The following is a 72,089-nucleotide window of genomic DNA, read 5'->3' as shown; positions in this document are numbered from 1 at the left end:
TCTCCATAAGTATATTAACAATGAGTTATATACATATAAACAAGACTACTAACTTAAGGATTTCGAAACGAGACATATATGTAACGATTATCGTTGTAACGACATTTAAATGTACATATATCATATTAAGATATATTAATATATCATAATATCATGATAATATAATAATTTAACATCTCATTAGATATAATAAACAATGGGTTAACAACATTAATTGAGATCGTTAACTTAAAGGTTTCAAAACAACACTTACATGTAACGACTAACGATGACTTAACGACTCAGTTAAAATGTATATACATGTAGTGTATTTAGATGTATTAAAATACTTTTGGAAGACTTCAAGACATATATCAAAACACTCATACTTAACGAAAATGGTTACAGTTACTTTCCCATTCTTTTCTTTCATCAAGAATTCTAGTCGTATTCTTACCCGTATTATACACAACTTCAAAACGTACTTACTATGGGTATATACCAATAGGAACTAGCATGGGATTCCACTCTTGATTATGTCATGTATGACTAATCAATTTTAACTTCTACCATGAGCTAGTCAACTAACTATAACTCCTTTTAACCCCACTCACCACTCACCAATTACCACTCATCATTCACTCCATTTCATTTCCAATTCTCTTTCTAATTCTCTCTCAACACACACACACTATTATGAACGTATTTTTCCAGTAGTTAATCATCATCTTCATCAAAAATCACTTCAAGAATCAAGCTATAATCATCATAGGAAGAACACTTCAAGAACACTTCAAAAATCCCTTCAAGTTTACTAATTTACTTCCAAGCTTTCTAATCCATTCCAAGTAATCATCTAAGATCAAGAAACCTTTGTTATATACAGTAGGTTATCTTTCTTATTCAAGGTAATATTCATATTCAAACTTTGATTCAATTTCTATAACTATAAACTATATTAATTCGAGTAAAAATCTTACTTGAACTTGTTTTTGTGTCATGATCCTACTTCAAGAACTTTCAAGCCATCCAAGATCCTTTGAAACTAGATCATTTCTTGTCACTTCCAGTAGGTTTACCTACTAAACTTGAGGTAGTAATGATGTTCATAACATCATTCGATTCATATATATAAAACTATCTTATTCGAAGGTTTAAACTCGTAATCACTAGAACATAGTTTAGTTAATTCTAAACTTGTTCGCAAACAAAAGTTAATCCTTCTAAATTGACTTTTAAAATTAACTAAACACATGTTCTATATCTATATGATATGCTAACTTAATGATTTAAAACCTGGAAACACAAAAAACACCGTAAAACCGGATTTACGCCGTCGTAGTAACACCGCGGGCTGTTTTGGGTTAGTTAATTAAACACTATGACAAACTTTGATTTAAAAGTTGTTATTCTGAGAAAATGATTTTTATTATGAACATGAAACTATATCCAAAAATTATGGTTAAACTCAAAGTGGAAGTATGTTTTCTAAAATGGTCATCTAGACGTCGTTCTTTCGACTGAAATGACCACCTTTACAAAAACGACTTGTAACTTATTTTTCCGACTATAAACCTATACTTTTTCTGTTTAGATTCATAAAATAGAGTTCAATATGAAACCATAGCAATTTGATTCACTCAAAACGGATTTAAAATGAAGAAGTTATGGGTAAAACAAGATTGGATAATTTTTCTCATTTTAGCTACGTGAAAATTGGTAACAAATCTATTCCAACCATAACTTAATCAACTTGTATTGTATATTATGTAATCTTGAGATACCATAGACACGTATACAATGTTTCGACCTATCATTTCGGAACAACCATAGACACTCTATATGTGAATGTTGGAGTTAGCTATACAGGGTTGAGGTTGATTCCAAAATATGTATAGTTTGAGTTGTGATCAATACTGAGATACGTATACACTGGGTCGTGGAATGATTCAAGATAATATTTATCGATTTATTTCTATACATCTAACTGTGGACAACTAGTTGTAGGTTACTAACGAGGACAGCTGACTTAATAAACTTAAAACATCAAAATATATTAAAAGTGTTGTAAATATATTTTGAACATACTTTGATATATATGTATATATTGTTATAGGTTCGTGAATCAACAGTGGCCAAGTCTTACTTCTCGACGAAGTAAAAATCTGTGAAAGTGAGTTATAGTCCCACTTTTAAAATCTAATATTTTTGGGATGAGAATACATGCAGGTTTTATAAATGATTTACAAAATAGACACAAGTACGTGAAACTACATTCTATGGTTGAATTATCGAAATCGAATATGCCCCTTTTTATTAAGTCTGGTAATCTAAGAATTAGGGAACAGACACCCTAATTGACGCGAATCCTAAAGATAGATCTATTGGGCCTAACAAACCCCATCCAAAGTACCGGATGCTTTATTACTTCGAAATTTATATCATATCCGAAGGGTGTCCCGGAATGATGGGGATATTCTTATATATGCATCTTGTTAATGTCGGTTACCAGGTGTTCACCATATGAATGATTTTTATCTCTATGTATGGGATGTATATTGAAATATGAAATCTTGTGGTCTATTATTATGATTTGATATATATAGGTTAAACCTATAACTCACCAACATTTTTGTTGACGTTTTAAGCATGTTTATTCTCAGGTGATTATTAAGAGCTTCTGCTGTCGCATACTTAAATAAGGACGAGATTTGGAGTCCATGCTTGTATGATATTGTGTAAAAACTGCATTCAAGAAACTTATTTTATTGTAACATATTTGTATTGTAAACCATTATGTAATGGTAGTGTGTAAACAGGATATTTTAGATTATCATTATTTGATAATCTATGTAAAGCTTTTTAAAACCTTTATCTATGAAATAAAGGTTATGGTTTGTTTTAAAAATGAATGCAGTCTTTGAAAAACGTCTCATATAGAGGTCAAAACCTCGCAACGAAATCAATTAATATGGAACGTTTTTAATCAATAAGAACGGGAAATTTCAGTTGGTATCCGAGCGTTGGTCTTAGAGAACCAGAATTTTGCATTAGTGTGTCTTATCGAGTTTGTTAGGATGCATTAGTGAGTCTGGACTTCGACCGTGTTTACTTGAAAAATGATCGCTTAACAAATTTTGTTGGAATCTATATATTTTTAACATGTGAATATTATGTGATATATTAATCTCTTAACGCGTTTGATATTATGTGATAGATGTCTACCTCTAGAACAAGTCCCATTGACTCACCTAATAATAATGAAGAGTCAAATATAAATTGGAATGATTCGTGGACTGATTCACAAGTTCCCGAAGAGGAACCGGGAGAAGAGTCGGAACCGGAAGAAGAATCGGAACCGGAAGAAGAATCGGAACCGGAAGAAGAAATAGAACCGGTGGGAGAAATAATAAAACGGTTAAGTAAAAGAAAATTCTCAACCAACCGACCAAGGTTAATTATGGTCAATGGTGTTTCCGCCAAGGAAGCAAAATATTGGGAGGATTACCAATTCTCCGATGAATCGGATTCCGACGAGAATTCCGATGATGTTATAGAAATTACCCCAACTGAATTTAAAAAGGCAAAAGAAAATAATAAGGGAAAGGGCATAAAAATAGAGAAATCTAATTCCAACCCCGATGAACTTTATATGTATCGTCAACCCCCGAAGTCCTTAAGTTGTAACAATGACCCGGGAACCTCTAAACCACCAGGTTTTTCTAAACCAATGTGGATAACGACGGCTCACATTAGGGGAACATCATATATCCCTAGAAACTTGGCAAAACGAACCAAAACTGAAGAAGAAGAAACAAGTGAGTCGGAATAAGATAGTTGTATTCGTGTGGTGTAATATAAGTAATATAGTGTGCTTATGCTTTATGATATATGTAAAAATTGCTTGTATTAATAAGTATTTTTTTTTTATGAATCTAACTCTTGTCTATTTTACAGTATAAAAACACAAAATGGATAGACAACCCAATATTTTAAGAGACCTACCCGGAGACATGATTGATGAAATCTTGTCTAGAGTCGGTCAGAATTCTTCGGCACAACTATTTAAGGCGAGATCAGTTTCTAAGACATTCGAAGAACGTTCCAAGAATGCCTTGGTTTATAAAAGGCTTTCGTTCGAAAGATGGGGGATATCACATTGGGAAATCCATAAGTTACGATGTGTTTACTTTGACGCATATATTGCGGGGAACCCAAATGCTATTTTACGCAATGGGTTAAGAAATTATTTTGAATCAATATATCCGAATATTGGACTTCGTGATTTAGAAAAAGCAGCTAACATGCAACATAAAGAAGCATGTTATGCTTACGGATTAGTAATGTTCGCTTCTCACCAAAGTGAGAACAAGAACATCGGGCTACAACTATTAAACAAAACGTTCCCACAAGTGACGGAGTCGGTAATTGGGGTAAGAAATGAGGTTTTTAGATTGTTACGGGACTGTTGGACATTACGTAACCCTCGTCCCTTTGACGATGTTACAACACGCTGTCTTATCAACGGCCATAACGGTTATGTTCCACAAGACCAAGGATGGGAAGTAGTCCTAGTAAAACCAGAATGCATGACTTGTTTCTGGACATATGAATTACGTGTCTTTATTGCCTTTGCTGAACGACTTGTGTACTAGCTAGAATTATCTTCACAACTATCTTGTATCAAAGTTATTGTGTGCTATATTTCATGCTTTATGTAAAATAAGCGGTATTGTAAGTTTGTAAAATATTGTATAAAAGTTGAACTCGAAATATTATTATAATCAGTTTTTCATATAGAATTGTAGTAGTTGAATTGTATATTAGCTACTAAGTATGAACTTAACGGGTAGGTACTACCCGAATTTAAACTTATAAAACGCTAATATGAAGAAAAAGCTTTTATAAATGAGTTCATATTATGCTACGAAATACTATTAACTACTCTTAATATTCTGTATGATTAACTTGTTCCATTTGACTATTTTGAAGGAAATGGCACCGACTACTCGACACACCGTGAATATGAATGAAGAGGAATTCCGTACTTTTCTAGCTTCAAACATAGCCGCAGTACAGGCTGCGCTACATACCAACAATAACCTTGGATCTAGCAGTACAGGAAATCGTGTAGGATGCACCTACAAAGAATTCACTGCCTGCAAACCTTTGGAATTTGATGGAACCGAAGGACCGATCGGATTGAAACGGTGGACCGAGAAGGTCGAATCGGTGTTTGCCATAAGTAAGTGTACTGAAGAGGACAAAGTGAAGTACGCTACGCATACCTTCATAGGTTCTGCATTAACATGGTGGAATACCTATCTAGAGCAAGTGGGACAAGACGATGCGTACGCACTACCGTGGTCAGCATTCAAGCACTTGATGAACGAGAAGTACCGTCCCAGAACCGAGGTCAATAAGCTCAAGACAGAACTTAGAGGGTTACGAACCCAAGGATTTGATATTACCACGTACGAAAGACGATTTACAGAATTGTGCCTATTGTGTCCGGGAGCATTCGAAGATGAAGAAGAGAAGATCGACGCGTTTGTGAAAGGATTACCGGAAAGAATTCAAGAAGATATAAGTTCACACGAGCCCGCCTCCATACAACAGGCATGTAGAATGGCTCACAAACTAGTGAACCAGATTGAAGAAAGAATTAAAGAACAGTCTACTGAAGAGGCCAATGTGAAGCAAGTCAAAAGAAAGTGGGAGGAAAACGGTGATAAGAATCACCAATACAACAACAACAGCAATTACAACAATAATCGCAACAATTATCCCAACAATCGCAACATCAATCGCAACTACAACAAACGGCCCAACAACAACAACAACAACAACAACAACAACAGCAACTACAACAATCTTCCCAACAACAATAATAACCACAACAACAACAACAATCAGAAGCAGCTATGCCAAAGGTGTGAAAAGTATCACTAGGGGTTCTGCACCAAATTTTGCAACAAGTGTAAAAGAAATGGTCATAGCGCGGCGAAGTGTGAGGTCTACGGACCAGGGGTTAATAGAACGAAAGGAACAAATGGTGTCGGAACGAGTAATGGCGGAGCAAGTAGTGTCGGAGCAAGTTATGCCAATGTAGTTTGTTATAAATGTGGAAAACCGGGCCACATTATTAGAAATTTCCCGAACCAGGAGAACACGAATAGACAAGGCCGCGGAAGAGTTTTCAATATTAATGCGGCAGAGGCACAGGAAGACCCGGAGCTTGTTACGGGTACGTTTCTTATTGACAATAAATCTGCTTACGTTTTATTTGATTCGGGTGCGAATAGAAGCTATATGAGTAGAGATTTTTGTGCTAAATTAAGTTGTCCATTGACGCCTTTGGATAGTAAATTTTTACTCGAATTAGCAAATGGTAAATTAATTTCAGCAGATAATATATGTCGGAATCGAGAAATTAAACTGGTTAGCGAAACATTTATGATTGATTTGATACCAGTAGAGTTAGGGAGTTTTGATGTGATAATCGGTATGGACTGGTTGAAAGAAATGAAAGCAGAGATCGTTTGTTACAAAAATGTAATTCGCATTATACGAGAAAAAGGAAAACCCTTAATGGTGTACGGAGAAAAGGGCAACACGAAGCTACATCTTATTAGTAATTTAAAGGCACAAAAACTAATAAGAAAATGTTGCTATGCTGTTCTAGCACACGTCGAAAAAGTACAAACTGAAGAAAAGAGCATCAATGATGTTCCCATTGCAAAAGAATTTCCCGATGTATTTCCAAAAGAATTACCGGGATTACCCCCACATCGATCCGTTGAATTTCAAATAGATCTTGTACCAGAAGCTGCACCAATAGCTCGTGCTCCTTACAGACTTGCACCCAGCGAGATGAAAGAACTACAAAGCCAATTACAAGAACTTTTAGAGCGTGGTTTCATTCGACCAAGCACATCACCGTGGGGAGCTCCTATTTTGTTTGTTAAGAAGAAAGATGGTACATTCAGGTTGTGTATCGACTACCAAGAGTTGAACAAACTTACCATCAAGAACCGCTACCCACTACCGAGAATCGATGACTTATTTGATCAACTACAAGGCTCGTCTGTTTATTCAAAGATTGACTTACGTTCCGGGTATCATCAAATGCGGGTGAAAGAAGATGATATTCCAAAGACTGCTTTCAGAACACGTTACGGTCATTACGAGTTTCTGGTCATGCCGTTTGGTTTAACTAATGCACCAGCTGTGTTCATGGACCTTATGAACCGAGTGTGTGGACCATACCTTGACAAGTTTGTCATTATTTTCATTGATGACATACTTATTTACTCAAAGAATGACCAAGAACACGGTGAACATTTGAGAAAGGTGTTAGAAGTATTGAGGAAGGAAGAATTGTACGCTAAGTTTTCAAAGTGTGCATTTTGGTTGGAAGAAGTTCAATTCCTCGGTCACATAGTGAACAAAGAAGGTATTAAGGTGGATCCGGCAAAGATAGAAACTGTTGAAAAGTGGGAAACCCCGAAAACTCCGAAACACATACGGCAGTTTTTAGGACTAGCTGGTTACTACAGAAGGTTCATCCAAGACTTTTCCAGAATAGCAAAACCCTTGACTACATTAACGCATAAAGGGAAGAAATTTGAATGGAATGATGAACAAGAGAAAGCGTTTCAGTTATTGAAGAAAAAGCTAACTACGGCACCTATATTGTCATTGCCTGAAGGGAATGATGATTTTGTGATTTATTGTGATGCATCAAAGCAAGGTCTCGGTTGTGTATTAATGTAACGAACGAAGGTGATTGCTTATGCGTCTAGACAATTGAAGATTCACGAACAAAATTATACGACGCATGATTTGGAATTAGGCGCGGTTGTTTTTGCATTAAAGACTTGGAGGCACTACTTATATGGGGTCAAAAGTATTATATATACCGACCACAAAAGTCTTCAACACATATTTAATCAGAAACAATTGAATATGAGGCAGCGTAGGTGGATTGAATTGTTGAATGATTACGACTTTGAGATTCGTTACCACCCGGGGAAGGCAAATGTGGTAGCCGATGCCTTGAGCAGGAAGGACAGAGAACCCATTCGAGTAAAATCTATGAATATAATGATTCATAATAACATTACTACTCAAATAAAGGAGGCGCAACAAGGAGTTTTAAAAGAGGGAAATTTAAAGGATGAAATACCCAAAGGATCGGAGAAGCATCTTAATATTCGGGAAGACGGAACCCGGTATAGGGCTGAAAGGATTTGGGTACCAAAATTTGGAGATATGAGAGAAATGGTACTTAGAGAAGCTCATAAAACCAGATACTCAATACATCCTGGAACGGGGAAGATGTACAAGGATCTCAAGAAACATTTTTGGTGGCCGGGTATGAAAGCCGATGTTGCTAAATATGTAGGAGAATATTTGACGTGTTCTAAGGTCAAAGCTGAGCATCAGAAACCATCAGGTCTACTTCAATAACCCAAAATCCCGGAATGGAAATGGGAAAACATTACCATGGATTTCATCACTAAATTGCCAAGGACTGCAAGTGGTTTTGATACTATTTGGGTAATAGTTGATCGTCTCACCAAATCAGCACACTTCCTGCCAATAAGAGAAGATGACAAGATGGAGAAGTTAGCACGACTGTATTTGAAGGAAGTCGTCTCCAGACATGGAATACCAATCTATATTATCTCTGATAGGGATGGCAGATTTATTTCAAGATTCTGGCAGACATTACAGCAAGCATTAGGAACTCGTCTAGACATGAGTACTGCCTATCATCCACAAACTGATGGGCAGAGCGAAAGGACGATACAAACGCTTGAAGACATGCTACGAGCATGTGTTATTGATTTCGGAAACAGTTGGGATCGACATCTACCGTTAGCAGAATTTTCCTACAACAACAGCTACCATTCAAGCATTGAGATGGCGCCGTTTGAAGCACTTTATGGTAGAAAGTGCAGGTCTCTGATTTGTTGGAGTGAAGTGGGGGATAGACAAATTACGGGTCCGGAGATTATACAAGAAACTACCGAGAAGATCATCCAAATTCAACAACGGTTGAAAACCGCCCAAAGTCGACAAAAGAGCTACGCTGACATTAAAAGAAAAGATATAGAATTTGAAATTGGAGAGATGGTCATGCTTAAAGTTGCACCTTGGAAAGGCGTTGTTCGATTTGGTAAACGAGGGAAATTAAATCCAAGGTATATTGGACCATTCAAGATTATTGATCGTGTCGGACCAGTAGCTTACCGACTTGAGTTACCTCAACAACTCGCGGCTGTACATAACACTTTCCACGTCTCGAATTTGAAGAAATGTTTTGCTAAAGAAGATCTCACTATTCCGTTAGATGAAATCCAAATCAACGAAAAACTTCAATTCATTGAAGAACCCGTCGAAATAATGGATCGTGAGGTTAAAAGACTTAAGCAAAACAAGATACCAATTGTTAAGGTTCGATGGAATGCTCGTAGATTACCCGAGTTTTCCTGGGAGCGTGAAGATCAGATGAAGAAGAAATACCCGCATCTATTTCCAGAAGATTCGTCAACACCTTCAACAGCTTAAAATTTCGGGACGAAATTTATTTAACGGGTAGGTACTGTAGTGACCCGAACTTTTCTATGTTTATATATATTAATTGAGATTGATATTTACATAATTAAATGTTTCCAACATGTTAAGCAATCAAACTTGTTAAGACTTGATTAATTGAAATATGTTTCATATAGACAATTGACCACCCAAGTTGACCGGCGATTCACGAACGTTAAAACTTGTAAAAACGACATGATGATATATATATGGATATACATATGGTTAACATGAGATTATGATAAGTAAGTATCTCCATAAGTATATTAACAATGAGTTATATACATATAAACAAGACTACTAACTTAAGGATTTCGAAACGAGACATATATGTAACGATTATCGTTGTAACGACATTTAAATGTATATATATCATATTAAGATATATTAATATATCATAATATCATGATAATATAATAATTTAACATCTCATTAGATATAATAATCAATGGGTTAACAACATTAATTGAGATCGTTAACTTAAAGGTTTCAAAACAACACTTACATGTAACGACTAACGATGACTTAATGACTCAGTTAAAATGTATATACATGTAGTGTATTTAGATGTATTAAAATACTTTTGGAAGACTTCAAGACATATATCAAAACACTCATACTTAACGAATATGGTTACAGTTACTTTCCCATTCTTTTCTTTCATCAAGAATTCTAGTCGTATTCTTACCCGTATTATACACAGCTTCAAAACGTACTTACTATGGGTATATACCAATAGGAACTAGCATTGGATTCCACTCTTGATTATGTCATGTATTACTAATCAATTTTAACTTCTACCATGAGCTAGTCAACTAACTAGAACTCCTTTTAACCCCACTCACCACTCACCAATTACCACTCATCATTCACTCCATTTCATTTCCAATTCTCTTTCTAATTCTCTCTCAACACACACACACTATTATGAACGTATTTTTCCAGTAGTTAATCATCATCTTCATCAAAAATCACTTCAAGAATCAAGCTATAATCATCATAGGAAGAACACTTCAAGAACACTTCAAAAATCCCTTCAAGTTTACTAATTTACTTCCAAGCTTTCTAATCCATTCCAAGTAATCATCTAAGATCAAGAAACCTTTGTTATATACAGTAGGTTATCTTTATTATTCAAGGTAATATTCATATTCAAACTTTGATTCAATTTCTATAACTATAAACTATCTTAATTCGAGTAAAAATCTTACTTGAACTTGTTTTTGTGTCATGATCCTACTTCAAGAACTTTCAAGCCATCCAAGATCCTTTGAAGCTAGATCATTTCTTGTCACTTCCAGTAGGTTTACCTACTAAACTTGAGGTAGTAATGATGTTCATAACATCATTCGATTCATATATATAAAACTATCTTATTCGAAGGTTTAAACTCGTAATCACTAGAACATAGTTTAGTTAATTCTAAACTTGTTCGCAAACAAAAGTTAATCCTTCTAACTTGACTTTTAAAATTAACTAAACACATGTTCTATATCTATATGATATGCTAACTTAATGATTTAAAACCTGGAAACACGAAAAACACCGTAAAACCGGATTTACGCCGTCGTAGTAACACCGCGGGCTGTTTTGGGTTAGTTAATTAAAAACTATGATAAACTTTGATTTAAAAGTTGTTATTCTGAGAAAATGATTTTTATTATGAACATGAAACTATATCCAAAAATTATGGTTAAACTCAAAGTGGAAGTATGTTTTCTAAAATGGTCATCTAGACGTCGTTTGAAATGACTACCTTTACAAAAATGACTTGTAACTTATTTTTCCGACTATAAACCTATAATTTTTCTGTTTAGATTCATAAAATAGAGTTCAATATGAAACCATAGCAATTTGATTCACTCAAAACGGATTTAAAATGAAGAAGTTATGGGTAAAACAAGATTGGATAATTTTTCTCATTTTAGCTACGTGAAAATTGGTAACAAATCTATTCCAACCATAACTTAATCAACTTGTATTGTATATTATGTAATCTTGAGATACCATAGACACGTATACAATGTTTCGACCTATTATGTCGACACATCTATATATATTTCAGAACAACCATAGACACTCTATATGTGAATGTTGGAGTTAGCTATACAGAGTTGAGGTTGATTCCAAAATATGTATAGTTTGAGTTGTGATCAATACTGAGATACGTATACACTGGGTCGTGGATTGATTCAAGATAATATTTATCGATTTATTTCTGTACATCTAACTGTGGACAACTAGTTGTAGGTTACTAACGAGGACAGCTGACTTAATAAACTTAAAATATCAAAATATATTAAAAGTGTTGTAAATATATTTTGAACATACTTTGATATATATGTATATATTGTTATAGGTTCGTGAATCAACAGTGGCCAAGTCTTACTTCTCGACGAAGTAAAAATCTGTGAAAGTGAGTTATAGTCCCACTTTTAAAATCTAATATTTTTGAGATGAGAATACATGCAGGTTTTATAAATGATTTACAAAATAGACACAAGTACGTGAAACTACATTCTATGGTTGAATTATCGAAATCGAATATGCCCCTTTTTATTAAGTCTGGTAATCTAAGAATTAGGGAACAGACACTCTAATTGACGCGAATCCTAAAGATAGATCTATTGGGCCTAACAAACCCCATCCAAAGTACCGGATGCTTTAGTACTTCGAAATTTATATCATATCCGAAGGGTGTCCCGGAATGATGGGGATATTCTTATATATGCATCTTGTTAATGTCGGTTACCAGGTGTTCACCATATGAATGATTTTTATCTCTATGTATGGGATGTATATTGAAATATGAAATCTTGTGGTCTATTATTATGATTTGATATATATAGGTTAAACCTATAACTCACCAACATTTTTGTTGACGTTTTAAGCATGTTTATTCTCAGGTGATTATTAAGAGCTTCCGCTGTCGCATACTTAAATAAGGACGAGATTTGGAGTCCATGCTTGTATGATATTGTGTAAAAACTGCATTCAAGAAACTTATTTTGTTGTAACATATTTGTATTGTAAACCATTATGTAATGGTCGTGTGTAAACAGGATATTTTAGATTATCATTATTTGATAATCTACGTAAAGCTTTTTAAAACCTTTATCTATGAAATAAAGGTTATGGTTTGTTTTAAAATTGAATGCAGTCTTTGAAAAACGTCTCATATAGAGGTCAAAACCTCGCAACGAAATCAATTAATATGGAACGTTTTTAATCAATAAGAACGGGACATTTCAGATGAGCCCCATTATTGCATGCTTAAAGAATAGTACGCTGCCAGCTGATAGCGTGTCGGCTAGAAAAATACGCATCAAAGCGCCTATGTATACGATACGTGACAATATCCTTCACAAGAAGTCTTTTATGGGTCCTTTGTTGCGATGCATTGGCCCACATGAATCTGAAACAGTTATCAGGGAAGTCCATGAAGTAACATGTGGTATACATTCAGAGTTTCGAACCGTTGTGGGAAACATCATGCATTTAGGCTACTATTGGCAATCAATGTATCGTGATACGAGTGACGTAACAAAAGCTGTGTTTCTTGTCAACGCCACACACCGTCACATAAGTTGATCCCTATCACTTCAGCTTGGCCTTTTCACAAGTGGGTAATAGATTTGGTTAGCCCGTTTCCTGACGGAAAACATCTTGTTCTGGAAATTGATTTTTTCACCAAATGGGTTGAAGCTAAACCGTTGAGAAGCATAAACAGAAGGCAGATCGTTAACTTTGTGTGGGAGGATATAGTGCGCCGTTTCGGAGTACCAAATGAAATTGTAAGTGATAACGGGAAACGATTTGCACATGATCCATTTCGAGCGTGGTATGATGGATTGAATATTGAGCAAAGCTTTAGTTCTGTTGCTCATCCCCAAGCAAATGGTCAAGTTGAAGTTACTAATAGAGACATTGTTGTTGGAATCAAAGCTAGATTAGGAATGGAGCTCAAAGTCTGGGTTGATGAGTTACCAAAGGTTTTATGGTCATTTCGAACGACACTCAAAGGAAGTAATAGGAAGACGCCTTTCAGTCTTGTTTATGGTTCCGAAGCAGTAATCCCTGCAGAGATAGCCGTCCCTACGCAAAGTATTGCGGAGTTTGATGAGGAATATAATGCAGTACATTTGAAGGAAAACTTGAATTTGTTGGAGGAACGAAGGTCGATGGCGGCTATTAAGGAGGCATCTAATAAGCAAAAAATTGCTAAATACTACAACCAACGCGTATGAGAATGACAATGCTAGTAGGGTTGAAGACGTTGGTAAGTTGGGACCAAATTGGGAAGGTCTATATGAAGTTGTTGAAGCCCTTGGTAACGGAGCTTACAACTTGAAAACACGTGACGGAAAATTTGTGTTGCGCACTTAGCGCGCAACCAACTTGAAAAAGTTCTATATTTAGAATGGTGGAATCTAGCATTTTTAAATTCAATATTTCCCTATTTGCAGTACTTTTCTATGTTTCTAGTTTGTGATTGATCACCACAACTATGTAAGCGCGAGGCGCCTAGGATTTACTTGGGTGCTTGCATTATTTCAATGCATTTCATTTTTCAAAAATTAATGTGTAACATAACTTTTTTTTGCCGCACTTAGGTGTTATAACTGTAAGTCGATTCTCATGTTACATATGCCATGAACGAAGTGAAATCTAGCCTTTGAACGGCAAGGGCAGTGCTAGACTTATTAGAGGTACGCTATGTGGCACCAGAACGGAATTGCCTCCGGATCCTGTATTCGTCGCAATAAATTCCAACATGGTCTAGATACATGTATGTCATGACAAACAAGTGTAAGCGCATACACATTGCGTGGCCGTGACGACGGTAGCACGCACACATAGTTTTCAAGCTGATTGCTTCATACAAATATAGACGTTGCAAAACATTAAGTAAAAACTGAAATAATATTAATCAATAACATTATTTAATTACAACAGTTACAAAATAAATGGAGATCTATTACAACCAACCTACACTATAGGATCATCTTTAAAATCTTGTCAGCATCCAGCACTAGCTGATTACCTATCTGTTCTACAAATGACACCTACAATGCTTTCACCTCAACCGCGATGGTTTCATACTTATCATATGCATCGGGGTCCATGTAATCCATAATGGCTTGCTAAATTGTCTCAGGCATTGTGAGGTTATTGCTAAAAATACTGTATGCCTCAAGACGCTCCACCCCACGCGCCGCCTCCAACAATTTTTTGAACGGTCCCACTACTTGGGGGGATTGTAGAGCTTTGCTGAAAATGTTTGGGACGACAGCTTGTAACCTCTCAAAGTCATCAGCTGCCTTCTTATGGGTAGCGTCAAGCTCTTGATTTTGAGCCGCAAGAAGATCTTTTGATGCTTTCTCCTCTTCCAACTCTTTTTGGTCCACCGTTAGATCTTTAAGAGCCTGTTGCTCTTTCTCTGCGACTGTGTCCAACTCCTTGATCACCCTTTGCACCCCACGTTGTGCCGTTTTTTGCTTGTATTGGGCTTCTTCAGCAACTTTCCTCGCCTACTTCAACTCATCCCTAACAGACAATACTTCGATGTTCACCTCTTTGAGGAGGGATTCAGCCCGACAGCAATGCTGCTCTTGGCCGTTTGACCTGATATTTTCATCACGGGTTAAACCAATCCCGTGATACAAGTGTTATACCCGGGCTCTCCGCGCATCATTGTCCGGCATTTTAGAAATTTCCTCCATCAGAACCGGAGGGATTATTCATTACAGATGCTAAAACTGTGAAATTACATCGTTGTAGGGGATTTCCCAAATTTCATCAGGATGGATGAAAGTAGGCTGCTTTCCGAAGCCAAGAGAATACGGTTCGTCTTGAGAAACGCTCCGCATTTCGGATCCTTCATGACCGAAACCGGTTCCGGAGTTGGAAATCGTCACAACCTTCTACTTCTGAACATTGGAGACATCTTCAAGGTTGATGTAGGAGGAACTTGTAGTGACCCAAACTTTTCCATGTTTTTATATATTAAATGAAATTGATATTTACATGATTAAATGTTTCCAACATGTTAAGCAATCAAACTTGTTAAGACTTGATTAATTGAAATAGGTTTCATATAGACAATTAACCACCCAAGTTGACCGGCGATTCACGAACGTTAAAACTTGTAAAAACTATATGATGACATATATATGGATATATATATATATATAGTTAACATGATATTATGATAAGTAAACATATCATTATGTATATTAACAATGAACTACGTATGTAAAAACAAGACTACTAACTTAATGATTTTGAAACGAGACATATATGTAACGATTATCGTTGTAACGACATTTAATGTATATATATCATATTAAGATATATTAATACATCATGATATCATGATAATGTAATAATTTAACATCTCATTTGATTTAATAAACAATGGGTTAACAACATTTAACAAGATCGTTAACCTAAAGGTTTCAAAACAACACTTACATGTAACGACTAACGATGACTTAACGACTCAGTTAAAATGTATATACATGTAGTGTTTTAATATGTATTCATACACTTTTGAGAGACTTCAAGACACTTATCAAAATACTTCTACTTAACAAAAATGCTTACAATTACATCCTCGTTCAGTTTCATCAATAATTCTACTCGTATGCACCTGTATTCGTACTCGTACAATACACAGCTTTTAGATGTATGTACTATTGGTATATACACTCCAATGATCAGATCTTAGCAGCCCATGTGAGTTACCTAACACATGTGGGAACCATCATTTGGCAACTAGCATGAAATATCTCATAAAATTACAAAAATATGAGTAATCATTCATGACTTATTTACATGTAAACAAAATTACATATCCTTTATATCTAATCCATACACCAACGACCAAAAACACCTACAAACACTTTCATTCTTTAATTTTATTCATCTAATTGATCTCTCTCAAGTTCTATCTTCAAGTTCTAAGTGTTCTTCATAAATTCTACAAGTTCTAGTTTCATAAAATCAAGAATACTTCCAAGTTTGCTAGCTTACTTCCAATCTTGTAGAGTGATCATCCAACCTAAAGAAATCTTTCTTATTTACAATAATATATCTTTATAATACAAGGTAATACTCATATTCAAACTTTGATTCAATTTCTATAACTATAACAATCTTATTTCGAGTGGAAATCTTACTTGAACTTGTTTTCGTGTCATGATTCTGCTTCAAGAACTTTCAAGCCATCCAAGGATCCTTTGAAGCTAGATCCATTTTTCTCATTTCCAGTAGCTTTATCCAGAAAACTTGAGGTAGTAATGATGTTCATAACATCATTCGATTCATACATATAAAGCTATCTTATTCGAAGGTTTAAACTTGTAATCACTAGAACATAGTTTAGTTAATTCTAAACTTATTCGCAAACAAAAGTTAATCCTTCTAACTTGACTTTTAAAATCAACTAAACACATGTTCTATATCTATATGATATGCTAACTTAATTATTTAAAACCTGGAAACACGAAGAACACTGTAAAACCGGACATACGCCGTCGTAGTAACACCGCGGGCTGTTTTGGGTTAGTTAATTAAAAACTATGATAAACTTTGATTTAAAAGTTGTTCTTTTGGGAAAATTATTTTTCTTATGAACATGAAACTATATCCAAAAATCATGGTTAAACTCAAAGCGGAAGTATGTTTTCTAAACGGTCATCTAGACGTCGTTCTTTCGACTGAAATGACTACCTTTACAAAAACGACTTGTACCTTATATTTTCGACTATAAACCTATACTTTTTCTGTTTAGATTCATAAAATAGATTTCAATATGAAACCATAGCAATTTGATTCACTCAAAACGGATTTAAAATGAAGAAGTTATGGGTAAAACAAGATTGGATAATTTTTCTTGTTGTAGCAACGTGAAAATTGGTAACAAATCTATATTAATCATATCCTAGCTAACTTATATTGTATTATACATATATTCTAATATATTATGTAATCTTGGGATACCATAGACACGTATGCAAATGTTTTGACATATCATATCGACCCATGTGTATATATTATTTGGAACAACCATAGACACTCTATATGCAGTAATGTGGGAGTTAGCTATACAGGGTTGAGGTTGATTCCAAAAATATATATACTTTGAGTTGTGATCTAGCATGAGGCATGTATACACTGGGTCGTGGATTGATTCAAGATAATATATATCAATTTTTTTCTGTACATCTAACGTTGGACAACTAGTTGTAGGTTACTAACGAGGACGGCTGACTTAATAAACTTAAAACATCAAAATGTATTAAAAGTGTTGTAAATATATTTTGAATATACTTTGAAATGTATGTACATATTTGTTATAGGTTCGTGAATCGACCAGTGGCCAAGTCTTACTTCCCGACGAAGTAAAAATCTGTGAAAGTGAGTTATAGTCCCACTTTTAAAATCTAATATTTTTGGGATGAGAATACATGCAGGTTTTATAAATGATTTACAAAATAGACACAAGTACGTGAAACTACATTCTATGGTTAAATTATCGAAATCGAATATGCCCCTTTTTATTAAGTCTGGTAATCTAAGAATTAGGGAACAGACACCCTAATTGACGCGAATCCTAAAGATAGATCTATTGGGCCTAACAAACCCCATCCAAAGTACCGGATGCTTTAGTACTTCGAAATTTATATCATATCCGAAGGGTGTCCCGGAATGATAGGGATATTCTTATATATGCATCTTGTTAATGTCGGTTACCAGGTGTTCACCATATGAATGATTTTTATCTCTATGTATGGGATGTATATTGAAATATGAAATCTTGTAGTCTATTGTTATGATTTGATATATATAGGTTAAACCTATAACTCACCAACATTTTTGTTGACGTTTAAAGCATGTTCATTCTAAGGTGAATATTAAGAGCTTTCGCTGTTGCATACTAAAATAAGGACAAGATTTGGAGTCCATGTTTGTATGATATTATGTAAAAACTGCATTCAAGAAACATATGTCGATGTAATATATTTCTATTGTAAACCATTATGTAATGGTCGTGTGTAAACAGTATATTTTAGATTATCATTATTTGATAATCTACGTAATGCTTTTGAAACCTTTATTGATAAAATAAAGGTTATGGTTGTTTTAAAAATGAATGCAGTCTTTGAAAAACGTCTCATATAGAGGTCAAAACCTCGCAACGAAATCAATTAATATGGAACATTTATAATCAATATGAACGGGACATTTCAGTTGGTATCCGAGCGTTGGTCTTAGATGTGATGACCCGGAAATTTCTGATCAAATTTAAACTTAATCTTTGTATGATTAACATTTCTGACGCGATAAGCAAAGTCTGTAAAACTGAATCTAAAAATTTTTGAACTACTTTCATATATTCAAATACCTTTCGGTTGTTTTCGACGATTCGCGAACAATTATATGTAAATAGATACATATATACTATAACTTGAAAAGGTAACAATGTATTAATTGTTTGATACCGTACATTAAACTTATTGGTTTAAATATCTATTTGAATATATATGATAAGTTGAAATATTTATTATTAAAATTTATTTATAAATAACTTCCAATGTGTATTTAAAAACTGATTTATGTATACTAAAAAGATATATACATATATATATAATTTCAAGTTATTTAGTAAACGATAGTAACATTCGTTTATTGATTCGATTGATATTTAGATAAGTTAACTAAAGCATTTAAGATGAACCAGTAAAACACTAATTTGCTACAGTATTTTCAAATTGCTACAGTACCCAAAATGCTACAGTGTTTTCGAAAATCACTATTTGCTACAGTGAATTGCTACAGTAAAACACTATTTCAAAATGTATATGTATATATTATATATATATATATATATATATATATATATATATATATATATATATATATATATATATATATATATATATATTAACAAATAGCGAGACGATGATTTATAAAAGTAAATGACCAAAACACTCAAATGTATAAGTTATACCTCGAGTGGTATAGTTTATGGATGATTTAAGACTATATTTTGACAAATGTACGATTCACGAAACGTAAAGTACAAGTTTTCTCAGTATACGAAAAACCGGAACCGGAACATAAGTCGAGTGACGACGTATGACTTATTGGAACGAAAATTACAAGTCAACTATGCACGTGAATTTAATATAATATATAATTAATTATATAAATTATATATATTATATATAAATATAATATTATGTCGACAAAGATAAAAACAAACGAACCAGGCTGGTGACAGTTGGCCATGTGATCGCATGGCCGTATGCCCATGAAACCATGCGATCGCATGGTGGGTGATGGTGGCTCAAATCTATAAATTCGCCCGATTTTGTTTCAGTTCTTCATTTTCTTTTATATTTATCTCTGTATTATTATTATTATTATTATTATTATTATTATTATTATTATTATTATTATTATTATTATTATTATATTATTAAGATTATTATTATTATTAATCTTAATATTTTTAGTAATATTATACATAAAATATTACGACGAGGTTATGAGCGTGTCACTTTCAAAATGGTTTTCGAGCGGGATAGAGCTAAGGAAACTATGGGTTATTGCCAAGGAGGTTATGGGTAATGTTCAAGGGTATTATTCTCAAGTCAAACCTAGTGTTTATCATCTCTGTTGCGTCTACGTACTTTTCTAAAATATTAAATCACAATATTGATACGTTGAGATCTACGGTTATTTGGTAATCCGAGTTTCGGTCACATTTTGGTGAACGACTTTATATGCTGCTAAGGTGAGTTTCATATGATCCCTTTTACTCTCTACATTTTTGGGCTGAGAATACATGCAAATGCTTTATTAACTGATTTACAATATTTATATGTGTGAGTTTCATTTGCTCCCTTTTTAATTGCTTTTGCAATCTATATTTTTGGGCTGAGAATACATGCACTTTATTTTAAACGCAATGGATACAAGTACATACTAAATTCTACACCGAGTTTGAACCGAAAATCCCTTAGCTTTGGTAACTAGTAACTGCCAGTTATAAGAACTGGTGGGCGCGAGTAGTAGTATATGGATCCGTAGGGCTTGATATCCCCGTTCGAGCTAGAGCACTAGCCTTTTAACGGACGTATGCTATTTGAGAAGCGTACACGTTGGTTTGCGTGTATTTTTAAGATGATTATACAAAGGGTACAAATTATATATACGTTAAGTTTAGTTACCAGGGTGCTCAATTTCGTAGAATATTTTGATAAACGTTTCTGGATGGAACAACTGAAATCTTGTGATCCACTTTTATGTACAGATTATGCAAAACATTAAAACTATGAACTCACCAACCTTTGTGTTGACACTTGTTAGCATGTTTATTCTCAGGTTCCCTAGAAGTCTTCCGCTGTTTGCTTAGATGTTAGACAAGCTATGTGCATGGAGTCTTACATGACATATTTTTCAAGGAAACGTTGCATTCACCAAATCATCACCATGTATCATATTTTGACTGCATTGTCAACGGAACTAATGTTGTAAACTATTATTTATGGTGATTGTCTATATGTATAAATCGTCAAATGTCGAAAACCTTTGATTTAAATATTCATTTATGGTGTGCCTTTTCAAAAGAATGCAATGTTTACAAAACGTATCATATAGATGTCAAATACCTCGCAATGAAATCAATGAATGACGTGTTCGTCCATATGGATTTGGAGCGATCGTCACATTAGAGAACCATAAAATTTGCATTAGTGTGTCTTATCGAGTTTGTTAGGATGCATTAGTGAGTCTGGACTTCGACCGTGTTTTCTTTAAAAATGATTGCTTAACATTTTTGTTGGAAACTATATATTTTTAACATGTGAATATTATGTGATATATTAATCTCTTAATGTGTTTGATATTATGTGATAGATGTCTACCTCTAGAACAAGTCCCATTGACTCACCTAATAATAATGAAGAGTCAAATGTAAATTGGAATGATTCGTGGACTGATTCACAAGTTCCCGAAGAGGAACCGGAAGAAGAGTCGGAACCGGAAGAAGAATCGGAACCGAAAGAAGAATCGGAACTGGAAGAAGAAATAGAACCAGTGGGGGAAATAATAAAACGGTTAAGTAGAAGAAAATCCTCAACCAACGGACCAAAGTTAATTATGGGCAATGGTGTTTCCGCCAAGGAAGCAAAGTATTGGGAGGATTACCAATTCTCCGATGAATCGGATCCCGACAAGGATTTCGATGATGTTATAGAAATTACCCCAACACAATTTAATAAGGCAAAAGAGAACAATAAGGGAAAGGGCATAAAAATAGAGAAATTTGATTCCAAACACGATGAACTTTATATGTATCGTCAACACCCGTATTTCTTAAGTTGTGACAATAACCCGGGAACCTCTAAACCACCGGGTTTTTCTAAACCAATGTGGAAAATGACGGCTCGTATTAGGGGAACATCATATATCCCTAGAAACTTGGCAAAATGAACCAAAACCGAAGAAGAAGAAGAAACGAGCTAGTCAGAATAAGATAGTTGTATTCGTGTGGTGTAATATATGTAATATAGTGTGCTTATGCTTTATGATATATGTAAAAATTGCTTGTATTAATAAGTATTTTTTATGAATCTAACTCTTGTCTATTTTACAGTATAAAAACACAAAATGGATAGACAACCCAATATTTTAAGAGACCTACCCGGAGACATGATTGATGAAATCTTGTCTAGAGTCGGTCAGAATTCCTCGGCACAACTATTTAAGACGAGATCAGTTTGTAAGACATTCGAAGAACGTTCCAAGAATGCCTTGGTTTATAAAAAGCTTTCGTTCGAAAGATGGGGGATATCACATTGGGAAATCCATAAGTTACGATGTGTTTACTTTGACGCATATATTGTGGGGAACCCAAATGCTATTTTACGCAACGGGTTAAGAAATTATTTTGACTCAATATATCCGAATATAGGACTTCGTGATTTAGAAAAAGCGGCTAACATGCAACATAAAAAAGCATGTTATGCTTACGGGTTAGTAATGTTCGCTTCTCACCAAAGTGAGAACAAGAACATCGGGCTACAACTATTAAACAAAACGTTCCCACAAGTGACAGAGTCAGTAATTGGGGTAAGAAATGAGGTTTTTAGGTTATTACGAGACTGTTGGTCATTACGTAACCTTAATCCTTTTGACGACGTTACAACACACTGTCTTACTATCGGTCGCAACGGTTATGTTCCACAAAACCAAGGATGGGAAGTGGTATTAGTAAAACCAGAATGCATGACTTGTTTCTGGACGTATGAATTACGTGTCTTTATTGCCTTTGCTGAACGCCTTATTTATTAACTAGAATTATCTTCGCAACTACTTTGTATCAAAGTTTTATGTGCTATATTTCATGCTATATGTAAAAAAAAGCGGTATTGTAAGTTTGCAAGTTATTGTATAAAGGTTTGAATATGATATTTTTTTTTTTTTTTTTTGTGATTAGTTTTTCATATAGAATTGTAGTAGTTGAAATGGTATTTTAGCTACTAAGTATGAACTTAACGGGTAGGTACTACCCGAATTAAAGAGTATAAAATGCTAATATGAAGAAAGAGCTTTTATAAATAAGTTCATATTACGCTACGAAATACTATTGACTACTCTTGATATTCTATATGATTAACTCGTTTCATTTGACTATTTTGAAGGAAATGGCACCGACTACTCGACACACCTTGAATATGAGCGAAGAGGAATTTCGTGCCTTTCTTGCTTCAAACATAGCCGCAGTACAGGCTGCGCTACATACCAACAATAACTCCGAATCTAGCAATGCAGCTAACGGCGCAAGAAATCGTGTAGGATGCACCTACAAAGAATTCACTACCTGCAAACCTTTGGAATTTGATGGAACCGAAGGACCGATCGGATTGAAACGGTGGACCGAGAAGGTCGAATCGGTGTTTGCCATAAGTAAGTGTACTGAAGAGGACAAAGTGAAGTACGCTACGCATAACTTCACAGGTTCTGCGTTAACATGGTGGAATACCTATCTAGAGCAAGTGGGACAAGATGATGCTTATGCACTACCGTGGTCAGCATTCAAGCACTTGATGAACGAGAAGTACCGTCCCAGAACCGAGGTCAATAAGCTCAAGACAGAACTTAGAGGGTTACGAACCCAAGGATTTGACATTACCACGTACGAAAGACGATTCACAGAATTGTGCCTATTGTGTCCGAGAGCGTTCGAAGATGAGGAAGAGAAGATCGACGCGTTTGTGAAAGAATTACCGGAAAGAATCCAAGAAGATATAAGTTCACACGAGCCCGCCTCCATACAACAGGCATGTAGAATGGCTCACAAACTAATGAACCAGATTGAGGAAAGAATTAAAGAACATGCGACTGAAGAGGCCAATGTGAAGCAAGTCAAAAGAAAGTGGGAGGAAAACGGTGATAAGAATCACCAATACAACAACAACAGCAATTACAACAATAATCGCAACAACTATCCTAACAATCGCAACATCAATCGCAACAACAACAACAACAACAATTGAAAGGACCCGTCCTAATCCATCCGAACGAAATCCATATCGATTATAAACGATTCACAACAGTTGATTTCATCGCGAGGTACTTGACCTCTATATGATACATTTTACAAACATTGCATTCATTTTGAAAAGACAATCCTTCATTACATCTGAAGTTGACAGACATGCATACCATTTCATAATATATCCAACTATAATTGACTTAATAATGATCTTGATAAACTCAATGACTCGAATGCAACGTCTTTTGAAATATGTCATGAATGACTCCAAGTAATATCTTTAAAATGATCAAATGCACAGCGGAAGATTTCTTTCGTACCTGAGAATAAACATGCTTTCAAGTGTCAACCAAAAGTTGGTGAGTTCATTAGTTTAGCATAAATAATCATTTCATAATTTTAATAGACCACAAGATTTCATATTTCCATTTCCCATAAACATACGTCCCATGCATAGAGACAAAAATATCATTCATTTGGATTGAACACCTGGTAACCGACATTCACAATATGCATATAAGAATATCCCCATCATTCCGGGATCCTCCTTCGGACATGATATAAATTTCGAAGTTCTAAAGCATCTGGTACTTTGGATGGGGCATGTTGGGCCCGATAGATCTATCTTTAGAGTTCGCGTCAATTAGGGTGTTTGTTCCCTAATTCTTAGATTACCAGACTATATAGAACGGGGCATATTCGATTTAATAATCCAACCATAGAATGTAGTTTCATTTACTCGTGTCTATTTCGTAAAACAGTTATAAAAATTGCGCATGTATTCTCAGCCCAAAAATATAAAGGGTAAAAAGGCAAATGAAACTCACAATACTGTATTTTGTAGTAAAAATACATATGACGACATTGAACAATGCAGGGTTGGCCTTCGATTCACGAACCTATATCATTTGTACATTTATTAATATTCATATTTGTAATTGAACACATATATATATAAATGTATTAGTTATATCATTTCTATGTTAATAATATATATATGTTTTATATGTTTATTTTGTATATAACAATATTAAATTCTGTTATGTTATATGTGTTACATATATATATTTATGTATGTAATTTATTTGTTTATATATTTTCATATATTATATACAAATGTTAATATAGTTAAGTTATATGTACAAAATATATTTACGTATATAAAATCTTTATTTTCATACTTATAACTTTAAGTATATTATTAAAACTTTTAGTTTAGTAATTATAATTATTTTAAAAAAATATTGATATAGATATTACTGGTAGTAAAAATAATAGTAATCTTAATGATATTAACATAATATTAATTTTTAATAGAAATGATAATAATGATAACATTTATAATAATGTTTATGCTACTAGTAATAATAATTCTTAATAAAATGATCACTAATACTAATAATAATAATAATATCTACAATATTGATAAAAGTGATAATAATAATGATACTAATTATAATAATTATTATCATAGTAGTAATAAATGATAATTTTTATCCTAATACTTATATCAATAATAACTTTAGTAATGTTTTTAGAGTTTATGAATCTAAGTATGATAATAATAATAAAGATAATGATTATAATACTAACAATATCAATAATAATAATAATAATAATAATCATCATAATAATAACAACAACAATAATAATAATAATAATAATAATAATAATAATAATAATACTAAGTATGTTACTACCTTTAAAAGGATTTTGTAAGGGCTTCTAAAAAAAATAACCCCTGCCTAGAAAGGAACCCGAGACCTCTCGGTACCCAACATAACACTCAACCATCCAAGCCATTTCTATTTCCCTAATTTAAATCCCAACCCAATTTATATAAACTGTTTTTCTGTTCTATCTTCTCCATCTTCTTCTTCAAAAATCAATCGACTAAACCAACATCAATGGCTATAATAACGAGCTTGATGTTTTGTTTAAGACTTGAAAATGATTATAAACATACAACTCGTGTTCTTGATTAAAAAAAATAATAAAATAAAAAAAAATAAGAAAGTCGCTGCTGTCGCAGCCTTTACAAAAAAAAATGATTTACGATTTCTTGAATGTTTCAGACCCAGGTTATAACACAAAATATGTTTCTAATCACTTATATAAACTTTCCAAATCATTAATTGAACCTTAAAACTATACACGAACTTGAATTTGTTCAAAGAACGAATGTTGACTTTTGTTACACAAAAACTTTGACTCGAAAATTCTTGCTCGTTTCTTCGAATTAGCTTTTGTAACTTTGAAGAAAGTTTACATGTATGATTTCTAACACAATCACGTTATTAGATTTTGAAATATGTTTTGAAATAGGGTTTTGGCTAAAAAAAGTTCAAGAACAGATATGGGTATTCGTTGCTTCAAACTTTCTGTTTAATTTTTTTTTTTAAATAAAAATAGGGTAAACGATAACTGATATAGATGGAGGAAAAAAAAAATCAATCTCTGTCAATAACACATAAATGAACATTTGATATAATGCAGAGGTCTAGACCAAGTATCACGAGTAAAACAGGAAGAAGCAACAAAACAAAAAAAATAAAAAATATAAATAAAATAAAAAATCAAAGCAGATACACAATCTGATCTTGTTTCCCTACTTCTATATATTTTATTTTATATTCAGTATTATAATTTATTAAATACATTAAGTATAATAATATATTAATATTAATAATAACAATAATAATAATTAATAACATTTAAGTCACAACAACATTATAATTTTAATCAATCTTATAATAACTTTTAAAAAATATATTTATTTTAATAACCCTAAAATTATTAGAATTTTATTAATCATAAATATAACAGTAATAATAATAATAATATAAATAATACTAATATTGATATTAATAATAACAATATCATTATAACAACTATATTATTAAATATTATCGATTATATAATACATGTTATATCATATTAAGTATTTTATTATACATAATAATAATATCTAGTAATAATGAAGTTATAACAAGTTACATGCTTCCATAATATGATTAATAATACTGTTATTGATATCAGTAATAATAAAAGTAATGATCTTATAGTGATTATATTTTTAATTTGTAATTAATATATTATAAATTATGTGATATTATATAACATATTTTGTAATAACTTTTGTTGATTCTTTATTATTTCTAAGTGTTATATATATATATATATATATATATATATATATATATATATATATATATATATATATATATATATATATATATATATATATATATATATATATATATATATATATATATTATACATATAGTAATTATACATAGGAATCCTATGCATTTTTATATAGTTTCATTTTAAATTACACTTAATTATTTTATACACTATTTTACATATTTAGTTCTAATGTTAAAATTATATTTTACTATTTCCAATTATTATATTTACTTTCATTATATTATATTTTATGTACACATTTATTTGCATACAATTGTTCGTGAATCGTCGGACAGAGTCTAAAGGTAAAATGTATACATGGACACAGTTCAAGGTTTTTGAGACTTAACATTACAGACTTTGCTTATCATGTCGGAACATATAAAGATTAAGTTTAAATTTGGTCGGAAGTTCCCGGGTCATCACAACAACAACAACAACAACAACAACAACAACAATAACAACAACAACAACAACAATCATCCCAACAACAATAACAACCGCAACAACAACAACAATCAGAAGCAGCTATGCCAAAGGTGTGAAAATTATCACTCGGGGTTCTGCACCAAATTTTTGCAACAAGTGTAAAAGAAATGGTCATAGCGCGGCGAAGTATGAGGTCTACGGACCAGGGGTTAACAGAACGAAAGGAACAAATTGTGTCGGAACGAGTAATGGCGGAGCAAGTAGTGTCGGAGCAAGTTATGCCAATGTAGTTTGTTATAAATGTGGAAAACCGGGCCACATTATTAGAAATTGCCCGAACCAGGAGAACACGAATGGACAAGGCCGTGGAAGAGTTTTCAATATTAATGCGGCAGAGGCACAGAAAGACCCGGAGCTTGTTACGGGTACGTTTCTTATTGACAATAAATCTGCTTACGTTTTATTTGATTCGGGTGCGGATAGAAGCTATATGAATAGAGATTTTTGTGCTAAATTAAGTTGTCCATTGACGCCGTTGGATAGTAAATTTTTACTCGAATTAGCAAACGGTAAATTAATTTCAGCAGATTATATATGCCGGAATCGAGAAATTAAACTGGGTATCGAAATATTTAAGATTGATTTGATACCCGTAGAGTTAGGGAGTTTTGATGTAATAGTTGGCATGGACTGGCTGAAGAAGGTGAAAGCAGAGATCGTATGTTATAAAAATGCAATTCGCATTGTACGAGAAGAAGGAGAACCCTTAATGGTGTAAAGAGAAAAGGGCAACACGAAGCTACATCTTATTAGTAATTTGAAGGCACAAAAACTAATAAGAAAAGGTTGCTATGCTGTTCTAGCACACGTCAAGAAAGTACAAACTGAAGAAAAGAGCATCAATGATGTTCCCGTCGCAAAAGAATTTCCCGATGTATTTCTGAAAGAATTACCGGGACTACCTCCACATCCATCTGTTGAATTTCAAATAGATCTTGTACCAGGAGCTGCACCAATAGCTCGTGCTCCTTATAGACTCGCACTCAGCGAGATGAAAGAACTACAAAGCCAACCGCAAGAACTATTAGAACGTGGTTTCATTCGACCAAGCACATCACCATGGGGAGCTCCTGTTTTGTTTGTCAAGAAGAAGGATGGTACATTTAGGTTGTGTATTGACTACAGAGAGTTGAACAAACTTACCATCAAAAACCGTTATCCACTGCCGAGAATTGACGACTTATTTGATCAACTACAAGGCTCGTCGGTTTATTCGAAAATCGATTTACGTTCTGGATATCATCAAATGCGAGTAAAGGAGGATGATATTCCAAAAACTGCTTTTAGGACGCGTTATGGTCATTACGAGTTTATGGTTATGCCGTCTGGATTGACTAACGCACCAGCTATGTTCATGGACCTTATGAACCGAGTGTGTGGGCCATATCTTAACAAGTTTGTCATTGTTTTCATAGATGACATACTTATTTACTCAAAGAATGATCAAGAACACAAAGAACATTTGAGAAAAGTGCTAAAAGTATTGAGGAAAGAAAAACTGTACGCTAAGTTTTCAAAGTTTGCATTTTTGTTGGAAGAAGTTCAATTCCTCGGTCACATAGTGAACAAAGAAGGTATCCAGGTGGACCCGGCAAAGATCGAAACCGTTGAAAAGTGAGAAACCCCAAAAACTCCGAAGCATATACGTCAATTTTTAGGATTGGTTGGTTACTACAGAAGATTCATCCAAGATTACTCCAAAATAGCAAAACCCTTGACTGCATTAACGCATAAAAGGAAGAAATTTGAATGGAAGGATGAACAAGAGAAGGCGTTTCAGTTATTGAAGAAAAAGCTAACTACGGCACCTATATTGTCATTGCCTGAAGGGAATGATGATTTTGTGATTTATTGTGACACATCAAAGCAAGGTCTCGGTTGTGTATTAATGCAACGAATGAAGGTGATTGCTTATGCGTCTAGACAATTGAAGATTCACGAGCAAAATTATACAACTCATGATTTGGAATTGGGTGCTGTTGTTTTTGCATTAAAGACTTGGAGGCATTACTTATATGGGGTCAAAAGTATTATATATACCGACCACAAAAGTCTTCAACACATATTTAATCAGAAACAACTGAATATGAGGCAGTGTAGGTGGATTGAATTGTTGAATGATTACGACTTTGAGATTCGTTACCACCCGAGGAAGGCAAATGTGGTAGCCGACGCCTTGAGCAGAAAGGACAGAGAACCCATTCGAGTAAAATCTATGAATATAATGATTCACACTAACCTTACTACTCAAATAAAGGAGGCGCAACAAGGAGTTTTAAAAGAGAGAAATTTAAAGGATGAAATACCCAAAGGATCGGAGAAGCATCTTAATATTCGGGAAGACAGAACCCGGTATAGGGCTGAAAGAATTTGGGTACCAAAATTTGGAGATATGAGAGAAATGGTACTTAGAGAAGCTCATAAAACCAGATACTCAATACATCCTGGAACGGGGAAGATGTACAAGGATCTTAAGAAATATTTTTGGTGGCCAGGTATGAAAGCCGATATTGCTAAATATGTAGGAGAATGTTTGACGTATTCTAAGGTCAAAGCTGAACATCAGAAACCATCAGGTCTACTACAACAACCTGAAATCCCGGAATGGAAATGGAAAAACATTACCATGGATTTCATTACTAAATTGCCAAGGACTGCAAGTGGTTATGATACTATTTGGGTAATAGTTGATCGTCTCACAAGTCAGCACACTTCCTGCCAATAAGAGAAGATGACAAGATGGAGAAGTTAGCACGACTGTATTTGAAGGAAGTCGTCTCCAGACATGGAATACCAATCTCTATTATCTCTGATAGGGATGGCAGATTTATTTCAAGATTCTGGCAGACATTACAGCAAGCATTAGGAACTCGTCTAGACATGAGTACTGCCTATCATCCACAAACTGATGGGCAGAGCGAAAGGACGATACAAACGCTTGAAGACATGCTACGAGCATGTGTTATTGATTTCGGAAACAGTTGGGATCGACATCTACCGTTAGCAGAATTTTCCTACAACAACAGCTACCATTCAAGCATTGAGATGGCGCCGTTTGAAGCACTTTATGGTAGAAAGTGCAGGTCTCCGATTTGTTGGAGTGAAGTGGGGGATAGACAGATTACGGGTCCGGAGATAATACAAGAAACTACCGAGAAGATCATCCAAATTCAACAACGGTTGAAAACCGCCCAAAGTCGACAAAAGAGCTACGCTGACATTAAAAGAAAAGATATAGAATTTGAAATTGGAGAGATGGTCATGCTTAAAGTTGCACCTTGGAAAGGCGTTGTTCGATTTGGTAAACGAGGGAAATTAAATCCAAGGTATATTGGACCATTCAAGATTATTGATCGTGTCGGACCAGTAGCTTACCGACTTGAGTTACCTCAACAACTCGCAGCTGTACATAACACTTTCCACGTCTCGAATTTGAAGAAATGTTTTGCTAAATAAGATCTCACTATTCCGTTAGGTGAAATCCAAATCAACGAAAAACTTCAATTCATCGAAGAACCCGTCGAAATAATGGATCGTGAGGTTAAAAGACTTAAGCAAAACAAGATACCGATTGCTAAGGTTCGATGGAATGCTCGTAGAGGACCCGAGTTCACCTGGGAGTGTGAAGATCAGATGAAGAAGAAATACCCGCATCTATTTCCAGAAGATTCGTCAACACTTTCAACAGCTTAAAATTTCGGGACGAAATTTATTTAACGGGTAGGTACTGTAGTGACCCGAACTTTTCCATGTTTTTATATATTAAATGAAATTGATATTTACATGATTAAATTTTTCCAACATGTTAAGCAATCAAACTTGTTAAGACTTGATTAATTGAAATAGGTTTCATATAGACAATTGACCACCCAAGTTGACCGGAGATTCACGAACGTTAAAACTTGTAAAAACTATATGATGACATATATATGGATATATATATATATATAGTTAACATGATATTATGATAAGTAAACATATCATTAATTATATTAACAATGAACTATATATGTAAAAAAAGACTACTAACTTAATGATTTTGAAACGAGACATATATGTAACGATTATCGTTGTAACGACATTTAATGTATATATATCATATTAAGATATATTAATACATCATGATATCATGATAATGTAATAATATAACATCTCATTTGATTTAATAAACAATGGGTTAACAACATTTAACAAGATCGTTAACCTAAAGGTTTCAAAATAACACTTACATGTAACGACTAACGATGACTTAACGACTCAGTTAAAATGTATATACATGTAGTGTTTTAATATGTATTCATACACTTTTGAAAGACTTCAAGACACTTATAAAAATACTTCTACTTAACAAAAATGCTTACAATTACATCCTCGTTCAGTTTCATCAACAATTCTACTCGTATGCACCCGTATTCGTACTCGTACAATACACAGCTTTTAGATGTATGTACTATTGGTATATACAATCCAATGATCAGATCTTAGTAGCCCATGTGAGTTACCTAACACATGTGGAAACCATCATTTGGCAACTAGCATGAAATATCTCATAAAATTACAAAAATATGAGTAATCATTCATGACTTATTTACATGTAAACAAAATTACATATCCTTTATATCTAATCCATACACCAACGACCAAAAACACCTACAAATACTTTCATTCTTCAATTTTATTCATATAATTGATCTCTCTCAAATTCTATCTTCAAGTTCTAAGTGTTCTTCATAAATTCTACAAGTTCTAGTTTCATAAAATCAAGAATACTTCCAAGTTTGCTAGCTTACTTCCAATCTTGTAGAGTGATCATCCAACCTCAAGAAATCTTTCTTATTTACAGTAAGATATCTTTCTAATACAAGGTAATACTCATATTCAAACTTTGATTCAATTTCTATAACTATAACAATCTTATTTCGAGTGGAAATCTTACTTGAACTTGTTTTCGTGTCATGATTCTGCTTCAAGAACTTTCAAGCCATCCAAGGATCCTTTGAAGCTAGATCCATTTTTCTCATTTACAGTAGCTTTATCCAGAAAACTTGAGGTAGTAATGATGTTCATAACATCATTCGATTCATACATATAAAGCTATCTTATTCGAAGGTTTAAACTTGTAATCACTAGAACATAGTTTAGTTAATTCTAAACTTGTTCGCTAACAAAAGTTAATCCTTCTAACTTGACTTTTAAAATCAACTAAACACATGTTCTATATCTATATGATATGCTAACTTAATGATTTAAAACCTGGAAACACGAAGAACACTGTAAAACCGGACATACGCCGTCGTAGTAACACCGCGGGCTGTTTTGGGTTAGTTAATTAAAAACTATGATAAACTTTGATTTAAAAGTTGTTCTTCTGGGAAAATTATTTTTCTTATGAACATGAAACTATATCCAAAAATCATGGTTAAACTCAAAGTGGAAGTATGTTTTCTAAAATTGTCATCTAGACGTCGTTCTTTCGACTGAAATGATTACCTTTACAAAAACGACTTGTAACTTATATTTTTGACTATAAACCTATACTTTTTCTGTTTAGATTCATAAAATAGAGTTCAATATGAAACCATAGCAATTTGATTTACTCAAAACGGATTTAAAATGAAGAAGTTATGGGTAAAACAAGATTGGATAATTTTTCTTGTTGTAGCAACGTGAAAATTGGTAACAAATCTATATTAATCATATCTTAGCTAACTTATATTGTATTATACATGTATTCTAATATATTATGTAATCTTGGGATACCATAGACACGTATGCAAATGTTTTGACATATCATATCGACCCATGTGTATATATTATTTGGAACAACCATAGACACTCTATATGCAGTAATGTGGGAGTTAGCTATACAGGGTTGAGGTTGATTCCAAATATATATATACTTTGAGTTGTGATCTAGCCTAAGACGTGTATACACTGGGTCGTGGATTGATTCAAGATAATATATATCAATTTTTTTTCTGTACATCTAACGTTGGACAACTAGTTGTAGGTTACTAACGAGGACAGCTGACTTAATAAACTTAAAACATCAAAATGTATTAAAAGTGTTGTAAATATATTTTGAATATATTTTGAAATATATGTACATATTTGTTATAGGTTCGTGAATCGACCAGTGGCCAAGTCTTACTTCCCGACGAAGTAAAAATCTGTGAAAGTGAGTTATAGTCCCACTTTTAAAATCTAATATTTTTGGGATGAGAATACATGCAGGTTTTATAAATGATTTACAAAATAGACACAAGTACGTGAAACTACATTCTATGGTTGAATTATCGAAATCGAATATGCCTCTTTTTATTAAGTCTGGTAATCTAAGAATTAGGGAACAGACACCCTAATTGACGCGAATCCTAAAGATAGATCTATTGGGCCTAACAAACCTCATCCAAAGTACCGGATGATTTAGTACTTCGAAATTTATATCATATCCGAAGGGTGTCCCAGAATGATGGGGATATTCTTATATATGCATCTTGTTAATGTCGGTTACCAGATGTTCACCATATGAATGATTTTTATCTCTATGTATGGGATGTATATTGAAATATGAAATATTGTGGTCTATTGTTACGATTTGATATATATAGGTTAAACCTATAACTCACTAACATTTTTGTTGACGTTTAAAGCATGTTTATTCTCAGGTGAATATTAAGAGCTTCCGCTGTTGCATACTAAAATAAGGACAAGATTTGGAGTCCATGTTTGTATGATATTATGTAAAAACTGCATTCAAGAAACATATGTCGATGTAATATATTTCTATTGTAAACCATTATGTAATGGTCGTGTGTAAACAGTATATTTTAGATTATCATTATTTGATAATCTACGTAATGCTTTTGAAACCTTTATTGATAAAATAAAGGTTATGGTTGTTTTAAAAATGAATGCAGTCTTTGAAAAACGTCTCATATAGAGGTCAAAACCTCGCAACGAAATCAATTAATATGGAACGTTTATAATCAATATGAACGGGACATTTCAGAACTCATGTTGTGCCATGGACATACAATAGCTTTAATTAATTTTATTCATTGAGATTCCGGTGATATTTCGAGATTATTATCAGGATTAATAAAATACCCACCTGAACTGGGCACGCTTTAAAAAATTTCAAGGTTGATCTCGACGACCTCCCTTGTAGTTTTTATCTTATTTCTACTCGCAGGGGTCAAGGTGTACATTGCTGGTGGCGGACGTTTTTGGACTTGTTGTTGTTGTTGCGATTCCGGCAGCGCAACAGAAATGGGAGTAGGATTGGAAACAGGAGTTGATGTCTCAGTCTGGGCGGTGGTGGTTGCGTCACCCGTAACATTGGTCGACGAACCAACGGCCTGTTCTTCCTGCGAGGACCACCTTCAGGTATATTGGATTTCTTAACCCGCTTGAATTCCAATTCTTGAACTGTTGGGCGGCGTACAGCTTATCTGAAATCCATTTCTGCAAATAAAAGCATCATGATTAATAAAGGTGTAACGAAATACTTACAAATGACGCTAAGACATGAGGAGCATACCCACTCCATTGAAAATCACGGGTACTCTGTTCGTCCATGGCCAATAACACTACACGCTACCAAGCTTTAACATCACTTCGCCATGTTGGCACATCTCAACTTATGCTTCTTTGCAAAAGTTAAATAGTTGTGTGTCCTCTGGAGATAGCTCGGGTGTTTTGGATACGTCCGCAGGTCGCGTAAAGTACCATGGAACGAGGTGGGAATGCCCTTCGCCGAGAGCGTCTCGATGTGCACAAATGTACATGTCTCTCCAATCATGAAGAGATGGTGACTTCTTTGATATAAAATTACACTTCTTTTCAAAAATGTACCCTTTCCTGGAACCTGTTAATTTAAACGTCGCCCGAAAGACGTTAAGTCGAGCCGGTCTGTTCTGGCCCTTAAAGAACATTTTGAAAATAATTACACGCCGCCATGCGTGTGGGTGCAATTGAGATACACAAATGTGGTAATGTTCTAGAACAGAAACCACGAAAGGTGTTAACGGCATCCGTGCCGATGGTAATGGCTTTCCAATATAGATAAAGTAATCTTCTGGTGGCGTGTGAGCACGTTGTTCCTGCGTCACTATCATTGGCCGTCTATAATTTCTTCCAAAATTTCCGACGTAGCGGAACTTTCTTCAAACTCTATGTTGGCTTTCGACATGATTAGTATAAATGACTAACCTTAAACTAACGTGGCGGGAGATAAAAACGCCACGATAAGTAAAGCAGCAACTGTTTTTGATTTCTTTTTTGGAAGTGGAAGTCAAAGAGAATGGTAAAAAATGAAGAGGGTAAAATCCCATATTCAGTTCGTGGTTGCAAACAAAATGGTGATCGTCAAATTTTTGTTGGCCAACAAAATCATCATTGTTGGTACGATTTATGTGATTTCAGAAACCGGCGTATTATCGGGAGAGGTATTAATATAATCAACGTTTTGTTTTTTGTTTTTTTTGTTTTTTTTTCTTCTTCATGATGTAATGTAACTTGATTGTATTATTTTAATTTTCTTGTTTAATTAGGTGCGAGTGTTATTGTACGCAAATTACTTGTTGGTTTATAAAGTATTTTGAACAAAATACTTTCTTGTTTCGGAAGTATTTTTAAAGCTGTTATTGACAAGAGGATATACACTGTTGCATGGTAGATGGTGAGAGAATTGACATTCGACAGAGAACTGCAAAGCATTTTACTAACAGAGCTGCTCCAGCAGATTGCAAATTTATCAGGTGATTTCTGAATTAAAAAAACCTAGGTGTGTTTGTTTATACTACGTAATAAAAGTACAACCTAGCGGTGGGTAAATGGAGAATAAAACAAAATTGGTACTTTTTCACAAACATTTATTTTATTTATTAATGAAAATAATATAAAAAGTACATAAATATACCCATATTAAAAACACAATTTCATCTCTGCCATGAAATATCCACTCATGTCACCTTTCCCATATCGTTTGGGGGGTAAAGGGGATAGGGGTTTTAACTTGACTGTGCCCTTAGATCAGTTTCAAGGTTTTCTCCCGGGCAGCGATGAGGGCGGGATTATTATCGCTGCATCGGCATAGTCGAAACGGTAGATGATCGCAACAGGTGGTTTAGTCCCCCTCGGGTGACCCCAATCGATGTCCAAAAAAAGAGAGTTTTAAAGTTTATCTTACATTAATTTCAAACTTTTTATCTTGGATCATCCGGGATTTCGATATCCTGACAACCTGGAGCAACAAGCATATGTCGAAGGAGGAGCTGCCAACTCAAACAATCACTATTACCGACGATGGAATTGAAGCAAAAATGACTTTAATATTCATCAATTGGCGAAAGTCGATTGTTGCTAGATTGTACCAAGATATGCTCGTGATCATTGACACGAGTACTGGGCAAAGTATTAGCAAGATGGCCTTGATCTCGAATTTTTGTCAGTTCCACTCTACAGAAGTTAGGTGTACCAGAGACAAAGATGACTTGTTGGTGATTTTTCCGTGGGCTAGTGAAACGGATGCTGTTGAAGGCATTATGGAAATTCAATTTTCAAAGAAAAAACAAAACTAGTTACTAAGAAGATGCTTAAATCCCAATGAAAAATATTTAACTAGTTTTAGTTTAGTTTATATTAAGTAATTCGTAAGTTAAGTTTAGTTTATATTATGTTTCACGGTTTTATCAAGTTTAGAAGATGATTTAGACTTGGGGTTTTTGATACTTACTATACCCTATTGATGGTGTTACTTGTGAATCGTCATTAATATATTATATATTTTTAAAATTTGAAAGAAAAGGTTAAAGTTTTTGAGTAAGTTTTTATAGGTTTTGAAGTTTATAAGGAAGAAGATATATAGTAGGAAAGGAGATGGTTTTGGATATGGTGGGCCTCACTAATTTTTTTTTTCTCTTACGTAAAATGTTGTACAGAGTAGTTGTATGACCTTCCACGTGCAATAATTTCTTTCACGATGATCAATGTTATAAATTCTTAATCCTATAAGTAGACTTCAATGGAGAATATTTGACGTCATTCTTAACGAGCCTTCTGTACATGTATTCACACACACACACACACACACACAGTGCAATAATTTCTTTCACGATGATCAATGTTATAAATTCTTAATCCTATAAGTAGACTTCAATGGAGAATATTTGACGTCATTCTTAACGAGCCTTCTGTACATGTATTCACACACACACACACACACACACACACGTGTGTGTGTGTGTGTGTGTGTGTGTGGACTTTTGTTTTATGATATTAATATATCACAAAAAAGCAAAGAAGATTTGCATGCTTAAACACACACCAACACTTTGGAGTATATGGATTTATGCAGATCTGCAAATTCGGCTTTGCAATAAAGATGTTGAATTCTTTTCTTTTCGATGCATATAAATAAAAGAAAAAGAATGGAGGGGAAGTGGTCACGTGGGTGGAGTTTCACTTCAAATACTCATTACAAAAAGCTCCCTGTAATTCTATATCATTTCATATTAAACCTTAGACTTTATACATTTGTTAGTTTTATACTTTGTGTTAAACAATTACGTATATTGTACTTATCTGTATCGATTTCATTATCACATTTGAGTCACTGAGCATCTTGGTGGTAACTGGGACATATTGTACTTGGTCTAGCTATTTAAACTTTATATAAAAATAAATATGTGAGCAGTGTGTATAGTTTACCAACAATGTGTTATAAAGTATATAATATAGTGTTGTAGCTTAAGTGGTATTGGCCTGACACTCTTTGTTAAAGGCCAGGAGTTTGAATCCTTGGGACTACATCATTGCACATAATGTTATCCCCTGTACTTGAAATCCACCCAAGTCGCTTTTCGCACATTGCGTTGCGGGGGCAGCGGGGAGAGGGATTTTACCGGTTATGCCCTAGGATTTATCGGGGTTTCTTCCAGGGCAGCAGTTGAGGGTGAGTCATGCAACTGCAGGAGATGATTGCGTGGGTGGTTTACTCCCCCTGGGTGATTCGATCAGTCTCGTGATGAAGAAAATTCTGACCAACCTGCTGTTAAGAAAAAGAAAAAGATGATATATAATACAAACTCACAATATTTGTCAGTTAAAACTAAGACTGGTGTAGCACCTCATGGATGTTACTTGTATATCATCCTCTTACTTTTGGTACCTTTTTCCCATTAACTGACTATATGCATTGTCGTAAACGGTGGTCGACTAGTCGGTTTGATGATTAGCCCGTCATGTTTTGCGAAAAACGTCTAATTAGTTAGTCAACGCTAAAAAGTCAAGTCAAAACGGTCGTGAAAGAGTTATAAAAAGTCATAATTTTATATTTTTTATTACATGATTTTGTGCCCTATGCATATGCATAGAAGCATATGCTTGAAATACCGAAATATTTACGTTTGAGATATTTTATGATTGATATATTTACTTTTAATATATATTAAAAGTCAACGTGTTAGTCAACTTCAGACTCGACCCCAACTCGACAAACTAGTCATTTCAAAGTCTCGACCGACTCGTTTTCTGTCTCACGACTTTTCCAACCTTTGACTATATGGACAAAAAGACTTAAAAACATAATATCTTTCACTCAAAACAACTAATTTTCTATCAAAAGTGACTTGCTTACTGATATCACATCTTGTTACCTTTTTTTCTATGATCCTATCAGTTTACATGTTACACAAATTGTAGCATATCTAAACAGTCAAAGCCACAACTAGAGTGAACATAAGCATGCTATATTGGTTGAGGCCTACACTCACCTGCTTTGGTATGATATAATTTAATGTACAATTGACATGTAAAAACAAAAATTATGGTTTATGGGCATTACATGAAAAAAGAACCATGTTTGCTTTAGTGTTTCTCTAGTCTTGTTCAGCATCTATGAAGAGGTGCCGGGTAAACATCGAGTGGTTGGTATCTCAAACGGTCATTGCGAGGTAGCGGTCCTTCCTGGAAATACATGCCCAATAATATCAATTAATATCACTAAATAATGGAAATTAATTAATTTAAACTCAATCAATAAAACATGTAGTATCATATGTACCTCGTCTGCATTTATTTGGTAAGGCTTCACAAAATCTTCAAACATCTGTGGAGACAACTTTCCTACTTTCTCTTTAACTTCCTGAAAAATCACTCATTTTTAAATTTAACCTCGCCTAATTTAAACTTATGGTAAAAAAACATTATGTTACGAATTACGATATGCAAAACTTACCACTCCGGTAATTCTTGAGTTCTTAAGTAATTCTTCCGTGATCAGATCCAGAATGTGTCGATTGGCAATCAATCCGTTCATTGCAAGCTCTTCTGTCTCTTGAATATACTAAAAACCAACATTACATAATAACTTTAAAAATAAAATACAAAGTAATTGCTTATTACATCTTTAGATCAATAAGTGGGTGTAAGCAAATGTTACTCTTGTTAATTCTCGAGTGAAAAGCTCTGAAACTTCTATAGTCATATCAGCAGGGATAACATGAGGGTCATCCCACTGCATCAAATCAATGAATGAAATGAAAAATTCAAACAATATATTTAACTTAAATATTTTTTAACTAGAAGATAAGAATGTTGAGCATACCCTGTATTTTATAAGTTCACCATCAGTACTATCAGCTCGATTAGCCAATCCTACCCTATTAGTCAAAGTAGCAAACCCCAATCTTGCATTTCTAGGGCTAATCACCATTTCTCGCGCAATCTGTTTACCAAATTTGTATCATTAAAAAACATTCAACTTAAATGATTTAAAACGGTTCTTATTATTAAGTACTATAATATAATGAAGATAAATAAAAATTATACACCACCTTTGTGATCTTTTCAAGATCATCTACTCCACCATCAGTTACATCGTCACCAAATACAACACGTTCGGCACAACGGCCGCCATGTGCTACCACCATTTGCATCATCATGTAGCCAAATGTTGTGTAACCTTGGTCCACCATATCTTCTCGTGGGTAAAATACAGATATTGCAGTTTCCTGCTTATACGGGTTAGCTAATAGGACATGTATATTTGAGGTACACCGTACACAAAATACGCGTAAAAATATATATGTGTCGTACCTTACCACCGGGTAATAACTGGGAAAACGCATGCCAATCGAAATTAGGAAATAAATGTGCCAATAATATATGACCCGCTTCATGTACTGCCAACAACCTCTTTTTCTCTATAGATACCTGTCGCAATTTAAAACATGAATAATGACTAAATCGCCCTTACAAAACTATTAATTTTTCGACAAATGAACAAAAAAACGTACTCTTTCTTCACATTTCTGTTGTTCTTCCTCTGTGAGTAAAACACCCATTCCCTCGAGCAGCTGCTTATCTAATACGTCAACGATATCTTTTTGGTTGATTTCCGTATGTCCTTTTCTCACCTACACATATATTTCGTTAAGTATCATTAGTATTCTTCCACTTAACATACCAATATGCTGTTATAGATAACTAGGGGTGTGTGGGCCCCGTTTCACTTGGACAAAAAGCAAAACAAAATGGTAAAAATTTAATAAAATACCCATGTGTATAAACTTGTGAAGGGTACTGGTCACAGGGGCATAATAGTAATTAAACATGGTGCACAATTAGTATAATAGGTAATACTTACAGCCATTATTCCAGCTTCATTGACAAGATTTCTTATATCTGCACCCGAATACCCAACAGTGCGAAACACCAGCTGTAAACGAAAAAAGATCGAATCTTTAACTATCAGCACCAAGTAAAGAGAAAATTGGGCCGTTGGTCCCTGTGGTTTATATGAAATGGGGTGTTTGGTCCCTGAACTTCATTTTCGAGGTTGTTGGTCCTTGTGCTTTACAAAACAGGTGTGGATGGTCCCTGTCAGTAACATCCGTTAAAATTGTCTGTTAAATTATGTCATGTGCGATACATGTTAGGGGTATTTCTGTCATTTCGTCCATCTTTTTTACCATTTCATCTTCCCCTCCATCTACTTATTCCCTTATCTCTCATCTTCATCATCTCACTTTCATCGTTCATCTTTATCAAATCCCCAAATTAAAATTAAAATCAAATACAAATAAAAAAACTCTTAACAAATCTAAATTAATTAAAATCAAATACAAAAAAAAACCTATTCTCTGAAGCTAGTAAAGAATCGACTGTTGTAGAAGCTCCTCAATGTGATGATGAATCGATGAGCGCTGACCCGACCCATTTGTTGTAGCCCGTAAAGAAGTGAAAGGTTGAGGAGATTCAGTAACAAATTCCAACGGGCCCACTGAAATCCCACTTCCTTTGGAATAAACTACACAAATGAGTACTAAGGATGTCGATGATGCACAACAGAAGGATCCGAACCCAGGTGCAATGACTACTAGTGGCTTTGCCTTATTAACCTCCTAGAATCTAATACTAATATCTTTTAGGTTTTCTAGATTGGATGTGTCGCTAATAAGACCTAGAAGCTCGTCAACTGCGGTAGAAAGTAACGAAGGAAACAAACGGCCAGTCATATGCGATTTCTTTGATTTTAATTAATTTCGATTTGTTAAGTTTTTTATTTGTATTTGATTTTAATTAATTTAGATTTGTTAGGGTTTTTTATTTGTATTTGATTTTAATTAATTTAGATTTGTTAGGGTTTTTTATTTGTATTGGTTTTAATTAATTTAGATTTGTTAGGGTTTTTTATTTGTATTTGATTTTAGTATGGGGAGATGATGAAGATGAAAGGGAGATGATGAAGATGAGATATAAAGGAATAAGTACGTGGAGGGGAAGATGAAGTGGTAAAGAACATAGATGAAATGACAGAAATACCCCTCACATGTATCGCACATGACATAATTTAACAAACAATTTTAACGGTTGTTACTGACAGGGACCACCCACACCCGTTTTGTAAACTACAAGGACCAAAAACCTCGAAAATGAAGTTCAGAACACCTCATTTCATGTAAACCACAGGGACCAACGGCCCAATTTTTTCCCAAGTAAATTAGGTTTTAAAATAAACAGAAATTAAAAATTAAAAATATTGCCTTTTTAAAGTCGACATCTTCAGCAAGTTTCTTCCCACTACTGTGCACACCAAAAATTTGCACACGTTGCTTTGCATCGGGTAAACCGATGTACAATCGGCGATCGATACGTCCAGCACGAACAAATTCTAGATCCAATTCATCTGGTCTATTTGTAGCACAAATGAATATAACAGCTTGCCGTAAAGAAAACCGATCAACGCCCGTTTTTTCTTTGCTGTAATTCACACAACTTAAATATTAAAAACGCATCTAACACAAAAGTAGTTACAAGATTTTAGATACTAACTCTCCATCAAGTTGGGCCATTAGTGCCTCAAATGTTGATCTTCTTCTTGGATCCTTTCTTGCATGTCTTCCAGCAATAGCATCGATCTCATCGACAAATATAAACGCAGGAGCCTGCACAACAAAAGATATACATTGTCACTCTAATTCATCATTTACAAATTATCAATATTAAGGTGTTATTTGTTTTACAGTCTACGGATTTTATTATGTCTTATGTCTACGTGCTACGTACTACTGTTTGTTAATCTGAAGACATAAGACAAAATAATATCTTAAGTTATTCTGTTGACTGTTTGTTTTTATGAAGACATAAGAATTAAGTTATTTTGCAGACATAAAAACAAACAGTCGTCAGTATTCGGTAGCATAACGACCTTTAGGCCACATATTTTCTACATACATGGTCCGTAGATCTTCTAGAAAAAAAAACATCTTAAAAAACGAACACCACCGAATAATCTATAACATCTTACATTTCGCCTCGCGATTGAAAACATCTGATTTATTCGTGCCGCACCACTTTTTTCACTATCGGTGAACTCCGCACCAGACGCAAACACAAACGGCATCCCACTCTCTTTTGCTAATGTTCTTGCAAATAGCGTTTTACCCGTTCCTGGTGGTCCCGATAAAAGTACTCCCTGTAACACATTGTAACCAAATGATAATATTAAAAAATTAGTCAAGAATACATTTTGACTCGAGATTATAAAATGTTTCCGCATAAATAAATCAAATAAATTACCCGAACAAACTTGACTTCTTTTTCATAATATTGCATAGGATTGCGCATGTAAATCATTAGTTCATCCAAAAGATCCCATACGTCTCCTCCTAAAACTACATCCTTATACATCGATTTTGTATCAGCAACTTCTCGAACTGGCTGCGGGTTTAGATCAGATTATTAAAATACAATGATCAGTCATGAAAAATCGATAAATAACGTACAGTGTTATAATAAGATTCAAAATTTACCAGTATAAAATTATCAGCATAAGCCATATCATAAAGCTGATTGTACTTTTTATATAGAAATCGCTTTGAAGTAATGTGTAACAGCAACGATGATTCTCGTAAAAACCACAAAAACAAAATTCCAGGTAGTAATGCGATTATAAGTTTCATTAAGTAATGGCTTTGTTTCCTTTGAAGTAAATCGACTTCGGCCCCAGAATTTGTTATCATTTCAAACAAGTATGGATCAAGTGGCATATCAACCTATAGAATTAACACAATGATGTCACTTCGATACATATAAATGACATAATTTTATAGCTGACACATAATTGTATTAAAAAATATAAACTCACAACATATTCTAGAGGGAATCCTTCATTCATTGTTACATATAGTGTTTTCAAATCTTCGGTGAACACCACCGCAGCAACCTGCACAGACCTCCTTAGCATTAAAAAAGACAACATCATAAATCATAAAATAATATTAAAATGAAACTTGAATTAAAATATGGATTGGGTTGTCATTGAGGTACATTAGAAAATGCTTGTACAAAAGAATAATTGTCAATCAAAAGTCAATAATAACCTCATGTACTCAGTGGCGGAATTTGAACCCGACTACAGAACCCGACTACAGAGGGGTGAAACTAGTGACTGGGGTAAACACTAAAAAAATCTTGTTTTTAGTAAAAGATGTTTTTTTAGTGTAATTATTTTTTTAAATCCAGGTGGGACGGACCTTTCGGATACACTATATTCCGCCCCTGCATGTACTACTCATTCAAGCACGTCAACGATAGCCCTTAGAGCTGTCATTAGAAAAATCCTTAAAATATAGATGGAAATCGGATGGTTGACCTCAGAGGATTGAAGCTTTTCAAGAAAATAGGTGTAAGGAAGTTTAGGTCGATAACGCCACCATCTTTTCGATATCCAAAGTGCTCTAACTCCTGCTGTGTTTTCGGCTTTCACCTTTGCATCTTCCCGAAAACTTTTCTCAACCTCTTTCATGTCGAATTCGACTGCATACTTAGCACGTGTCGAATCTAACTGCTCAGACAATTCTTCGTTCCTAAGAATCTCTTTCCATGTTTGCAGCCTTTCTTGCCATGTTCCACTACTTTGTTGATTATAATCTGCCAAATAAATCAGTCAAAATAGTAAGTACAAAGTAATATGCTCATAAAAAGATAGATACAAATGATCTACTGATGCCAAAAAATCGCCGTTCAAAAAAAAAAAAAAAAAAAAGATAGATACAAAATAGTAAGTACAAAGTAACCTGAAAGTCCTAGCTCTTCTTGAAGCTCTTTTTTAGCTTCGGGTTTCAGTCTTACATCACGATTGATGATTTCCTTAACTTTCTCCTTTGATGATGTGGTGCCATCCTCGTCATGATCATCATCCCAAGCATCTTCTCCAACATAAGAAGTGTCACGTATAAGTGTTCCTTCGGGTCCTTCCATGAATTTCTTCATTTTAAGGCCTTTGGGCATTGACTTCCTCCATAAACCTTTTTTATACCTTGTAAACCAGCACAACCCAATGTTAAACACACACGTTTAAGCCCCAGAATTCTCGGTAACTTTACTATATCGGTGTCCGATATGTGTTTGCTACATGAATGTTCTATGTAATACACTCCTTTTTGTGGTGTGTTAAACATAAGTCTTAGTAGTTTGTCTGGCAGCAATTTCATGAATGTAACTTTTTATATTCGATAACTGACTAACAGGCCTTAATGCAATTATGTTATCTCATGATATAACTTAAAACAAGGAATGTATGGAAAATTTACATACTTTCTAACATTAGCTGGAGTTGGTTCTGGAATTAAAGCTTCCATATAAGCTTCTGATACTTCTTTCACTTGCCGATTAAGAAACGGAGCTCGAACAGCCTTATAAATCCTTTGAAATGAAACAACAGTCACCAACAGATAGATTGCAAGCACACCTACTCTTACAGGATCCCAATTATTAATATCCTACAACCAAAAATAATAATAAAGTTAGCAGCTTTATCAGACACAACTAAAAACAACATAATCAATAATTACCTTCCATTGCGGCCACTGATTCCAATTCAAGAATTCAATTCTTGATTTCAAAAAAGAATCTTGAAACTCACCCACAAACCCAGAAATCTTGACATTGGCTTCTTGTATATCAACCCCAGTTTCTTTTTTCAGTGAATCCCCAAAATTTTGTAATAAAGCTTCCGAATTTCGGCGAATTGACTGTGAAAATCGGGTCCAACCCGACACATCTTCTGACCCATTTGGGTCATCAGAAGCTTTAACACGAAAATTGGCTTTTCTTCTTGTGAATCGACTGTAACGAGGAAGTGATAAGATACCAAGATTTGGGTATGTTTTATTTAATAAAATTACTTGTTTTGAAGTAGCAGAAGGTGATGAAGATAAGTCAAATTTGTTGGGTCTGAAATGTATTTTGAGATCCATTTCTGTGTATGTATAGGTCTATGCAGAATGCATAAGAACCCTAATGTAATTCATAGCCATCAGTCGAGTTTAGTAGCTGGCTTTGAGGGATAAAGGGGTTTTAGAGGTTTATCTTTGTTGTTACAGTAGTGCCAAAAGGGTGAAGTCTGAAGAAGAAAATATTATTACCAACCTCTTTAGGTTTATTCCTGATTTCACAATATTAAGGGTGTGTTTGGGTGACGAACTTGTTGGAACTTGTGGGAGCTTATAGGAGTTTGAACTTATGATTTTAATAAGCTACAAGTCATAAGCTTCGTTTGGTAGAGAAAAAAAACAGAGCTTATGAAAATCATAAACTCTGAAAAAATAAGCTACTTTTAGTAGCTTATGAAAAAAAGTAGAGCTTATGAATTGGAAAAAATAAGCTCCAGCTAGTTTACCAAACACTTATAAAAAATAATAAGCTCCAGCTACTAGTTTAAAAAATAAGCTCCAGCTCCAGCTCTATCTCATAAGCTCCAGCTCCAGCTACAAGCTCCAGCTCTAGTTACTTTCATCCAAACGCACCAAGTTTTTCCCTTTTCTCCCTTTAAAAAAAAACCAAATATATTAAAAAAAAAAAAAAAAGCAGGTAATTAATCTGGTTGTTCGGGTTAAATGGAAGGGTCTCGTTAAAATCATCGATTTTCTGCCCATTCAGCGAACAACTATGTTGTTATTTCACGTGTAGACAGCTAGTTGTTCTGATTAGTTTTATAGTGAAAAAAAGACCAAAGACCTTATTCTAAAGGAGAAGGAGGAGAGCAAGCGAAACATCTTTTTTATTCTAGCCGAGAAAACTAGTAAATTTTTACTAAAAATGAATGGCCCACAATAGACTATACAAGTGAAACCAGAACAATACACTCAAACGACATACACGTGCGTATCATGTTTTCACTATGTCGATCATGTTTTTATTCATTTCATTCTTGCTCAAAGTATTTGGTGTAAAATCTTCCTATGTTTAGGCATACATAAGCTGGATTGGCCGGTGAGTGGTATTAGAAGCTGAATGGGTAGTTACATAGGAAAAGAAAATAATTTGATTCATGTCATTATTCATTCTACTTTGTGGGTCATGTGAAACTACTAGAAAATATTACCATTGGAGATGCTTCTTATCGAAAAATTTATATTATATGCAACATTATTACTTACTCTTTTAATTGAATGTCGCTGGGTGTAGAATTGTCAATCTAAGTTGAAATGTGTGGTTACAGTACCCTATAAAAAAAATTTAGTATTGTTTTTTTAGCTTCTCGTTTGTTTGTCCTATTTCTTAAAGTACTCTTAGGTCATTCCCAACGTGAGTCTAATTAAAGTACTCTTAGGCCATTCTCAACGGGAGCCTCGTGCTCACCGCCTAGGAGGGCGTGGATGGAGAAGCCACCGCCCAGTTCGCCCTCGTTCAACTCGTGCTCCAATATGCCGAATTTATAAAAAAAAAACCTCGGGGATATTCATTGAAAGATGGAGCCTCAAAACAATTACATTCCAAAGGCTTCAAAAATTAAACAACAAGGAAAAGATCAAGTGCGAGAGACACATACAACAATGGAGAATCAAAAAAGCAACAAACATAAAAAATTCACATAACAAAAACAAAAAAGTTAGACCGGGTCGTAAACAAACTGACACACCACCATTAGAGGGCATGGCCGGTTAAACCTCCTCCCACTGCCCCCGCAACGCAATGTACGAAAAGTGACCTTGGGTGGATTTCAAGTTTAGAAAATAACCTTGTGTGCAATGTTCTATTTTCGGGGGGTCGAACTCTTGACCTCTAACAAAGAGTATCAGACCACTACCACTTGAGCTACAACACAACACGATGTTTATATATTATTATATACTTACGTTATTATTTTGAAGAAAAAATTAATCCAGAAAAGTATGACATGCGAGCTTGAAAAGCATACAACTCCAACCTCTCCTCAATGATAAGAAATATCCATTTCATCATCTCTTCTTAGTAATTTAAACCCATCACATTTTCCTTTTTTTATACTCCTACATTCATTTTTCAGCACCAAAATGGCTTCAGCTGCATCACCTGCCACCTTTTCACTTCTTCCCAAATCTTCCTCAACAACCGCCACCACTCGTACCACCCCTACCGTTCATCTCGCCTCTCGTTTTCTAAATTCTCCAGTCCGTGGCCTCGGTTTTGCAGCATCAACTGATCCAACTCTGTCCTCACATATTGCTTCCAAAATTCGATCACTTAAAACCGGTGCTAAACCAATCAGGGACGTTGTTCTTATGGTAAAAAAGAGCGTTGGAGACCTTAGTCCAGCTGAACTTAAAGGGAAAAAGGTGTTTGTTAGAGCTGATTTGAATGTACCTTTGGATGATAATAATGTTATTACTGATGATACTAGAATTAGAGCTGCTATTCCTACCATTAAGCACTTGATTAGTAATGGTGCTAAAGTCATCCTTTCTAGTCATTTGGTAAATTTCTCATCAGTTTCTATATATTTATATATTGCATGAAAAATTTTATACTTCAAGTTTTGCAATTTATATTGTGTTAAATTAAATATTTCTTGTGATACTTAACAGGGTAGGCCAAAAGGTGTCACACCTAAATACAGCTTGGCTCCTCTTGTTCCCAGACTATCAGAACTTATAGGAATTGAGGTACTTAACTTTTTTTCATCACTGAAAACTTTGAGCTATGACATGTTTTTGGTTGTAGTGGTTGATATTAGGTGTTAAATTTAAACCACGAAAGAGAATTTAAAATTTAAAAGGTGATTAAAAGCAAGAAGAAAAAAGGGCTAAATAAGATTTACCATGATAGCAGGGGCACATGAGCACATCTAGCCTATGGGATGTGGTGCCCGTGACAGCGCTAGTTTGAATTTTTTTCTTTTTAATAGCAAGTACCCTTGAAATTGTATAAGACGTCACTAAATTCAACAATAGGACCCCGTATATTTGTATGATTTATGACTTTTCGGAGGTAAACAATCACTAAATACTAAATATGAAGATTAAAGGGTACTTCTTAAAAAAAATTCTGAGATCCCTTTGAGATTTGATGCTAGATTTGCCGCTGCTTGGTAGATTAATAGACACATTCAACATTTATTGAAGTGTAATTAGTGAACAGGTTGTGAAGGCGGATGACTGTATTGGCCCAGAGGTTGAGAAGTTAGTGGCTGCTCTTCCTAATGGCGGTGTTCTTCTTCTTGAAAACGTGCGGTTTTACAAGGAAGAAGAAAAGAACGATCCTGCATTCGCCGAAAAGCTTGCATCACTTGCAGATCTTTATGTTAATGATGCTTTTGGAACTGCACATAGAGCCCATGCCTCAACTGAGGGAGTCACAAAATTCTTAAAGCCATCTGTTGCTGGTTTCCTTTTGCAAAAGGTTCGAAACTCGATTCTTATTCAAGTCTAGAAGGCATATTGGCAAGTTATGTTAACTATTTTGTATTTGATGTAGGAATTGGATTATCTTGATGGGGCAGTTTCAAACCCGAAAAGGCCATTTGCAGCCATTGTTGGTGGTTCAAAGGTGTCATCCAAGATCGGAGTTATCGAATCACTATTGGAAAAATGTGATATATTGCTTTTAGGTGGTGGAATGATCTTTACGTTTTACAAGGCGCAAGGATTATCAGTAGGATCTTCGCTGGTTGAGGAAGATAAACTCGAGCTCTCAACCACACTCCTTGCGAAAGCTAAGGCTAAAGGAGTATCCCTCTTGTTACCAACCGATGTAGTCATTGCTGATAAGTTTGCACCTGATGCAAACAGCAAGGTTTGTTTTTTTTTTCTTTTTCTAATTTTGCTAAGGATTCTGCTAACGACAACCTTTAGGGTTGTCGTTAACACGCTGTAAATAGTTGTACATTAATTTAATCGCCAACTTTAGATTAATAAGTGACCACTATGTACAACTGCTTAAAACGCGTTAATGAGAACTCTTAGAGCTGACGTAAGCAAAATTCTTTAGTTAATATGAAAATTCTATATCATTATTGCACACACAATGGCACGGGATACCTGGATATATTGTGTACATCTGAGTATAAAATACTCAACTCCCCTGATAGTCTGAACGGGAAAACATTATCCGTTTACCTGTTTACTCATTATTTCTCACATGAATACATGAACCAACATGAAAAAGTAATTCATGTTGTTTATTACTATGCAGATTGTGCCATCTTCAGCTATCCCAGATGGTTGGATGGGATTAGATATTGGACCAGATTCCGTCAAGACGTTTAACGACGCCTTGGAGACCACAAAAACTGTCATATGGAATGGACCTATGGGAGTGTTTGAGTTTGACAAATTTGCAGTTGGAACTGAGGTATGTAAAATTATTTATATTTATATGTCAAACATTTGTCTCAAGTGAAACTTGAACCCACAACCTCTTGGCTGATGAGTTAACCGCGCACATTCAGGCTAAAGGCCCTTTGGTGAACTCATTTTATATTAGAACATAAACAAGGGTTTTATGGTAAACTCTTTATTTGTGAATGCAGGCAGTTGCAAAGAAGTTAGCTGAACTTAGTGGAAAGGGTGTAACTACAATCATCGGTGGTGGTGATTCAGTTGCGGCAGTAGAGAAAGTTGGTGTGGCGGACGTGATGAGTCACATATCAACGGGTGGTGGTGCGAGTTTGGAATTGTTGGAAGGGGAAATTCTTCCCGGTGTTGATGCTCTTGACGAAGCAATCGTGACTGTTAGTGTTTAAATTTTGATTTCAAATTTGTTTATTCTGTCACCTTCATTTGGTCTGTAAACAATAAATATTGTAAAGAGGCGCGGTATATGATTTTTTTATTGTAACCTAAATTGTGTATCCAAAAAGATGGGAGTCGTTGGAGGGCTAAATAAATTTATTTTCGAGCCTATGCGAGATCGCAACATCCTCATATGCCTAATGAGTATATCATGATCCTTCTTATATGATAGTATGATGATGATGATGATGATGATGATTCTTTTTGACAATTATTCACTGATGGATTATTTTCTTTTCATGATAGCATGTGCTTCAAGTTTGTTGTCTAAATAAGAAGCCTGCTAGCCACAGCTACATTATCACAATTTACAAGTTAAAAAATCTCTCTATTGTATATGTTATATGTTAAGTGAAATGTACCATTCATCTGATTTTCTTCTTTTACAAAAAGAGTATGATTGTATTGTTGACAAGTTTTGAACATGAATCGTAATTAGGTACTATTGGGATTTTGAAGCAGCAAACACAAGTGCTAAACTAAGAATGTTGAAGGAAAATTCAAAAAAATAAATGGTCAATAATAGAGGTGACAAATCCAAAGATAACATCTTAGGCTTCTCCTCAATTCTAATACATACATAGAAAATGGTGTAGTAAAAATTCAAATACAACAAAGTACAAACACTTTATAATTACACACACTTTCTAAACTGGTGTCGGTAAGATAACTAAAATTAAGAGTTACTAATGTGATGATGATGCAATACGTTCAAAATTTTAAGTGAAAATTATTGTTAACATAAAGATATTTCAAGATTGTGCGTTTGATAAAACTGAATGATTTAGTGTTGAATGATTCATAATCTGAATGGTTCAGAGCCTCTGAATAAAGTTTGCTCTGAATGAAAATAAGCTGTTTGATAATCATTTAGAACGAACGATATGAACCGAGTAAAACTACCTTATTAACATGTTACATTAATAAAAAATTTAATATACTTGTTAGTTAAGTAATCAGGATATAATTTCACGACAATATTACAGAAAATTTAGGCTCTTAATAGCTCTGAACCATTCAGCACCATATGTCATTTAGAGGTCAGAAACAAATGCACTGAATGCTCGTTCAGCATTGTTCCAATGAAAATTATAGTCTAACTCCATATACTACTCCGTATTACAAGAGAATTAGGCTTTGATCCTATCTTCAACCCCTGATTCATTCTCCTAATCAACTGCAATTCAATTTCAATGGCATTTGCAGCATCACACACATCACTCGCAATTCCACCAATCACTTCATTCTCCTCTGCCACTACCACCTCCCGGACCACCGCCGTCATCCGTCTCCCGTCTCGGTTCCTCCGTTCTCCCCTCCGCCGCCTCGGTTTCGCCGCCGCCGATCCCCTCCTCTCCGCTCACGTCTCCTCCAAGCTCCGATCGTTAAAAACCTCCGCCAAATCTATCACCAGTGTCGTCTCCATGGCTAAAAAAAGCGTCGGAGATCTTTCTCCGGCGGAATTAAAAGGCAAGAAGGTGTTCGTTAGGGCTGATTTGAATGTACCTTTGGATGACAATCAGAATATTACTGATGATACTAGAATTAGGGCTGCTGTTCCTACTATTAAGCATTTGATTAGTAATGGTGCTAAAGTTATACTCTCTAGTCATTTGGTATGTCTACATGTATGCCAAGCTGTATAGTGGTTTATTTACTGTAATTAGGTCAAATTACTAACTTTGACTTTTTTGAATTTTTGCAGGGTAGGCCAAAAGGTGTTACTCCTAAGTATAGTTTGGCGCCTCTTGTTCCTAGACTATCCAAACTTATTGGAGTTGAGGTAGTTTTTGTTCATTTTGATGAATGTGCACATTGAAAGATAATGATTTGATTAGCTAAAGTTGACTTTTATGTGGAAGAAAATTGACTTAAGAAATTTAGGTTGCTTGGGTAAAACTGATTTGAGGAGCTTATTTAGTTTAGGATTTTGCTAGGGCTGTCGTTAACGTGCTTTATTATCTTGTACAATGTGATAAGTGGTAACCTACAATCCTATAATGCAAAATCCTCATGATAGGAAATACAACTAGTTTTTAGAGTAGTAAATGATATGCAATAGAGGGTTTAGTTCTCTGTAGTTGCTTTTAGATAAAACTTAAAAGACCAGCAAATTAAGATACTGATGTTACATATAAAAGTATTGAAGATACTAGAGGAATAATTGAGTTTGAAGATATTACAAATAAAATTAGTGTAAAAAGGTTTATTGAGCAAGCGATGGAGGGGGTATTGGTATTAATTATGCCAAGGTGAGATATTTTTTTTTTTGGTTATACTCATGTATTATATTATTGCTAAATAGGTTGTGAAGGCGGATGACTGTATTGGCCCAGACGTCGAGAAGTTAGTGGCTGCACTTCCTGATGGAGGTGTCCTTCTTCTTGAGAATGTGAGATTTTACAAGGAGGAAGAAAAGAACGATCCTGGATTTGCAGAAAAGCTTGCAGCTTTAGCAGATCTTTGTGTAAACGATGCTTTTGGAACTGCGCACAGAGCCCATGCATCCACCGAGGGAGTCACAAAGTTCTTGAAACCGTCTGTTGCTGGTTTCCTTTTGCAAAAGGTTTGATTTTTCATAGTACATCATCCTGCTAAAATTAATAAGTTTCTTGATTATGACAGTATGGATAGTGAATTAGTGATTTGTTTGTATGTAATGTAGGAATTGGATTATCTTGATGGGGCAGTTTCAAACCCTAAAAGGCCATTTGCTGCCATTGTTGGTGGTTCAAAGGTGTCATCCAAGATTGGAGTTATCGAATCACTTTTGGAAAAATGTGATATATTGCTTTTAGGTGGTGGAATGATCTTCACATTTTACAAGGCGCAAGGATTATCAGTAGGATCTTCGTTGGTTGAGGAAGATAAACTTGAGCTCGCAACCACACTACTTGCAAAAGCTAAGGCCAAAGGAGTATCCATTTTGTTACCTACTGATGTGGTTGTTGCTGATAAGTTTGCACCTGATGCAAACAGCAAGGTAGCTTATCTTTTGCTACCTTTCTGACTTTTGTTAATTATATGTCATATTGGAGGAGGCAATTTCAGTGCATTTAGTCATAAACAAGTTGAGTTTGGTTATGTTTACCTCTACCGTATCTGATGTGTTATATCTGAATTTAGCTATTCTGTAAGTTAGATTAGTATTATAATCATGTATTATGTGCAATCATAGTTGACACGTTAATAAATTACAAAAAAGTTGAACAAAAACGTATTTAGGACAACTCTGGTACCCATCTGTGTTTAGAAATGTAGAAATTAGTCCACATACATCTGAGTCAAGAAAAAAGGACTCATTCATTTACCCGGGTATCCAACTCTATCCATACTAAAAGCTGCCCATTTTTTTTACCCGAATTCCTTTATTCCTGGTCCTCAACCTACTCTGACCTGCCCATTTGTTTGCCAACCTTACATGAACACATACTTCAGTACATATTAAAGACGTATGTGTTATTTTGATCATGCAGATTGTGCCAGCATCTGCCATTCCTGATGGGTGGATGGGATTGGATATTGGGCCAGATTCTGTCAAGACATTCAACGATGCTTTGGAGACCACCAAAACCGTCATATGGAACGGACCTATGGGAGTCTTTGAGTTTGACAAATTTGCAGTTGGAACTGAGGTACATTGAACTTTACAGCTTTGATTGCTAACAATAATTACGACTTGTAATTTTATTCGATAAGCATGTTGTTATCATTTGTGTGTTTTTGAATTGCAGGCAGTTGCAAAGAAGTTAGCCGAACTTAGTAAAAAGGGGGTGACTACAATCATCGGTGGCGGTGATTCAGTTGCAGCAGTAGAGAAAGTTGGTGTGGCTGACGTGATGAGTCATATTTCAACAGGTGGTGGGGCCAGTTTGGAATTATTGGAAGGCAAAATACTCCCGGGTGTTGATGCTCTCGATGAAGCAACTCCAAGCATTTCAACATTTTCTGTTTCCGCGTAAGTCTTAGTGTAACAATTGCCATTGTTGTGCAAGACTCGGTTATAAATTTTGTTTTTGATTTTTAATCTAGTGTCAGCCTCCATGTTTATGGTTCTTTGAGTCTGTATACATGAACTTGAGTTTGTTGTAGATGCTTCTTCATAAAGCTAAAGATCATATCGTTGTATTCATAGGCAGGCCGCCCCTGCCCTTTTAGATCTTAATATATATTGGTATTTCTGTTGTATAAGCTTCAGAGTGCTTTTTGTTTTAGTCCTTTGTTTTATTGTTGTACTAAGAGAAGATTTTTAAAGTTTATAATTTTATGTAGAGATAGTTTTTGTGTTTTGAATATACTATGATTACAAAAGCTTTGGACATATTTAATCTTACTTAAGTTCAGCCATGCATGGGCCTATTAGATACACTGATAAGATGGTGGTGTGGTGTTGGTTGATTGCAGAACAAGAAGCCATATGTAGTTTGAAGTTAGAAATTGATAAAATTGGTAACCGAAGAAGATAAATGTGCCAAATGAGCTGGGCGCCATTAAAAGTTGATTCAAATGGAGCTATTATATACTCACAAGTCTTTATCAACAATGCCATTTGTAAGTTGATTCAAATGGAGCTATTATAACAATTCATTATAGCTATCTGATAATCATCAGGTTATGGTTATATTTACATTCACCAAAGATGATTGTAGCTGTTTATAAACTGCTGACTCTGAATAACATTAGCCTGATGGTTAGTATGGTCTATTAATTAAGATAGTTTTTTGTGAACTTTATTTTGATTTTGGAATGTACACAAATATGTGATCCTTGGCTTTAATTATTTATTTGGTTATTAGTCTTTTAGAAGTGCACATCATTGAAATCTCCATACTCTGCTTTATTTACTTCAATAATTATGATTATTATGGAATGGAATTACTATGTTTGTGGAACGTGTCATACAAGTTTAGGTTGTTCATAGACTTCTTTATGTGTAAAGGTGGACACACTGAATCCAACATAAGTTGTTGCAGTTTGACATTACGTGATAAATGATATCAAACAAGTGTGAAGAATATGAGATTTATTTCAAACATCAGATTCTAAAGAGACATGTAGTTGGAATAACGGATGAAGCTTTTAAATGACAGGTGAAGTATTGTTTGATATTTATACGCGAGCCAACACTAGCATTGAAGTATGATTAATGGTGATGCTAATGGTGTAGGGTAGTTCTGTATGCATAAATCGGCGTGTTATTTTTGTGAGCTTGAATGCATGCTAATTAGGGTGATAAGGTTCATGCTTGGGCACTTGTTTAATCAAAAGTCAACCACCTCATCTCTAAGCTTCCAAAGGCATGTAACATGACAACTTATCTTATTTTGATCTATGATGATGCAACCACAGAATCTTATATTTCACTATTATTATGTAACAAATGTTAGTAATTATAAAGTTTTAGCACTTGTCATTAATTATTGATGTAGCTGCTAACATTATTGCATGGCACATCTCACTTGATAGATAATCAAGTAGTGATTAAACATCAAATTCAGTATGTAATTTGTGTTGTTTTGCTAAGAATACTTGTCTCTGGATAATATACACCCTTAACCCTTTCATATGCATATAATATAATCCTGCTCGCATGAAAGTGAACACTTAACAAAGTTTTCAAATGTGTTATAAAAACAAGGTGGGATTAGTGTTTTGGAAAAGGGGAAGTGATAACTAACTCAACAACAAAGTCATGCAAGTCATACATGGTTAGTAAGTGGGGGCTGAGATAATAAAAGAAAACAATATTAAGGAAAATGTCAAAAGGTAGGTGCCAAAATGGGTAAAAGGGTTTCAATGTGTTGGTTCCCCTAACCCAGACTTTGGAGGACCAATGTGGTAACATCTACCTTTTACTATTTAGTACGTGTGTATATGTATATATATGACTCTATTAATCGAGTCAACAACAAACGTCGATTTATTGATGACTTGTGTGTCTCGTAGAGCTTAAATTGAACTTTATGCAAGTTTAAAACTCATGGAAATTCGATTAAACCATTTTCATGGCGTCTCACAGTCACACTTATTTATTTATTTTTATTTCTTCAACCTACTTATCGGTCGGAGGTCCATTCGGAAGCAAATCTCTATTCATAGAACATTGCTAGGGAGGAGTTTCTATACTCTACTCTTGGGGCGTTTCATTCGGGGTGGAGAAATAACGCCTCTTTATTCTAGGATAGGGGAAGAATTGTCTACATCTTACATCCGTCATACTCCACTTTTGTGGGATTGAATTTTGTTGTTGTTGTATATATATGGTGAGGATCAAAAAAAAAAAAATCCATATAGAGAGAAAACCCACAAAACTTAGTGTATATTTACACAGATTGAGGGTCCCTACACAGACTGGGTCGGCTAAGATCAGTCTGTACATGATTCTCCGAGTTCTCGTCTATCAAAATTTCTCTCTGAATATATATGGGAGAATTATGCATCAAGTTTGCATGCTGTTGAATAAAAATATAAAATTTAGGACGTTAATTTGTATGCTAATTTTTTTTTTTTTTTTTTTTTTTTTTTTTTTTTTGGAAAGATAAAAGTAGAGGCTTATTGAGTATATGAAAATTGAGGTTTAGTAAATGTCATACTTTTTGGTGTATCATCATTTTAAAAAAATAAAAAATAGATTGGATATTTTCAGTTTATTGGGCCACCTTTCCAAGACTATTGATGCATAACGATATCGAATTCTTTCGTTTGTCAACTGATTCTTAAATGATATTGAATAATTATTCTTGATTAGTTTTTCTGTAAATAACTTCACCTAAAACAACTGCTGCTCCATATTTTGTTTAGAGTGTCGTCTAAAGAATGACGTCACATGTACAATGCTGTCATGAGCTCTTTCACGATAGGTAACACATATGGATTAGAGAAGTTAACATTTCGATCAAGATTAAAGGGTAATCCACAAAAAAAAAAAAAAAAAAAAAAAAAAAAAAAAAAAAAACCTTGTCGACCCGTTTACGGTTACCATGAGAGAGATAAACTGCGTAAATTGTAGTCCAAAGTTAAAAGGGATGTAAAGAAAAGATTTAACTCACGATCTTTAACAGGGGCGAAAATAATATAGGGCAGGGATGGCAGTTGCTCCCAGTAGATTTGTAATTTTTATTGCAAAAATTTTGAATTTTTCGATTTTGCTTCAAGTGAATTTTTTAATTTTTTTGCTCAAAAGCCTCCATATTTTGCTCTAAAACCTCCATATTTTTCCCGATAACCTTCATATTTTACCCAAAACCTCCAAATTTTGTCTAAAAACTTACATATTTTGCTAAAAAATTGCTATGCTTTTAAAAACAATTTAGCCCCCAGTGAAAAAATTTTCTGCTTCCGCCACTGTACGTAGTATGTTTCCCATCTCATACTTAGTGAAACGTCATTGCAAGAAAAATGGTCATTTGCGACGATCTTTCAGTGACGACTTATTATTTGGTCACTAATAATACTATCTATTTACTATTGAAAAACTGGTGACTAAATTTGGTCACTATATGATTTTAGTGACCAAACAAATGGTTAGCGACTAATTTTAGTACTTTGCCCTAATAATATTTTGTAATGGATCTTTGATGATGAGAAGTGACCAACCTATTTTAATCACTAACTTGACTTAGTGAACAATCTAGTGTTATTATTGACAAGTAACCCTTGTCACTAAAACCACCTTTTTTTTTGTAGTGCCTGAATTTATGAAATTTGAGATTGTATATTATTGCTCTTAGGTATTGATATAAAAGGGCGAAAAATTTATATTTAGACAAATCAATACCAATTTTCATTAAATGTGTGGGGATTGATATTTTCACTTTCAATTTTACTTGTTCTACGTAAATTACCTATAACACCCTTAATGAAAACTTATATAAACTTTCTAAAACATTTTATAATAATTTATTCAGGGATATTTTGGTCAAAATGCTTCAAATAATGGTAGAACAAGTAAAAAGTATGTTGGAAATATCATCTCCCTCTATAAATGTATATTAAAAATAAGAATTTTAAAATGGATATAAAAATCAGAAAGGGGTTAAAATGGGCGGGTAACCTAACTCGAAAAGTTGGTGGACTTTCCTGACTTCATCATGATATCTTTGAACTAATTAAAGCTTTATGTTATACACAAAATGTAAATATTGTGATAAATATTGCAGATTGAATATAGTAACTATTTATATTTATTTTTGGTTATATATCTCTATATACATATACCACATTTGTTTTATTAGTCACATGACTATATATGGACTTAAACAACAGTCATGCTCAAAATCTAGGTCGAGTATAAAATGTTATGAAGTTCAACAGAGGAAGAACCTGTCTCAACTAAAATACCATTTCCCTTTGAATTCGTCCAAATAAAAGCCAAGTACAAATTACCACTGTATCAAAGTAAGAAAAACACATGTGGGGGCCACCAAGTTGGCCATAATCCACATATGTATGTGTATATATAAAGAGATAAAACAGAAGCAACTTAGCATGCATAGAATTATCTTAAGCTAATACCATACATTATCTCATATATCATTTACATAATATACAATTCATTCATTAGATACATAATTAATTAATATGGGAGGCGCAACAGGAGGTCGTTCGCCATGTTGTGACAAAACTAAGGTGAAGAGAGGCCCGTGGAGTCCCGCAGAGGACGTTAGGCTCGTTTCCTACATTCAGAAACACGGTCATCCCAATTGGCGTTCGCTGCCCAAACAAGCAGGTATTATTAGTCATTATATATATATATATATATATATATATATATATATATATATATATATATATATATATATATATATATATAATATGAGTCCAAGGCTCGTCACACGGGAGCTCGTCACACAGGGATTCTACTTCCTAGCGGGACCCAATGTGGTTGTCGCTAGGGAGGTTTCCTCTGCGAACCCAAAAAAATATATATATTAGGAGTCCACACTTATCGATTTTACTATAACAAGTTAACTAATTAAATTTTGTGTTAATTTCGATATAAAGGTTTGTTAAGATGTGGCAAAAGTTGCCGCCTGAGATGGATAAATTACCTAAGGCCGGATCTCAAAAGAGGAAACTTCACTCCACAAGAAGAGAGTTCTATTATTCGTCTGCACGCCACCTTTGGGAACAAGTAATATATCATGCATTCAATGTTAATGCTTATTCATTCTAATTCGGCACCTAATTTAGGTGTTGCTAATAGGAAAAACCTTATTCATTTACCTGTTTAACTGCATGCAAGGTTCAATCCCAGCCTCATGTCCCTTAAGTATGGATTACGCGATTTTCCTCTCACATGTTGTTGATTGTGGGACCGGTCGGTGTAGGGCTACTCTAGAGGGTCGGTTTTACCCCTTTAACTGCATACATGTTATATCCTAGTTAGAAGTACTATAGAAGATTTATGGTTGTGTAATAATTAGTGAATGAGTTGATGATGTTATATATGGCAGGTGGTCGAAAATTGCAGCCCAATTGCCTGGACGAACAGATAACGAGATCAAGAATGTATGGAACACACATTTGAAGAAAAGGCAATTTGTGAATAATGACATTGATGGTAACAAAAATCAAGAGACTGTTTGTTCTCATGATCACCTGCAAGCAAAAGTGACCGAGGCTACTAAAAGCGCAGTATCAGTCGTTGAAGATATAACAGATCATGATCCATCAACCCCGTCTTCAACGATAACTTGTAATTCAAGTCAAGATAAGGCTTATTGTTCTGATACTCCTTCATGTCATGATGAAGTAAACAACAACAATCTTGAAATTACTACCGAATTCGAGGCTGAGTTTTGGAACATGCTTGATGACATACAATTACAACCACAACCAAATAGCATTGATGATGATGAATTATCAAAAAGCAAAGAAATGGATATTGATTATTGGATGAAATTGTTAGAGGAGGAACTTGGATTAGTGGGTCCAACTGGTTCTAGTCAACAAGTTGACCAACCCAAAATGATCAAGGATGTACCTGAAATGTGGTGCATATCAAGTGATCAGTTATCTCCATTGTGGCCTACTTCACCACAGAATATTGGGAATTTTTAATTAGTAATCATGGATTAAAAATGATATACTTCGTAACCTTTACAGATAATATATATTATATTAGAATAGAAGATTATGAGCCATATATAACTAGGTAGGCCTTATATATTGTTGTATTAGTCAAAGGAGCTACATACTATGTTGACTTGATCAATTAATAGTGGGATAGTAATTTAATGTTCTACTATTGGCTAATTGACTTATCAAACTATTTACTTTAAAAATCATATATATCCAAAGTTGTAAAATTTGCTTTGACAACTCAAACTTTTCAAAATCAAAACCAATTGGAATGATGATTGATCTTGTAATCTATTGATGTTCAACGAGAATTAAAAATTGGTGTGAACATTAACATGAAGGTTCTAATGATATATATAATTTATTTATGTTTTCAGTCAAGTAATTGTGTCCCAGTTATGATAGAGATGTATTTAAAAGTATCGAAACGGAAAGTGTGAGTTTGAATTTTGAAAAAAAAAAAAAATATTTATAATTGAAAAAATATCACAAATGGTCTCCATGATTTATATCGGATTACACTTATAGTCCTGTACCTTTTTCCGCCAAAAATCATCCCTGTGGTTTGCCCTTAAATTATCGGTGTTCCCTAAAGATTTGTTTTTTTTTCTTTTCTGTCAAGGATGGTTATTGTGGTCTTACGGCGGTACAGGCAGTGGCGGAAACAGGTGGAGGCAGGGGGCACTCGCCCCCAATAGATTTGCAATTTTCAAAGTAAAACTTTTGGATTTTTCGATTTTGCCTCTAGTGGATTTTTATTTATTTTTGCTCCAAAGCCTCCATATTTTATCCCATAACCTCCAAATTTTGCCCCAAAGCCCTCAGATTTTGTCCAAAAACCTCCATATTTTGCCTAAAACCTCTTATTATTTTTTTTTTTTAAATCGCACCAGGTGAAAAAAAAAATTTGTTTTCGTCACTGTGTACAAGTCTATTGGTTGGTTGTTTTCATTCTTCTCGAACCTATAACGAAGGATATTAAAAAAAAAAATTAAGGGATTTTTTTTTTTTTTGCCAAGGCGAGATGAAGTTTGGGAAAGCTAAGGTGAGGTGGGATAATTTGCGTGTCCCGAAAGATGAAGGGGGATTAGGCTTGCGAAGATTGAATTATTGGAACATTGCCTTGATAAAAAGTAGAAGGTTTTCTTTATTCGAACTACTTGGGAGGGCGAGTAATCCGTGGCTATTGTATGGGAGTGAATACGTCCTCGTTCTTTAGAGGTTGATTGGTACTTTGAATGTTTTTCTCAGTGTATTCTTCGTCATGCGTTCTTGATGTGGCTTTTAAAGGAGTAGAGATTAAAGACTCGAGATCATAGGATTTACAGAAGGGGCTATTATTATATATTGTAGTGACCCGAACTTTTCCGAACCTTTCTATGATTATATGTTTAGAGTTGTAATCAATTGCATCCATAAATTTGCTTGAAAACAAAAGGACCAATGAGATGGCGACATGTGGCGCGAAAATCACATGTGATTGGAAAAAAAAATTCGAAAATTTTTTTTTTAATTTTTTTTTTTCGAAATTTTTTTTTTCAAATTTTTTTTCCGAAATTTTTTTTTTTCGAAATTTAAAAAAAAAAAAATCATATGTGATTATGCATGTCAATCACATGTGATTGTAAACCCAATCACATGTGATTGTAAACCCAATCACATATGATTATGCATGACAAATCCAATCACATGTGATTGTACAATTCAATCACATGTGATTGTGCAGGTAAATCACATGTGATTGTAAAAAAAAAAATTTAAAAATTTTTTTGTTTAAATTTCGAAAAAAAAATTTAAATTTTTTTTTTTCAAAAAAATTTTTTTGAATTTTTTTCTAATCACATGTGATTTTCGCGACACGTGTCGCGCTCTCATCGGTCCCTTGAATCTCAACTTAATTTATGGACTCAAATGAATATTACTCTATATGTTTAATGAAAACTATATTTACATGATTAAATGTTTCCAACATGTTAAGCAATCAAACTTGTTAAGACTTGATTAATTGAAATAGGTTTCATATAGACAATTGACCACCCAAGTTGACCGGTGATTCACGAACGTTAAAACTTGTAAAAACTATACGACGACATATATATGGTTATATATATAGTTAACATGATTTTATTATAAGTATGTATCTCATTAGGTATTTTAACAATGAGTTATATACATAAAAATGAGACTATTAATTTAAGAAACTCGAAAACGATATATATAACGATTATCGTTATAACAACGTCTTACTAGGTACATATGAATCATATTAAGATATTGATACACTTGGTTAATTATGTTAAATGATAAGTAAATATATTATTAAGTGTATTAACAATGAAATACATAAGTAAAAATAAGACTACTAACTTAATGATTTCGAAACGAGACATATATGTAACGATTATCGTTGTAACGACATTTAACTGTATATATATCATACTAAGATATATTATATATCATAATATCATGATAATATAACAATTTAACATCTCATTTGTTATAATAAACAATGGGTTAACAACATTCAACAAGATCGTTAACCTAAAGGTTTCAAAACAACATTTACATGTAACGACTAACGATGACTTAACGACTCAGTTAAAATGTATATACATGTAGTGTTTTAATATGTATTCATACACTTTTGAAAGACTCCAAGACACTTATCAAAATACTTCTACTTAACAAAAATGCTTACAATTACATCCTCGTTCAGTTTCATCAACAATTCTACTCGTATGCACCTGTATTCGTACTTGTACAATACACAGCTTTTAGATGTATGTACTATTGGTATATACACTCCAATGATCAGCTCTTAGCAGCCCATGTGAGTCACCTAACACATGTGGGAACCATCATTTGGCAACTACCATGAAATATCTCATAAAATTACAAAAATATGAGTAATCATTCATGACTTATGTACATGAAAACAAAATTACATATCCTTTATATCTAATCCATACACCAACGACCAAAAACACCTACAACCACTTTCATTCTTCAATTTTCTTCATCTAATTGATCTCTCTCAAGTTCTATCTTCAAGTTCTAAGTGTTCTTCATAAATTCCAAAAGTTCTAGTTTCATAAAATCAAGAATACTTCCAAGATTGCAAGTTTACTTCCAAGTTTTCTAAATCCATTCCAAGTAATCATCCAAGATCAAGAAACCTTTGTTACTTACAGTAGGTTATCTTTCTAATACAAGGTAATAATCATATTCAAACTTTAATTCAATTTCTATAACTATAACAATCTTATTTCGAGTGGAAATCTTACTTGAAATTGTTTTCGTGTCATGATTCTGCTTCAAGAACTTTCAAGCCATCCAAGGATCCTTTGAAGCTAGATCTATTTTTCTCATTTCCAGTAGGTTTATCCAAGGAACTTGAGGTAGTAATGATGTTCATAACATCATTCGATTCATACATATAAAGCTATCTTATTCGAAGGTTTAAACTTGTAATCACTAGAACATAGTTTAGTTAATTCTAAACTTGTTCGCAAATAAAAGTTAATCCTTCTAACTTGACTTTTAAAATCAACTAAACACATGTTCTATATCTGTATGATATGCTAACTTAATGATTTAAAACCTGGAAACACGAAAAACACCGTAAAATCGGATTTACGCCGTCGTAGTAACACCGCGGGCTGTTTTGGGTTAGTTAATTAAAAACTATGATAAACTTTGATTTAAAAGTTGTTATTCTGGAAAAATGATTTTTATTATGAACATGAAACTATATCCAAAAATTATGGTTAAACTCAAAGTGGAAGTATGTTTTCTAAAATGGTCATCTAGACGTCGTTCTTTCAACTGAAATGACTACCTTTACAAAAACGACTTGTAACTTATTTTTCCGACTATAAACCTATACTTTTTCTGTTTAGATTCATAAAATAGAGTTCAATATGAAACCATAGCAATTTGATTCACTCAAAACGGATTTAAAATGAAGAAGTTATGGGTAAAACAAGATTGGATAATTTTTCTCATTTTAGCTACGTGAAAATTGGTATCAAATCTATTCCAACCATAACTTAATCAACTTGTATTGTATATTATGTAATCTTGAGATACCATAGACACGTATACAATGTTTCGACCTATCATGTCGACACATCTATATATATTTCGGAACAGCCATAGACACTATATATGTGAATGTTGGAGTTAGCTATACAGGGTTGAGGTTGATTTCAAAATATATATAGTTTGAGTTGTGATCAATACTGAGATACGTATACACTGGGTCGTGGATTGATTCAAGATAATATTTATCGATTTATTTCTGTACATCTAACTGTGGACAACTAGTTGTAGGTTACTAACGAGGACAGCTGACTTAATAAACTTAAAACATCAAAATATATTAAAAGTGTTGTAAATATATTTTGAACATACTTTGATATATATATACATATTTGTTATAGGTTCGTGAATCGACCAGTGGCTAAGTCTTACTTCCCGACGAAGTAAAAATCTGTGAAAGTGAGTTATAGTCCCACTTTTAAAATCTAATATTTTTGGGATGAGAATACATGCAGGTTTTATAAATGATTTACAAAATAGACACAAGTACGTGAAACTACATTCTATGGTTGAATTATCGAAATAGAATATGCCCCTTTTTATTAAGTCTGGTAATCTAAGAATTAGGGAACAGACACCCTAATTGACGCGAATCCTAAAGATAGATCTATTGGGCCTAACAAACCCCATCCAAAGTACCAGATGCTTTAGTACTTCAAAATTTATATCATATCCGAAGGGTGTCCCGGAATGATGGGGATATTCTTATATATGCATCTTGTTAATGTCGGTTACCAGGTGTTCACCATATGAATGATTTTTATCTCTATGTATGGGATGTATATTGAAATATGAAATCTTGTGGTCTATTGTTACGATTTGATATATATAGGTTAAACCTATAACTCACCAACATTTTTGTTGACGTTTAAAGCATGTTTATTCTCAGGTAAATATTAAGAGCTTCCGCTGTTGCATACTAAAATAAGGACAAGATTTGGAGTCCATGTTTGTATGATATTATGTGAAAACTGCATTCAAGAAACATATGTCGATGTAATATATTTCTATTGTAAACCATTATGAAATGGTCGTGTGTAAACAGTCTATTTTAGATTATCATTATTTGATAATCTACGTAATGCTTTGGAAACCTTTATTGATAAAATAAAGGTTATGGTTGTTTTAAAAATGAATGCAGTCTTTGAAAAACGTCTCACATAGAGGTCAAAACCTCGCAACGATATCAATTAATATGGGTCGTTTATAATCAATATGAACGGGACATTTCAGTTGGTATCCGAGCGTTGGTCTTAGAGAACCGGAATTTTGCATTAGTGTGTCTTATCGAGTTTGTTAGGATGCATTAGTGAGTCTGGACTTCGACCTTGTTTACTTGAAAAATGATTGCTTAACATTTTTGTTGGAAACTATATATTTTTAACATGTGAATATTATGTGATATATTAATCTCTTAACAAGTTTGATATTGTGTGATAGATGTCTAACTCTAGCACAAGTCCCATTGACTCACCTAATAATAACGAAGAGTCGAATATATATTGGACTGATTCACAAGTTCCCGAAGAGGAACCGGAAGAAGAATCAGAACCAGAAGAAGAATCAGAACCGGAAGAGGAGGAACCGGAGGAGGAAATAGAACCGGTGGGGGAAATAATAAAACGGTTAAGTAAAAGAAAATCCTCAACCAACCGACCAAGGTTAATTATGGTCAATGGTGTTTCCGCCAAGGAAGCAAAATATTGGGAGGATTACCAATTCTCCGATGAATCGGATTCCGACGAGAATTTCGATGATGTTATAGAAATTACCCCAACTGAATTTAAAAAGGCAAAAGAAAATAATAAGGGAAAGGGCATAGAAATAGAGAAATCTAATTCCAACCCCGATTAACTTTATATGTATCGTCAACCCCTGAAGTCCTTAAGTTGTAACAATGACCCGGGAACCTCTAAACCACCAGGTTTTTCTAAACCGTTGTGGAAAACGACAGCTCGTATTAGGGGAACATCATATATCCCTAGAAACTTGGCAAAACGAACCAAAACTGAAGAAGAAGAAACGAGCGAGTCGGAATAAGATAGTTGTATTCGTGTGGTGTAATATATGTAATATAGTGTGCTTATGCATTATGATATATGTAAAAATTGCTTGTATTAATAAGTATTTTTTTTTTATGAATCTAACTCTTGTCTATTTTACAGTATAAAAACACAAAATGGATAGACAACCCAATATTTTAAGAGACCTACCCGGAGACATGATTGATGAAATCTTGTCTAGAGTCGGTCAGAATTCTTCGGCACAACTATTTACGGCGAAATCAGTTTGTAAGACATTCGAAGAACGTTCCAAGAATGCCTTGGTTTATAAGAGACTTTCGTTTGAAAGATGGGGGATATCACATTGGGAAACCCATAAGTTACGATGTGTTTACTTTGACGCATATATTGCGGGGAACCCAAATGCTATTTTACGCAACGGGTTAAGAAATTATTTTGACTCAATGTATCCGAATATAGGACTTCATGATTTAGAAAAAGCGGCTAACATGCAACATAATGAAGCATGCTATGCTTTCGGGTTAGTAATGTTCGCTTCTCACCAAAGTGAGAAAAAGAACATCGGGCTACAACTATTAAACAAAACGTTCCCACAAGTGACGGAGTCGGTAATTGGGGTAAGAAATGAGGTTTTTAGGTTATTACGAGACTGTTGGTCATTACGTAACCTCGTCCCTTTGATGACGTTACAACACGCTGTCTTATCAACGGCCATAACGGTTATGTTCCACAAGACCAAGGATGGGAAGTAGTCCTAGTAAAACCAGAATGCATGACTTGTTTCTGGACGTATGAATTACGTGTTTTTATTGCCTTTGCTGAACGACTTGTGTACTAGCTAGAATTATCTTCACAACTATCTTGTATCAAAGTTATTGTGTGCTATATTTCATGCTTTATTTAAAATAAGCGGTATTGTAAGTTTGTAAAATATTGTATAAAAGTTTGAACGCGAAATATTATTATAATCAGTTTTTCATATAGAATTGTAGTAGTTGAATTGTATATTAGCTACTAAGTATGAACTTAACGGGTATGTACTACCCGAATTTAAACTTATAAAACGCTATTATGAAGAAAAAGCTTTTATAAATGAGTTCATATTATGCTACGAAATACTATTAACTACTCTTAATATTCTGTATGATTAACTTGTTCCATTTGACTATTTTGAAGGAAATGGCACCGACTACTCGACACACCGTGAATATGAATGAAGAGGAATTCCGTACTTTTCTAGCTTCAAACATAGCCGCAGTACAGGCTGCGCTACATACCAATAATAACCTTGGATCTAGAAGTACAAGAAATCGTGTAGGATGCACCTACAAAGAATTCACTGCCTGCAAACAGTTGGAATTTGATGGAACCGAAGGACCGATCGGATTGAAACGGTGTACCGAGAAGGTCGAATCGGTGTTTGCCATAAGTAAGTGTACTGAAGAGGACAAAGTGAAGTACGCTACGCATACCTTCACAGGTTCTGCATTAACATGGTGGAATACCTATCTAGAGCAAGTGGGACAAGATGATGCTTATGCACTACCGTGGTCAGCATTCAAGCACTTGATGAACGAGAAGTACCGTCCCAGAACCGAGGTCAATAAGCTCAAGATAAAACTTAGAGGGTTACGAACCCAAGGATTTGATATTACCACATACGAAAGACGATTCACAGAATTATGCCTATTGTGTCCGGGAGCGTTCGAAGATGAGGAAGAGAAGATCGACGCATTTGTGAAAGGATTACCGAAAAGAATCCAAGAAGATATAAGTTCACACGAGCCCGCCTCCATACAACAGGCATGTAGAATGTCTCACAAACTAGTGAACCAGATTAAGGAAAGAATTAAAGAACAGACGGCTGAAGAGGCCAATGTGAAGCAAGTCAAAAGAAAGTGGGAGGAAAACGGTGATAAGAATCACCAATACGACAACAACAGCAATTACAACAATAATCGCAACAATTATCCCAACAATCGCAACATCAATCGCAACTATAACAAACGGCCCAACAACAACAACAACAACAACAACAACAGCAACTACAACAATCATCCCAACAACAATAACAACCGCAACAACAACAACAACAATCAGAAGCAGCTATGCCAAAGGTGTGAAAAGTATCACTCGGGATTCTGCACCAAATTTTGCAACAAGTGTAAAAGAAATGGTCATAGCGCGGCGAAGTGTGAGGTCTACGGACCAGGGGTTAACAGAACGAAAGGAACAAATGGTGTCGGAACGAGTAATGGCGGAGCAAGTAGTGTCGGAGCAAGTTATGCCAATGTAGTTTGTTATAAATGTGGAAAACCGGGCCACATTATTAGAAATTTCCCGAACCAGGAGAACACGAATGGACAAGGCCGCGAAAGAGTTTTCAATATTAATGCGGCAGAGGCACAGGAAGACCCGGAGCTTGTTACGGGTACGTTTCTTATTGACAATAAATCTGCTTACGTTTTATTTGATTCGGGTGCGGATAGAAGCTATATGAGTAGAGATTTTTGTGCTAAATTAAGTTGTCCATTGACGCCGTTGGATAGTAAATTTTTACTCGAATTAGCAAACGGTAAATTAATTTGAGCAGATAATATATTCCGGAATTGAGAAATTAAACTGGGTAGCGAAATATTTAAGATTGATTTGGTACCAGTAGAGTTAGGGAGTTTTGATGTAATAGTTGGCATGGACTGGCTGAAGAAGGTGAAAGCAGAGATCGTATGTTATAAAAATGCAATTCGCATTGTAAGAGAAGAAGGAGAACCCTTAATGGTGTACGGAGAAAAGGGCAACATGAAGCTACATCTTATTTGTAATTTGAAGGCACAAAAACTAATAAGAAAAGGTTACTATTCTATTCTAGCACACGTCGAGAAAGTACAAACTGAAGAAAAGAGCATCAATGATGTTCCCGTCGCAAAAGAATTTCCCGATGTATTTCTGAAAGAATTACCGGGACTACCTCCACATCGATCTGTTGAATTTCAAATAGATCTTGTACCAGGAGCTGCACCAATAGCTCGTGCTCCTTATAGACTCGCATCCAGCGAGATGAAAGAACTGCAATGCCAACTGCAAGAACTATTAGAACGTGGTTTCATTCAACCAAGCACATCACCATGGGGAGCTCCTGTTTTGTTTGTCAAGAAGAAGGATGGTACATTTAGGTTGTGTATTGACTACAGAGAGTTGAACAAACTTACCATCAAAAACCGTTATCCACTGCCGAGAATCGACGACTTATTTGATCAACTACAAGGCTCGTCTGTTTATTCAAAGATTGACTTACGTTCCGGGTCTCATCAAATGCGGGTGAAAGAAGATGATATTCCAAAGACTGCTTTCAGAACACGTTACGGTCATTACGAGTTTATGGTCATGCCGTTTAGTTTAACTAATGCACCAGCTGTGTTCATGGACCTTATGAACCGAGTGTATGGACCATACCTTGACAAGTTTGTCATTGTTTTCATTGATGACATACTTATTTACTCAAAGAATGACCAAGAACACGGTGAACATTTGAGAAAGGTGTTAGAAGTATTGAGGAAGGAAGAATTGTACGCTAAGTTTTCAAAGTGTGCATTTTGGTTGGAAGAAGTTCAATTCCTCGGTCACATAGTGAACAAAGAAGGTATTAAGGTGGATCCGGCAAAGATAGAAACTGTTGAAAAGTGGGAAACCACGAAAACTCCGAAACACATACGCCAGTTTTTAGGATTGGCTGGTTACTACAGAAGATTCATCCAAGATTTCACCAAAATAGCAAAACCCTTGACTGCATTAACGCATAAAGGGAAGAAATTTGAATGAAAGGATGAACAAGAGAAGGCGTTTCATTTATTGAAGAAAAAGCTAACTACGGCACCTATATTGTCATTGCCTGAAGAGAATGATGATTTTGTGATTTATTGTGACGCATCAAAGCAAGGTCTCGGTTGTGTATTAATGCAACGGACGAAGGTGATTGCTTATGCGTCTAGACAATTGAAGATTCACGAGCAAAATTATACGACGCATGATTTGGAATTAGGCGCGGTTGTTTTTGCATTAAATACTTGGAGGCACTACTTATATGGGGTCAAAAGTATTATATATACCGAACACAAAAGTCTTCAACACATATTTAATCAGAAACAACTAAATATGAGGCATCGTAGGTGGATTGAATTGTTGAATGATTACGACTTTGAGATTCGTTACCACCCGGGGAAGGCAAATGTGGTAGCCGACGCCTTGAGCAGAAAGGACAGAGAACCCATTCGAGGAGTTTTAAAAGAGGCGCAACAAGGAGTTTTAAAAGAGGGAAATTTAAAGGATGAAATACCCAAAGGATCGGAGAAGCATCTTAATATTCGGGAAGACGGAACCCGGTATAGGGCTGAAAGAATTTGGTTACCAAAATTTGGAGATATGAGAGAAATGGTACTTAGAGAAGCTCATAAAACCAGATACTCAATACATCCTGGAACGGGAAAGATGTAC

At 34.4% G+C, this 72,089-nt stretch overlaps 4 protein-coding genes across 4 annotated transcripts; 3 read left to right on the top strand and 1 right to left on the bottom strand.

Moving 5' to 3' along the window:
* Positions 1–39,413: 39,413 nt before the first annotated feature.
* Positions 39,414–46,750, bottom strand: LOC139891270 (ATP-dependent zinc metalloprotease FTSH 12, chloroplastic-like). The gene is made up of 19 exons (XM_071874220.1): positions 46,192–46,750; positions 45,935–46,119; positions 45,415–45,656; positions 44,991–45,268; positions 44,484–44,561; positions 44,149–44,391; positions 43,916–44,056; positions 43,644–43,811; positions 43,169–43,281; positions 42,880–43,096; positions 41,481–41,552; positions 41,131–41,250; positions 40,931–41,047; positions 40,669–40,845; positions 40,440–40,559; positions 40,275–40,349; positions 40,071–40,178; positions 39,897–39,977; positions 39,414–39,799 (listed from the first exon to the last, which is right to left on the bottom strand). Exons 1-19 carry the CDS (start codon positions 46,594–46,596, stop codon positions 39,722–39,724), a joined length of 3,018 nt encoding a protein of 1,005 aa, XP_071730321.1. The 5' UTR covers positions 46,597–46,750; the 3' UTR covers positions 39,414–39,721.
* Positions 46,751–48,556: 1,806 nt separating this feature from the next.
* Positions 48,557–51,691, top strand: LOC139891268 (phosphoglycerate kinase 3, cytosolic-like). The gene is made up of 6 exons (XM_071874219.1): positions 48,557–49,074; positions 49,186–49,263; positions 49,739–49,999; positions 50,075–50,392; positions 50,792–50,950; positions 51,129–51,691. Exons 1-6 carry the CDS (start codon positions 48,655–48,657, stop codon positions 51,339–51,341), a joined length of 1,449 nt encoding a protein of 482 aa, XP_071730320.1. The 5' UTR covers positions 48,557–48,654; the 3' UTR covers positions 51,342–51,691.
* Positions 51,692–52,484: 793 nt separating this feature from the next.
* Positions 52,485–56,099, top strand: LOC139891267 (phosphoglycerate kinase, chloroplastic-like). Its single transcript, XM_071874218.1, has 7 exons — positions 52,485–53,006; positions 53,096–53,173; positions 53,696–53,956; positions 54,056–54,373; positions 54,867–55,025; positions 55,125–55,348; positions 55,795–56,099. Exons 1-7 carry the CDS (start codon positions 52,584–52,586, stop codon positions 55,811–55,813), a joined length of 1,482 nt encoding a protein of 493 aa, XP_071730319.1. The 5' UTR covers positions 52,485–52,583; the 3' UTR covers positions 55,814–56,099.
* Positions 56,100–59,890: 3,791 nt separating this feature from the next.
* LOC139891266 (transcription factor MYB58-like) lies at positions 59,891–61,613 on the top strand. Its single transcript, XM_071874217.1, has 3 exons — positions 59,891–60,118; positions 60,394–60,523; positions 60,846–61,613. Exons 1-3 carry the CDS (start codon positions 59,971–59,973, stop codon positions 61,450–61,452), a joined length of 885 nt encoding a protein of 294 aa, XP_071730318.1. The 5' UTR covers positions 59,891–59,970; the 3' UTR covers positions 61,453–61,613.
* The last annotated feature ends 10,476 nt before the right edge of the window (positions 61,614–72,089 follow it).

This window comes from Rutidosis leptorrhynchoides, chromosome 2 (genome assembly GCF_046630445.1).
Source record: "Rutidosis leptorrhynchoides isolate AG116_Rl617_1_P2 chromosome 2, CSIRO_AGI_Rlap_v1, whole genome shotgun sequence".
Taxonomy (NCBI): domain Eukaryota; kingdom Viridiplantae; phylum Streptophyta; class Magnoliopsida; order Asterales; family Asteraceae; genus Rutidosis; species Rutidosis leptorrhynchoides.
The sequence above is the reverse complement of the archived record's forward strand: the minus strand, read 5'-3'. Positions and strand labels throughout refer to the sequence as shown.

Excerpts from the sequence above, each read along its gene's own strand:
- LOC139891270 (XM_071874220.1), bottom strand. The coding sequence starts at position 46,596 with ATGGATCTCAAAATACATTTCAGACCCAACAAATTTGACTTATCTTCA. Across the intron at positions 43,097-43,168 it reads ATGGCCCAACTTGATGGAGA|CAAAGAAAAAACGGGCGTTG; the intron begins GTTAGTATCTAA and ends TGTGAATTACAG. Across the intron at positions 39,800-39,896 it reads ACCAAATAAATGCAGACGAG|GAAGGACCGCTACCTCGCAA; the intron begins GTACATATGATA and ends ATGTATTTCCAG.
- LOC139891268 (XM_071874219.1), top strand. The coding sequence starts at position 48,655 with ATGGCTTCAGCTGCATCACCTGCCACCTTTTCACTTCTTCCCAAATCT. Across the intron at positions 49,075-49,185 it reads TCATCCTTTCTAGTCATTTG|GGTAGGCCAAAAGGTGTCAC; the intron begins GTAAATTTCTCA and ends GATACTTAACAG. Across the intron at positions 50,000-50,074 it reads CTGGTTTCCTTTTGCAAAAG|GAATTGGATTATCTTGATGG; the intron begins GTTCGAAACTCG and ends TATTTGATGTAG.
- LOC139891266 (XM_071874217.1), top strand. The coding sequence starts at position 59,971 with ATGGGAGGCGCAACAGGAGGTCGTTCGCCATGTTGTGACAAAACTAAG. Across the intron at positions 60,119-60,393 it reads TTCGCTGCCCAAACAAGCAG|GTTTGTTAAGATGTGGCAAA; the intron begins GTATTATTAGTC and ends TTCGATATAAAG. Across the intron at positions 60,524-60,845 it reads CACGCCACCTTTGGGAACAA|GTGGTCGAAAATTGCAGCCC; the intron begins GTAATATATCAT and ends TATATATGGCAG.
- LOC139891267 (XM_071874218.1), top strand. The coding sequence starts at position 52,584 with ATGGCATTTGCAGCATCACACACATCACTCGCAATTCCACCAATCACT. Across the intron at positions 53,957-54,055 it reads CTGGTTTCCTTTTGCAAAAG|GAATTGGATTATCTTGATGG; the intron begins GTTTGATTTTTC and ends TATGTAATGTAG. Across the intron at positions 54,374-54,866 it reads CACCTGATGCAAACAGCAAG|ATTGTGCCAGCATCTGCCAT; the intron begins GTAGCTTATCTT and ends TTGATCATGCAG.